This window comes from Sprattus sprattus (assembly GCF_963457725.1).
Source record: "Sprattus sprattus genome assembly, chromosome: 5".
Classification (NCBI taxonomy): Eukaryota; Metazoa; Chordata; class Actinopteri; order Clupeiformes; family Clupeidae; genus Sprattus; species Sprattus sprattus.
The window spans coordinates 33430068-33502156 of NC_137924.1; the positions used below are offsets into that span (position 1 = coordinate 33430068).

At 41.2% G+C, this 72089-nt stretch overlaps 1 protein-coding gene across 1 annotated transcript; it reads right to left on the reverse strand.

Annotated features, from left to right (window-relative positions):
• Nucleotides 1–13656: 13656 nt before the first annotated feature.
• On the reverse strand, nt 13657–14670 carry LOC308365163 (2-oxoglutarate receptor 1-like; the record flags this gene model as incomplete). Its single annotated transcript, XM_080838508.1, has 1 exon — nt 13657–14670. One exon carries the CDS (start codon nt 14668–14670, stop codon nt 13657–13659), a length of 1014 nt encoding a protein of 337 aa, XP_080694634.1.
• Nucleotides 14671–72089: the final 57419 nt, after the last annotated feature.

A 72089-nucleotide genomic window follows, 5' to 3' on the forward strand; every position in this document is an offset into this window, starting at 1 on the left:
ATAAAAGCAATAAAAGGGTAAAACATCCAAGGGGGTGAATACTTATGCAAGCCACTGTATATGTGTGTGTGTGTGTGTGTGTGTGTGTGTGTGTGTGTGTGTGTGTACTCACTTGTCAGTGGCGGTCTTAACAGTGTTGCACTGGCGTCTAAGAATCACCACTCTCCCCCACAGCGTCATCAGTCGAGTGTGTTCATGACTTACATGTCCTGTTAGGAACTACAGACACACACACACACACACACACACACACACACACACACACACACACACACACACACACACACACACACACACACACACACACACACACACACACACACACACACACACACACACAGGCTTCAAGCATAGGCTTCTGATTTGTGATTCTACACCTTATCTTCAATAAGAACTAATAAATGAGTGGATGCATCTAAAGCGCCCCTCATCTACCTCTTTCTCTCTGAGCCAGTCCGACTCCCTCTGCCCCGCCTCCTCCACTGCCCTGGACCAATCATCCGTCAGCTTACGGAGGTCCTCCCTGAGAGAGTCATTGGCTTCTGCTGATTGGCTGAGCTCGCAGCGGAGGAGGCCGTTGACCTCTACCAGTCCCACACTCCTGAGGGGGGCAAATAGAATTTGGTTACAGGGATTAAGGGGAAGGCATTATGACTGAACCCCAGATAAACCATAAAGGGACACCAAGCTTTTTTTGTTTACTATTCTTACAACATAGGTAAAGATGACAGACAGGTAAGAATGAGAAAGGCATCATAAACACTCAAGGATCTCATCATCATATAAGGCAGGGGTTTTCAGGGGCGTGGCGGTGGTTACAAACACGCACGCGCCCGAGGCACATCAGTGGGCTACAAATTACTTTCTAGTCAGAATGGTGGGCCCTGGGACGAAACCAGTTGAAAACCCCTGATATAACTCAGAGGACCATTAGGAGGTTGTGTTATACTTTGATGGCCCATTTTCTGGTGAGGCCAAAAACTGACGGGCTCTGCTGCTCACCTCTGCTGTTCCTCCTCCAGCCTGATGAGGGCACTCTCTAAGGAGTCACTGTGTTCATCACGGATTCTCTTCTGCAGAGGTAGAACACAGAATCAACATGACTTCAGCCTCAGCTGTAGATATGGGGGACGCTGTATGTCGGGGACGCTGTGTGTCGGGGACGCTGTGTGTCTGCCAATGTGTGTGTGTGTGTGTGTGTGTGTGTGTGTACAGTCGTGGCCAAAACTGTTGAGAATGACACAAATATGCATTTTCAAAAAGTTTGCTGCTTCAGTGTCTTTAGATATTTTTTGTCAGATGTTACTATGGAAGACTGAAGTATAATTACAAACATTTGGGTCCATTGGCCAGTAAACTCCCCAGACCTTAATCCCATTGAGAACTTGTGGTCAATCGGCAAGTGGACAAACTAAAAAAAACTAATTCTGCAATAATGGGCCGCCATCAGTCAGGATGTGGCCGAGAAGTTAATTGACAGCATGCCAGGGCGGATTGCAGAGGTCTTGAAAAAGAAGGGTCAACACTGCAAATATTGATTCTTTGCATAAACTGAGTGTGTGTCTGTGTCTGTGTGTGTCAGTTTGTCAGTGTGTGTGAGTGTGTGTGTTTGTGTGTGTGTGTGAGTGTGTGTGTGTGAGAGTGTTTGTTTGTGTATATCCTTCTCACCTCTCTCAGTCTCATATCCTTCCCCTCCTCCTCCACTTTCTGTTCCAAGCCTTGGCATCGGGAGCGATACTCCAGCACCTGCACACACAAACACACACACACACACACACACACACACACACACACACACACAGACACAGACACAGACACAGACACTTCATTGGGCTAAATGTCCCTTACGCTGAAAAATCAAAAATCAAACTAGAAAATGCATTTCCTGAAGGAAATACCAGTGCATGAAATGCAAAAGTTAGGAAAGGAAGAAGAAAAGAAAGAAGAAAATAAGAAAGGAAAGAAGAGTGGAAGAAGGAAAGAAGAAAGGAAAGAAGAGTGAAGAAAGGAGAGAAGAGAGGATGAAGGAAAGAAGAGTGAAAGAAGGAAAGAAGAAAAGAAAGAAGAGTGAAAGAAGGAAATAATAGTTGAAGAAGGAAAGAAGAAAGGAAAGAAGAGTGAAAGAAGGAAAGAAGAAAGGAAAGAAAAGTGAAAGAAGGAAAGAAGAGTGGAAGAAGGAAAGAAGAAAGGAAAGAAGAGTGGAAGAAGGAAAGAAGAGTGGAAGAGAAAAAGAGTGAAAATATTGAAAAAAGGAGATAAAAATGGAGTGAAGAAGAGAGATTGAGTGTGAGAGAAAGTAGACTGAGAGGGATAGAGAGAAAGATGGAGAGATGGAGAGAAAAAAAAGTAGAGAATGGAAGGTGTCTTAATGTTCCTAGTTACAGTTAAATTGAGAGGGACAGAGAAGAGGTTCCTTGGTTTGGCGCAGGTGTCAGTGAAGCACAGGTGCAAGCCAGTTTAAAGACCCTATTATGATGTCATAATGGCCCAATGTAAGTCAATGGGAAATGTATATTCGTTTTTATTTAATATCTTAAAAAGTATAAAGTTTAGAAAAGTGAAAAATACATAGCATAAGTGTCCTTTACAAGACCTACGCGACAAAGTTTGAATGAAGTTTCTACGTTAAGCGGTTTGGGCTGAATTAATCGCAGAAAAAGGTAACAAGAATAAGAAGAAGAAGAAGAAGCCTAGGAATAACAATACAGGGCATTTCATGCACTGTAAGAAGAAGAAGAAGAAGAAGAAGCCTAGGAATAACAATACAGGGCATTTCATGCACTGTAATTAACTATGGGTGTGTGTGTGAGTTGGTGTGGGTTTCTCTGGATCTGACAATAACAAGGACAGTGGTTCCACCTAACCCTGCTGCATGATTAACAGTGGTTTTACCTAACCTTGCTGTATGATTATCAGAACAGATGTTCTACCTTACCTTGCTGTATATCTAATAGGGAACAGATATACCTAACTTTGTTGTATGATTATCAGAGAACAGCAGTTGGACCTTCTCTGGAACATGGATCTGGAGTTTGTGGGGTTCTGTGAGTGTTTGGATAAGTCTGGTTCTGTGGTACCTTGTTCTGGAGTTTGTGGATGAGCAGGGCTTGTCTGGTCTCTCTCTCCTTGCCTTCTCTCAGCTTCCTCCTCCATTCCCGATGCTCAGCGTCCACATAAAGAGACGAGAGGGATGGGTCCAGAGACTGGGCCAGCTACACACACACAATCACACGTAGACACTATACAGGCTGCAATCCCTGGCACAGATTCATTGGGACCTCAAAAGACACACACACACACACACACACACACACACGTATGTACGTACGCACACGTGCACCCACACACACACATACACACACACACACACGTAGACACTATACAGGCTGCAATCCCTGGCAGAATCATTGGGACCTCAAACACACACACACACACACACACACACACACATATATGTACGTACGCACACGTGCATCCACACACACACACACACACACACACACACACACACACACACACACACACACACGTAGACACTATACAGGCTGCAATCCCTGGCAGATTCATTGGTACCTCAAACACACACACATTCCCACCAACACACACATATGCACGTGTGCCCCCCCCCCCCCCACACACACATACGTACGCACATGTGCCCCCCCCCACCCACACACACATACATACGCACATGTCCCCCCCCCCCCCACCCACACACATACCCCCTCACCCCTTCCCACCCACACACACACACACACACACACACACACGCATACAAGACAAACAGACACACAGACACACACTCACCCTCTCTGTGAGGGCCTGTGCACGCGACTCCAGCTCCAACCTATCAGCACGGCTATCTGCAAGCTCTTCCTCCAGCCGTGAAAGCTCCGATCTCAGCTCCGCCCGCTCATCCTGCCAGCCAATCAGCAGGCTCGTATCCATACTGCCTGCTTCAGAGCATCATCTGCTAGACAGGAAAGATGCCATCAGAATGCTGTGAGCTGTTTTTGTTGTATAATTGTATGGAGTATGACACTTTTCATACTTCATGTTAGGTAATATCCTCTGCTGCCTCAGTTTCATAAACAAAGGATCTGGAGCCAGTCAGTAATATTTATAAATGCAGCATGTGCTGACATTAAAAATACACGTTTTTTTGTAAGCATTCATAACCATGATGGTAAACCTTGTGCCTCAGTAGTAAAATCATCCGTTTAAATATTTATATATTTTAAATATTTATAAGTTTGGCTTTGTGACAAGTTAACAGAGATATTTTCTAAATATTCAAATAGCCATCATGTATTTCAGGCTATGTCATTTTGGATAAAAGCATCATCTGAGTGAATGAAAATGTAAAACTATCAGGAAAGAACTAATCAAGTCAGTCGTTCTGCTCTATGAAGATGAATCCTTATACTTAATGCTGTCATGTATTCTATCATCGTTCGCTGCTTATCAATGCTAGTATAACAGTGGTTGACGTTATAGCAGGAGTTAGTGCACCACATTTCATGAAAACGTAACTAGGTTAGCTGAATTCATATGATGTAAGTAAGTTATACAAATGACAATACGATGACAAGCTACACGGCTTTGGGTTTGCCATGACTCCTGCTACAGCTTACAGGAACAATTATTAGAGTTAGTTAGCCGGCTAAGAAAGCTATCTTCAGATAACAATGAAGCTATCTAACAATGACTAACTTTAATTAAATCACAGCATAAGTTGCTGCATTTGTAAGCTGACAGAAACGGACACCTGTTGCTCATCTGCCTTGTGTGGCTAGCATGGTATTGGTTTTCCTTTTAGAGAACTTGCTAACAACAGATAGCCAGACAGCTTTCTAACATTACCTCTTCAAGTATTTGGGAATTGGTACTATGCATTCCCCGAGATGATTTCAGTAGTTTAAACCCTGGCAAGAATTCCAGTAGGCCTACGTTAAGGTACTCGGTAAATGTGTAGCTAGTACAATTCGCAAAATCTGAATTCACAGTCATTCACTTACTGGATTTGAAAATGAAAACTTGACCTTTCACACCTCCCACTCGTGTTAAAGCAGAATAAAACTGTAGCGGAACTTCAGCACAGCGCCAACTAATGGCTTGGAGCCGTTTTGCATTCAGTCAGGACGGGTTCAAATCAAATGGTAGGCTCATTCTTGTGAATCCTCCCTTCATTACCTCCTTCCTTTCGTACGTCCTAGCCCTTCCCTCTAATAAAAACGTGAGGGAAACGGGTTAGGAACAAAATAGACAATATAAGCCAATATATACTAGCATGAGATATATGCCCTCAAACTTCTCAGAACTACAATGCAATGTCTTTGAACACGCACAGAGGTGTTTAAAGGAGATAGCAAGCAGAAAGTGTGCTGTGCAAGCAGCTGGGTGTAATTTACATTTGACTAGTTAACAGTGTTGGGCAAGTTACTTCAAAACTGGAATGCATTATTTATTACTTGTTACTGTCATTTTAAAGTAATTCGTTACATTACAATATTACTGTTTTTAAAATGTAAGGCATTACACTACTATTGTATTACTTGTAAGTTACTTGCACCAAAATCACTGGAAGTATGGATTTGGCAATCTTACTGTAATGAAGCTCAAGACGCTCAATTAGTGTATCACACATCCAGTGGAAGGTGATGTGGTATCTGTACTTATGGTAAACAGTAGAACATAATAGCCACAGTGATGGCTCATGGCACAATACAAAGAACAATCATCGCAAGAACAGACAAAAGGTCAAAGTCTGGCAAATTGTGATAGAAATACTGTAACTTTAGGCCTATTCATATTAACAATAATTGGACTGTATTGTAATGTCTAAAAATATGACAGGATACAAAATTAGCATTTCTATGCCTTTATTATTTCCAACTTCACAGCATTAAGCATAGTTTATGCGTCATAAAAAATTAAAAATAGTTTGCAACTGGATTAGTGTATGGGCTGTACACCTATGGTGGGGAGGCAGTAGGCCTACACATAGCACCTGGGCATCCAAGTCCTTTGTGAAGGTTTTTCGGCTTTGAAGTACATGCTGAAAATATAAGAAAATAGCCAGATTTCAAATTCAAGAGTCTAAGATATAAACACTACATATTAGCTAAGGGGCTTACAATGTACAACCCAAATGAAACCAACTATTTTTGTAAGGTATGGCTGTGCTGAACATGAAGATTGAAATATTAATGTGTGTCAAAATATATTTTTCTATGGGACAGGTAGCCCAGGCTAGTGCACCCCAATGTTCATGTTCAGTTCAGCACGCCCTTACAAAAATGCTCCACATTATATTTCAAATGTATAAAACGCATACATGTATAGGCCCTAGGCTAGATCTAAAAAATTAAATAAAAATCGATATGGGACAGAAACAGGCAGTGCATCACACATTTTCAATATAAACCTTCAAATTCAAGTTCATCTTATGGTTTATTGTATTAAACATACTTCTTGTAGACTACGTTTCATCTTAATACATTGACGTGGTTCACAATTACGTTATGTATCTGTTCTGATCTAGAACTATGTAGGTTAAACCAGATTCTAGACAGATAGAAAGATTCTATGGCTCTGGGCTAAACTAGTGTTTAATGATTTGAATGTAAAGTGCACTTTAACAGAAAGACGCTTGCTTTATCCTACATGTACACTGTTTGGTAAAAGAGCTAAGTTAGTAACGTTACCTAGTATTTATTTTCAGCTAACAAGTTAGCGGGTTATTCAGTGAAGAGGTGGGCTTTTAGGCGTATTTTTGATATGAAACAAAATCCCTGTGTTCAGTTAGATATCAAACACTTCATTCCAGGTTAAAAATGCATTGTAACGCGCGTTACTGACATTTGTACCGAGGTAAATATTACCAATTTTGTTTCTGTAATGCCTTACATTACCGCGTTACCGCAAAAAGCAATGCATTACAGTAATTCGTTACTTTTGTAACGCGTTACTCCCAACACTGCTAGTTAAGGATTACATGGCAGTATGTGGAAGTAAGGAAGTAATTCTGCCAACATATAGAGTGTTTGATTTTTGTGTTAATCCAAACAAATTAAAAATTATATTTAATCATTTCCTTTTTCAACAGTGTTGGGAGTAACGCGTTACAAAAGTAACGAATTACTGTAATGCATTGCTTTTTGCGGTAACGCGGTAATGTAAGGCATTACAGAAAAGAAATTGGTAATATTTACCTCGGTACAAATGTCAGTAACGCGCGTTACAATGCATTTTTAACCTGGAATGAAGTGTTTTATTTTCCTTCATCCAAATTCGCCAAAATCACCGCGAGATCAAAGAGGTGAAACGTCGGCGCAAAATATTTCACTTCCTTTTCCTTAAGGCTAGTCGATGCCGCTTTCAACGGTGGAATCGCCAGCTTTCCGAAAAATTGGCAGCCTGTGTGGCCATTAGCAGCAATGATGACAAGGTAAGGCTAAAACGTTCAGATATGGTATCCTTGCAGATATGATACCCACACTACCATTGCGTCAACATGTTTTTTTCTTACTGGGCTAAGGTAACTTTCCTTCTGAAGCCATGTCACAATTAAATTAAATGTGGTTTCGAGCCACAAATGCATTGGTTCTAACAGACATGAATGAAAATGTACTTTTCCATTCTCAGAATATAGCTTAAAAATGAATCACAAACGATTAAATATGTGGCCATCAACATGATCAGACAAGTTCAGAGAATTAACGTTAGCCTAATTTAGCACCAAGGTTCTCCCTCCTAGGCTAGGCTATGTGATGTTACTTCACCCGCCACTGTGGCTGTATCGTTTGACTTAAAGGCACCCAGTGCAACTTTCGAGGCTTAAAAATAAACATTCAATTTCTAGTCTTTTTTACACGCAGTAAGTTTCAATAACTCCATACCATTACATACCGACATTCAAGCAGCAAAGATGAGACGTCGTTGTGTGGTGAGAACTGATAGAAAATCGATAACAACAACAATCGCCGCCATTTTCTTTATTTTTTTTAACCTGCAATAAATAAAGCAGGCTTCCAGTCAATGGAAAAATGGCTTCTCCCCACCGGCGATTGTTGTTGTTTACGATTTTCTATCAGTTCTCACCACACAACGACTTCTCATCTTTGCTCCTTGAATGTCGATATGTAATGGTATGGCGTTAATGAAACTTACTACGTCTAAAAAAATTGTAGAAATTGAATGTTTATTTTTCATTGAATGTTTACATAAAGTTGCACTGGGTGCCTTTAAGACTCAAGCAAACAAATGTATTGACAGCCTCTAGTTCCGCTACATATCTAACTGAACACAGGGATTTTGTTTCATATCAAAAATACGCCTAAAAGCCCACCTCTTCACTGAATTAATTGGGACAGGTATCAACTAATACCAGATGTTCAAAATGCCTGGGAGTTTTTTTATTCAGAACTAATTACAGTTATAAATAAGCATGCTCCCTTTAAAACAGTCAAAGTCAAAGGAAGGCATCTGCCCTGGGTATCCTCTGACCTTATAAGTATTTTCAGACAAAGAGATAACTCTTGGGCCAAATTTCGTAAGACCAAGGATACGGTTGACTGGGAACAGTACAGACACCTGAGAAATAAAAGCAAAACTATGACTAGAAATGCTAAATCTAACTATTTCAAAGAGTCTCTTGATCATAACTTCAAAAACCCTAAGCAATTCTGGAAAACAATAAAATCTGTAACTAATGTTTCAGATAAACCTCCCCTTAATCAGATAAGGAACAACAATATCATACTAAAGGATCCATTCTTGATTGCTCAAGCATTTAATAACCATTTTTCATCTGTCTGTTCTGCTCTTAGTGATTTTGGTGCGAGTAACTTACAAGTAATACAATAGTAGTGTAATGCCTTACATTTTAAAAACAGTAATATTGTAATGTAACGAATTACTTTAAAATGACAGTAACAAGTAATAAATAATGCATTCCAGTTTTGAAGTAACTTGCCCAACACTGTTTTCCAATGGCATCACTTCTATGGAGGTGAGATTAAGAGAAAGGGACACAATGCTCTCATGTCTAGAGTAGAAGCTTCTTGTTCTAAACAGGCTCATGGGGAAACTAATAACATGCAATATGTGGTCAAATAATATTTTGCTCTAATGTGAGCACCACATGATTTTCTATAAGAAATGGATCTTTTTTTTTTGTGACTGTGAATTCAGATTTTGCGAATTGTACTAGCTACACATTTAGTGAGTACCTTAACGTAGGCCTACTGGAATTATTATTTTTTTTAACTTCTTTTTATTTCCTTTTATCAAGTACAGTCATACAATACATCACATCATTACATAAAATGAAGTGCTACGGGTACAGGTCTTAGGCTAGTGGGGTTAAGAGTCCATGGATGTCTTGGGCCTAAACCATCAGGATCCAGGCATATCAAACACAGTATGTCACACATGACATTACATAAAGAAAGTATTTTGAAAGAGAAAGGCCTGCAAAAGTCCATTGCTTTAGAGGGGGAAAAAACTAAGAAAAAAAGATATATATCCATACATGTACATATCTACTGTATATGCATACATACACATACATATCCATATGTATACTCATTAACATTGTCCACAAACACAATACATCACACATGTCATTACGTTAAGAAAGTATTCTGAAAGAAAAAGGCCTGCAAACGTCCATTGCTTAAAAGGAAAAACAAAAAGAAATATATATTCCTTTATGTCCATTGATAAAAGGGAAAAACAAAGAAAAAAGAAAACAAATATATATCTTTATAGGTATATATATATCCATATGTACACCCACATGCATAATACATACATCTATTTGTATACTTTCATCAAATCAAATGGAAGTGTATAGCAATGACAGACCAGTTGTTTATGAATGCCTCTATTTTAAGCTGTAATAGTGCAGTCAAGTGTTCCATCCTGTACATATCTTGGATTCTATCTCTCCATTGGGTTATTGTGGGGGGCTGTGGCTTCAGGCAGGAGGCTGTTATTACTTTATTTGCTATTAGAAGGAGGGCTCTCAAAAGTTTTGTTTGCTTATTTTCTTCAAGGTTATCAGGCAATATCCCTAAAATGAAGTGTGATGGTTCTAATGGTAGGTCAATAAATACACATATTTGTATTTACTTTTGTATCCTTCCAGTATTCTGATAACTTTGGACAGTCCCAAAATATATGTGTGTGGTCTCCCACCTTGCCACAACCCCTCCAACATTGTGCTGAGGTATTGCTCCATTTAGATGTTATAAGTGGGGTTCTGAAGTATCTCATTTTAATCTTCCATCAAAATTCCCTCCAGTTAGGACTACTGGTTACTCTGTCCCTGCTCACATGAGTTTTCCCATTGTTCATCAGAAATGATTGTGTTCATCTCTAGTTCCCATTTTTCTTTAACATCCAAATTATTCTCCTTAAGATCTTCCTGCAATATCCTGTATAAATGTGATATGAACCTTGCTTTCACTGTTCCTTCAATTGTCGATATGAAGTGTTCTATTTTGGATGGTGGTGAGCAGAGCTTTTCCCAATCGTGATGTGTATGTAAATAGTGTCTTAATTGCAAATATCTGTAAAAGTCTCGGGTTGATAACTCATATTTCTCTTTAAGCTGTTTAAATGACTTCAAAACACTTCCTCCGAACATCTGGTCCAGGACTACTATGCCTATCTCCCCCCCATCTTTCAAAACACCTGTCCAGTCTAACAGGAAGACATTCTGAATTGCTTGCAATTCTTATGGCTCTGGATATAGTCATGGGGAGTTTTTTTACCTCACAACTGACCATATTTTAAAAATATTTTTGACCCATATGTTGGTAATCTTATTCTTCCCACAGGCCAAATTCAGGAATGGGAATGAGTCCAGTGGTGTATCTGGGCATTCACTTTGCTCCATTCCCAACCATATGGTGTCTGCTTCTTGAGATACCCAAGCAACCATTGCTCGTAATTGGGCTGCCCAGTAATATTTTTTCAGGTCAGGCAAGTTCAGGGCTCCGTTGTCTTTTGTGCATAGTAGTCTTCTAAGTTTAAGTCTGGGAGGTTTGCTTTGCCATATACAGCCGCGGAAAAAATTAAGAGACCACTTCAAAATGATCAGTTTCTCTGGTTTTACTATTTATTGGTATGTGTTAAAGTAAAATGTACATTTTGTTTTATTCTATAACCTACTGGCAACATTCCTACCAAATTTCAAATAAAAATATTGTCATTTAGATCATTTATTTGCAGAAAAATGACAATTGGTCAAAATAGCAAAAAAGATGCAGTGTCTTCAGATCTCGAATAATGCAAAGAAAACAAGCTCATATTCATTTTTAAACTACACAATACTAATGCTTTAACTTAGGAAGAGTTCAGAAATCAATATTTGGTGGAATAACCTTGATTTAAAATCACAACTTTCATGTGTCTTGGCATGCTCTCCACCAGTCTTTCACATTGCCGTTGGGTGACTTTATGCTACTCCTGGCGCAAGAATTCAACCAGCTCGGCTTCTTTTCATGGCTTGTGACCATCCATCTTCCTCTTGATCACATTTCAGAGTTTTTTTATGGGATTCAGGTCTCGAAATTGGGCTGGCCATGACAGGGTCCTGATCTGGTGATACTCCATCCACACCTTTACTGGCCTGGCTGTGTGGCATGGAGCATTGCCCTTTTGGAAAAAACACTTCTCAGAGTTGGGGAACATTGTCAGAGCAAAAGGAAGCAAGTTTTTCTTCCGGGACAACGTTGTACTTTGCCTGGCTGAGGTTTGTAAAAGACCATAAGGATTGAACCAAAGCCGACTGGAGGGTCTCCTAGTTTGTCTTCTCTGATGGCCAGTAAAGGTGTGGATGGAGTATCACCAGATCAGGACCCTGTCATGGCCAGCCCAATTTCGAGACCTGAATCCCATAAAAAAACTCTGAAATGTGATCAAGAGGAAGATGGATGGTCACAAGCCATGAAAAGAAGCCGAGCTGCTTGAATTCTTGCACCAGGAGTAGCATAAAGTCACCCAACGGCAATGTGAAAGACTGGTGGAGAGCATGCCAAGACACATGAAAGTTGTGATTTTAAATCAAGGTTATTCCACCAAATATTGATTTCTGAACTCTTCCTAAGTTAAAGCATTAGTATTGTGTAGTTTAAAAATGAATATGAGCTTGTTTTCTTTGCATTATTCGAGATCTGAAGACACTGCATCTTTTTTGCTATTTTGACCAATTGTCATTTTTCTGCAAATAAATGATCTAAATGACAATATTTTTATTTGAAATTTGGTAGGAATGTTGCCAGTAGGTTATAGAATAAAACTAAAATGTACATTTTACTTTAACACATACCAATAAATAGTAAAACCAGAGAAACTGATAATTTTTAAGTGGTCTCTTAATTTTTTCCGCGGCTGTACATTTGGATAACCATTTGTTCAGTGTAGTAAAAGTGGTCGCAGGAACATATATAGGTAGTGATTGAAAAAGAAAGAGCAATCTTGGCAGGACGTTCATTCTGATCGTTTCTATTCTCCATATTAAAGAGAGTGGCAGGATTTCCTGGATTTCCCATCTTGTTAGGTCTGCTTTTATGTGGCCCATCAATTTTCCATAATTGACCTTCAACAGTTTTGATAAATCTTTTGTAATGATAATTCCCAGGTATCTAAATCCCTGTGACCAGTGAACTTTAAGCCTTCCTGGCCATTGTCCAATTATCATCATTGCCTCTGATTTTGATTGGTTGATCTGATAGCCAGAGAGTTCTCCATATACTTTTAAAGTGTCCATCAACGCAGGAACAGATATGACTGGATCTCTTTTGTAAGTCAGGATATCATCTGCATAGAGAGATATCTTGTGTTCTCTATGTCCCATGTCCTTTATACCGTTTCTGTCTTATAGCTGCTGCCAAGGGTTCAATATGTATAGCAAAGAGTAAGGGACTGAGGCAGTCTCACCCCCCTCTGCAGTTCGAAGAACTCAGAACAGCATCCATTAACTCTGACACGCGACTTTGGGTTTTTGTATATGACTCTGAACCAATTTATGAACTCTGGGTGAAATCCCATTGCCGATAGTGTTTTGTACAAGAAGCCCCAGTTCACTGTATCAAATGCTTTCTGTGCGTCAAAACTTATGAGCATTGATGTCTGCTTATTTTTCTTAGCACAGGTAATAACGTTTAGGGTTCTTCTTATATTATTAGCACCCTGTCTGCTGGGAATGAATCCTGTTTGATCCGGGTTAATCAGTGTGGTAATATGTTTTTGGACTCTTCTTGCTAAAATACTTGTCAATAATTTCTGGTCATTGCATATCAGGCTAATGGGTCTATATCCTTCGCAGAGTGTTGGGTCTTTTCCTTCTTTATGAATCACAGATATAATGGCCCGTGACCATGTCTCAGGGGGGCCATAGAAATGGATCATTTTAAACATTTGAATCCTTAAAATTAATTATCTTCACACCTCAGACCATGTATTTATCTTCACAACTGAAAAACTACCAAGCCCAAGCAGGATGATGTCAGATAGTTTAATATCATTTATCATTTTAATTTATCATATAAATCATTCATATGCATGTTATTGGTACTGCAGAGGATCTAAAATGACACACAAAAGCAAGCCCTAAATATGTGCAACAACCCAAAAGCAAAAGCTTCAACTTTGAAGGAGATCATTGAATGATGGGCCTCTGGGTCTGAAGATAGTAGCCTCCAACCTGTGAGAGATGTTGTGGGGAAGGCTTGTCCTCCAGTGGAAGAGGCTCCAGAAGGCCTGCTGAAACCTTTCCCCTGCCATGGTGTAGAGAGCCAGGTTGAAGAAGGTGTTGAGGCCTGCCAGAGGTCGTGAGATGGTGTAGGCTGCATGGACCCCTTCCTCCAGGGCCAGTGGGCAGGACCCCGGTGGACTCCTGGTGTAAATGCGTGCCAACCGGAGAAAGTGGTAAGGAGTGAAACAAACCACAAACACCAGGAGGATCAGCACAGTCAGACGACGGGCGTGCACCTGAGCTGGCCTGTGTGGGAGCGGCCCCTTAGACAGGGCTCTGGCCATACAAGTGGAGCTGAGACACACCACAAACAATGGAACCAGGAAGCCAAAGGCGCTGAGAATCCAGTTGTACAGCCACACCTGACAAATGTCGTTGCTGGCAAAGTCTAGGCAGACTGTCTTCGAGTCTCTTGGTTCTGTGGCGATCAGGCTGAACATGGGAACGATTCCAATGAGGCAGAGCAGCCACATGACCAGGCAGGAGACAATGCCCCAGCTCTGCGTCTTCACCTGGGCCGCACGCAGCGGATGCACCACCGCCACATAGCGGAAGGCACTGAGGCATGTGAGCAGGAGGATGCTGCCGTACAGGTTGAAATGGAAACAGAAGCGCACCAAGCGACACATGAACTCACCGAGCACCCAGTTCTCTGTGATGTAGAAATGGACCAGGAAGGGCAGGCTTAGTATGTAGAGGAGGTCAGCCATGGCCAGATTGAGCATGATGATGCAGCAGCTGGTCAGGGGACGGATTTTCACCAGGTAGATAACAATTGCAGTGATGTTGCCAATGAGCCCCACAATGAAAATGATTCCATACATTGTGGGGAGGTAGTAATGCTTAATGTTATCCACAGGATATGACGGACAGACCTGTCTGGATTCATTTATCGCCGTCATTGCTGTTGTTAAGGACGGGAAAACCAAACCTTTGGAGGGATAGATGACTTTTAAATACCTGTTACTAAAGTAGATAAGAAGGCTGTATGCTGACCCCCCTTAGAACCTTACAAATAGCACTTTTCAAATCAAATACAAAATATCAAGTAAGGAATCAAAGTACATTTACATCCACTTTTTTATTTTGCTTCACAATAATAACTTACTGTGTGGTGATGTGGATCTGTTGCTTTCGATGAGCATTCTCATGGAGCCCTCTGATTAGACATCCACTCCCATGAGAAAGAAACGATGAATGAGTCTGATGGCCAAAATAGGGGAAGGCTTTCAACAGGCTTTAATCCTAGTTCCTTGTGTAAAAACCTTGACCAATGTATTGTTTAATTAACGAAGTGTACTGTCTGACTCATAACATACCTAGAGGGTGACTGAGTCTATGTGTGCAGTTCAGTTACTCTTTAACACTATTTCCAGTCTCGGCCTTCCTGGTAAGGAGACCTTCACCACAATGCTTCGCTGTGAACGTGGGCATTTTGAGAATTTTACCAAGCCATGTTTTTTTTAGGTTTATTAGGGGCATTACTGTAAGCATCTGAATTGTGCGCACATCAAGTTTTGCAAAAAGGTGTGATAATAATGTCACAGGGACAAAAAGTGCATGGATGGAGTGTACAATCATATTAGTAAATAAAAGGGAGACAATGACATCTAGTGGACATGTTTTGACATTGCACTCACCCAACTGGATCGCACACAACCTCACATTACCATATTTAATACATTTAGATGGGCATTTACAAAGGATAACCATAAACACAGAGAATACACTCACTTGCTATATCTTCAACAATTACTTAAAATTAAATAAGACTGACATGTTAAGGCAAACTTAAGATTATCACTTCAAACAGCATTTCACTAGCCTGGATACCAGCCTGAACTCCGCCCACAAAATTTTTGTTCTGGGAGATTCAGTCTGGATTTGAGCTAGTTGGGAGAGATTTAAGTTTTCGAAAAAGTTGAGAAAGCAATCTTAACCAATCAAATTGTAAGGGCGGGCTTTATACGTTGATGGACAGATGACCAACCAACGCTTGAGTTGATTAGATAGATAGAATATACATCGAACAAAGATGGCGCCGTCTCGGGAGCTTAGTGGGACATATTTTATATGATTTAAGCTATCTACACAACTTTTTTTATGTCTACATTGACTCGGTTAGTTGTGTATGTGCAACACAAATGTTGCCGAAGATTGTAGGTCTTAACTGAAGCACGGTAGACCATTATTGATAGGTTATGCTAACGCATAGACAAAAAAAACATTGAAACAAATGGTAGCTTCTAGCCTTGAGTGCTAATTAAGTAACGTGAGCAGGCATATCTCAACAGATATTGACAGCGCATTGATTTTGAAAGAGGAACAGAGAAACGCGATCAAGGCATTTGTCGATTGAAAAGATGTTTTTGCCGTCCTTCCTACGGGATCAGGTAAAAGTTTAATCTATCAGATTGTAAAACTACGTTGCTCTGATTGGTTCTAGGTATCCAATTCAGCGAAGAGGCATTTTCTTTCCTGGTTTGTTGAAACACGCCCCATAATCACAGCCCAATGGTTCAGTATCAGACTCATATTCTGACTAGAATTATGAGTATGACATCGTCAGGCTATACCTATTGTGTATTCAGCACAGCATTGTTAAAAGGACTTTTTTGATTGAACTAAAAAGCCACTTGTTTTCCTTTTAGTTATTAGTCCACATGATCAGTGTTTAATATCATGTGTGTTTCAACATCTGCTAGGCTGCAAACTTTTCTTTATTTTGATTTTTATTGCAATAGACAACAACAATAAAAAAAAGATTCCATGAATAATAAAGTGCCATATTCATAAAGTGTCATATTCAAGTTTTTTCACTCCAGGGCAAACATGTCTAACAGAACTGAGCGTGGGCCTCTGCCCAGCAGTTGAGAAAGAATTAAGTGCTTAAACAGTAGGCAGGTTCTGAACGAAAATAATATTATTACAAAATGTAAACTTGGTCTATGACAATGACAAAACGTCTTCCTCATCGGAGTGTTCCTCTTCTAGTAGTCGTCTGTAGGAGGATGGAGGTACAGGGGCCATGGACTGAGCAGTGTATGAATGAGCAGGGCTCATGTGTTGTGGTGTGTATGTATGTGCGGGGGCCATGGGTGGTGGTGTGTATGAATGTGCGGGGGCCATGGGTGGTGGTGGTGTGTATGAATGTGCGAGGGCCATGGGTGGTGGTGGTGTGTATGAATGTGCGAGGGCCATGGGTGGTGGTGGCTGAGAGGTGATGTGTCTCACAAGGAAATCAAAGCTATGGCTTATCCTTATTTGAGCCTCTGCAATGGTGTCCAGCCTCTCTCTGTTGCTCCTTTCAGCCTGCTCAATGATGTCTACTATCTTCTTTTTCATGTCGAGGTCAGTCTGCACTGGATCTACCCTTAGTCTCTTCTGGAGCCTAACACTTCTATGGCCATCGAGCCTTGCCTTAAGAAGAGCAGAGAGCAGTCATTAGCTGATGATATCTTTGGTATTAACAGTGATGAATAATATGGCATAGTGTATGGTGCTGTTTTTAATAACACTTTGAACCTATACTCCACTCTTTTGCTATTTATTAAATTACTTCCGGACATTCTTTCTATCAACCCTGCACAAAAAGTTAAACATTCAAATGCTATTTAACTACATGTAATACAGGAGTATTTCTAGTATGTAGATAGATAGATGGATGGATGGATGGATGGATGGATGGATGGATGGATGGATATAAACTTTATTTACCCCCAGGGAGAAATTCAGTGTGTGACAAATAAACTCCTGTAATAATGTATTTTTGTATTGTCTTGTAAACATACCTGAAGTAGATCTCTCCTGGACTGAGGTCTGGGGGCTGTTTATTGACTCTACCGGCGGATCAGATGATGTAATGCTCGACTCGCTAGCACTATCCACGGTGTTGTTTACTTCAGCTGTTTCGACACCAGCCTCTATTGTGCTGGTGGCTGGCGACCCACCCCATATGTCATTCCATAAATAAAAAAAAGTGAGCTCACTCTCCCATGCCCACTCCGCCGTTGAGTATCGACAGCCTGCCTATATTTTGCCCGTACTCCTTTCAGTTTGGATCCGATCTGGGTTTTGCATATAGCCTCCTTCTCATGGGGATATGCCGTCCCTCCAGGTATAGGATACTGATGCAGAAATTTGGTCCATATATCCACATATTTTGTCTGACAGGACTCCCAGTCCACTCCCTCTTGTGCCTTTGTGGCCTTGTAGTCAACCGTTGTATGCAGCAATAGCTCAACCTCCTCGTCTGTCCAGACAAAGTTTTCTGTTCGCTTCTTTGCCATGTTTTGGTTTTCCGAATTTCGATTTCGCGCTACTAAGGAGAAAAGTAGAAGGACGTTTCAACGCATGCGCGCGCTCTTGGTGTTGTTGTACGGCAGTGCTTCATAGTACCACCTAGCCACCTGGCATGCATACTACATCAAATTTCAAAAAATTTTGCGTCCCCGTGTGCATGCAGATTTCCACCCAAAGTCGCTTGTCTAAACGCGAAATAAAAAGTGGGAACGCAACGCCACTTTTGCGGTTTGTGTTCAGATCGTTGTCGTGTAAAGCTAGCCTTACTCTTGATAGCTAAAGGAAAATTGTGTATTTATCATTCTCAGATTTCAGTTGGTCAATCTCCAAACGCAGGTTGACAAGTTGAAAGTTGGCTGTACTTGTGTTTCAGATCATCATGGAGAACCATTGGGTCTGTGGCTTCTGTAAATAGAGAATAGAAAAGAAGCACTGTCACTTGTTTTAGTCGAGCTTTTCATAATATTTTTTGATAGATGTTTTCAAACAGCATGTGCTAAACAGAATAATGTTCAATGTCATTCACAACACAGTTCTGCTGTATTGAACAATATATTAACAGCACCTGATTCATCCTAATAATGACTGCCCTACATTAGTTAAGGTATTATAGGTTCTTACCAGTGCATGGCTCAGCACCAGGCTCCATTCAGAAGTCCTCTGAGGAGGCAAGCAGAAGATTCTGATGCAACCTCATCACTAGCTCCTTTGGACCGCTATCTGGTTGTCTGTGGGTGGTTTCTTCCCTTTTTCTTTTCCTCTTCTGATACACAGAGATGAAGGCAAACAGTCAGTCCAAAATAGTTAAGGTTATCAGGTACCAAAACCAGGTCAAGTGTAAATTACATAGCATAACTAATGCAGACATTAAATATGGTCTGAAAAAATATCTAAAAACGATGTGACATTACTTGCCATACATTCTCTGCATTTTGATGCAGGCAACGTGATTCCAGTTAGCAACTAAATAAGGCTAAAGTGACAATATTTACCTCTCGTTTTGTATCGCCATTGTCTATTTCACACTGGGTTGAGAAAGAAAAGACAGAAGGTACAAACTCGGAACTATTGAAGTCCATGGGTACCTCTCCTGTCCAAAAACAGTATTCTAGTTGACTGTGTAACAGGTACATTTACCCTGAGTTTTCCAGCTTACGAGACTAGCTAGTCGTAAGGCTAACTACTAGCCAGACAACGCAACACAATTTAAGGTAAGCTATAGCTAAAACGATTAAAACTACATGATTTTGTGTTCTAGCGTTAGATAAGCGTACAACGTTACCGTTATTTTGTTGTTGTAAGCCAAACCAAGTGATGTGTCTGATTTAGTGTTGCTCTTAAGTTAACTTACCTGATATGAAGTGTTAACTGAAGAGTCTGGCATTTCAAATATGGTCTTTGTTCCAATTGGAGCTTCTGATGGCTTGTAACCAACGACGTCTGCGGTTGGTATTAAAAGAGTTGTTAGCTGCTGGTATTCTGTAAAACTTGAGGTCACTGTTTACAGAATTCCGATTCTGGCATCCCATAGCATAACTCGACATTTTTCTGGTTGTCTTTTGCCACAGTCCTGCGCAGTTGAACCTGTGTGACGTCGTTCTGACGTTGGGTGAACATTGGTCCTATGGTGACAGCCGCACATTCACCTCCCTACGTTAATTGGATAAAGTCAGAGCGAAACGCAGATCCAATTTCCCAAGAGGCTTTGCTCCGATCATTTAACATTAATTTATGAACAAAAACCATATTAAATCCCTGTCCAATTTATATTTGTGGTCATGAAAAGTTATGTAACGTCTGCATAAAAAGAAGGTATAGGCTAAACAAAAATCAGTAGGCAGGAATAATGAATGAGTTCGACAGACACCACGAGTGAAATGTATAGTGACAATAAGTGTTATAAATATTGGTTGGACTGCGGTGGTTCAAGGTGTGGAAGACCTTGGAGATTTGCTGGGCATCATAGCCATCTGCATCGATGTGATCTCAAAAGGGCTGCTCTTAAATTTCACACGAATAATGTGTTCCCTGCCCTCCTCATTATTGCTGATCGAGGTGACAGTTGCTTATATTACCTTGACAGTGGCTTATATTACATACAATTTCTTTAATACATATATATATTAGGGCCGGGACTTTAACACATTAATTAAGATTAATTAATTACACAAAAATTAACGCGTTCAAAAAATTGACGCATTTTAATCGTATCTATTTTTTCACCGCGGAACGTTTCTCACTGAGAGAGTTTCGGACGGACCGATTATACTGGTGCACCAACTAACGCGCATAAATTCGGTTTAAACAAGTTGAACTACAAACCACAGTGGCACAGTGAACATAAACAAAGAAGCTGATGAGGCCGCGTTGGTTGGCCCAGTGGATGGGACATTTTGTTACAAAAAACGAACGGATGGAGGCGTTGATAGAACATGGTTCAGTGCAAGCTATGCAACAAGGAATTTGCATATCACCGCAGCACATCGAGTATCACCTCAATGCAAAACATGTAGCAGCTAGCGTGGACGTTAAGCCTGACTCCGGGTACAACCCACACTCCACCAGAGATGTTTTCTAACAGTCATGGTTTCCAATGTTCTGAATGTACTTGAAAGTATTGTGTTTTACTTAAAAACCCAAAGTATTATAGTATACAGACGGTCTACCTATCTATAGGCTACCTGAATTTTGAAATGTACTACATTTCTAAATATGGTATTGCTACACTTAATGGCAAAAATTGCACTGGTCTGTTGGACTTGAACAAAAATAAACAATATTTTTGTTGCTTAAGCTTATGTATTCAGTCATTATTCAATGGTATACTAAAAATCCATGTGAAAAATTACTTCTCACTGTTCTCAGGTCAAATATTTATATGCGATTAATTTCGATTAATTAATTACAAAGCCTCTGATTAATTAGATTATTTTTTTTTAATCGAGTCCCGGCCATCCTTAAAATAATTTAGCAGTGATCCTTAAAGTATATTTATGTATTTATGAACTGTATTTTATTATATTTGCCTTACAATGGAAGCCAATTCCAGGTTGATGGTAAGACAATGGGCCGTTCATGAACGTCACACGAATAATTGGTTGCAAATATATGTTTGATTTCATTTCATATTCTTTTTCATTCATTTCAGCACATTCAAGATCCCTGCCCTCCTCAGTATTGCTGATTGTTGGTTGTCAAGGTGACAGTTGCTTATATTACCTTGACAGTGGCTTATATAACATACAATTTTATTTTTTTTAAATATATATATATATATATATCTCCATCCTTAAAGTAATTTAGCAGTGATCCTTAAAGTATATATATGTATTTATGAACTGTATTTTAAGGTCTTTGCTGAGGTCCGTAAGAAAACATTTTAGAAGATATTTCAGAAAGTGTTTGAGAATGAGGCCCATTTTCATTACCAAACGTTCTATGGTTTTATTACATTTACGATTTTAGTCAAAAAAAAGAAAGAAAGTTGTCCCCTCAGAGTGGTTGGAGACTAACGTCGTTCCACTAAATACATTTGTAAGAAAACCTGCTCTATAACTTACACAACATATTAATTGCATGCATGATACGAGTGTTTTTCTGTTGCTTCAGATTTAGATTTTCTCACACTCTTCATTGTCACCTGGAGTCAGATTTGTGGGCTCAAGTGTTTGTGGTGAGTATTACATGACGTTGCAATTGCCATTATTGTTGTGTGGACTGTCAACGTCAAGACCGTTGACGGAGGTTCTTTCTGTCAGAGACATTCACTTGCATGTGTTTAAAATATAAACATATCAATTGAATTAAAGAGAGAAATTCGAATACCATTGCTCCAAGACCAACCACATTTTTCTAATTCATTGTTTTTTGATGTAATTTATTTTGACAGCTCATATTCATTGTTGAACTTGAAATACTTGTATTTTTGTGGATTATCTCATTAGACATAATGCTTAATAGTGTTAATTTCTCTGTTTTGCAGTGACTGGTGCTTGAGTGTTAAAGTAAATGCTGTGAATGTGGCGTTGTAAAGCCTGTCCCTCAGTTTTACCAGGTAGGTCCAAAGTATTAAAGCATTATTGGGTAAAACATAGATATTACGGAAATAATAATCGTTTTCCATGTGCATATGAAACCTGTCCTAGCACTTTTAGAATGTGGAATGCTCTTTTAATTCATTTGAATAGATTCCATGTAATTGAAACCACTCGTCAATCAGAGAGCTGTGTATTTAGCTGCCATTTATGCCTTTGTAAGGATCTGGCATCTGAAAGCAATTACTGGGCTCACATTAATGCACACCTGAAGAAAAATGAGGTTGTACCTTGCATGTTCTTGGGTTGCAACTATCAACCGAATATCCATGGAACATTTAAATCCCACAAGAGCAGACATCATAATTTGTATTCATTAACAGATTTTAAACCAGAAATTGTGACATCTACCACAGTTGTTTCCCAGGATTCTGTGGAAAGTAGTCCAAACAATGATATAGATGAGGCATTCTCTGATGCACAATCAGATTGCAGTGGTAATGTCCAAAAGGACCTTCCAAATCGAATTGAACATACGTTTGCAGCAACTTTATTAAAGTTAGAACATTTTACTCATGTACCAAGCACAGCAATCGATGATTTTTTTTGTCAGAGCTTCACCTATTAACTAGCTCTCTCACGAGTTCGCACACTGATGGTGTTCTAGTTTTTTTTCCCAGAAGCACAGGCTCCAGGTTGACAGACCTGTCATAGAGGAAATAACCACTGCTCTAGTCTTAAGGAATCCTTTAAATAAAGCCATAGAGAAGGGTGGTCCTTTGAGTTCTGCATATCAACGTAAGCAGTATTATAAGGCAAACTTTAGAATAGTAGAACCAGTTGAATATATTTTGGATTCTAAACAGAACATTTCAGTATGTCCCCATTCTTGAATCCTTGCAAGTGCTTTTGAGTAGGAAAGATATTTTGGACAAGATACTTTCTAGTCACAAAATACAAACGGAAACAGAGACTGCAAAATAAATTCTGTACAAGTCTTTCAGGGATGGTCTGCTTTTCAAGCCAAACGTTTTTTTTTTTTTTTCAGGCGAGTTAAGGCTTTCTATTAGTTTGTATATTGACGACTTTGAGGTCTGCAACCCTCTAGGCACTAGGGTTTAATCCCGGGAATCCAACCAAAACTATTTCTCGATTCCCGGGAAAGACGACGAAATTGCAGCTGAATAATGCCATCACACAAACAATGTCAATCTAACGTCATAATACATTTGTTTCCCTAAAAGACCTAGCTTAATGACATTATCCACATAAGACGCAAAGCGTTCGTGTTTTACCAGCCTTTCAGACAGATGTTTCAAACCTTTAAATCCAGTGGTTGTCCAGACGGTTTCCCTTCCAATGAGCTGACATGTAAAGCAGTAGAACGCCTTTTTTGACGAGCCAAGTTTTCCGCTTAATATAACCACTCCCGGTGTAATGGCCTAGTTTGTCTTTTCCCTCTTGAGCAGGGGTGTCAAACTCATTTCAGTTAAGGGGCCACATACTGCCCACTTTGATCTCAAGTGGGCCGGACCAGTAAAATCATCAAAAAGCATAATAACGCATACATAATGACAATATTTCTCTATGTTTAAATCATTGGTGAAGGTTTTTGGATGATAAACCCTATTTTAAGGTCTTTCTAATACATCACAAACATAAAGACATCAGCCCACTGTTTATGGCTCTCCTCCGCATATTCCCTCGCCTTGCGACACGTTTGGCGTCTGCAGAGGAGCAAACATCGCATTTACGCTGTTTTTAAAGCCATTACTGGACCGTTTAAAAAAGTGACAAAACGTTGGTACTCATAAACTTCCATATTCTTAACAGACATTCTGATTCACAACGCTTGACATTTATTAAGAAAACAAGTGCAATTTCATATTGCAAAAGAGACTGCAATATGCAGTGGAAGGATGTATCCAAAACTAGGGCTGGGGGTAAACGATTATTTTCAAAACGATTAATCTGGCGATTATTTTATCGAATAGTCGACTAATCTAACGACTAATTGGACGATTAGTCTAACGATAATTTTTCTGTTGCTCGATTAAAACCATAATGTATCTCAAATAAATACCCCCCAAAAATCTTAATAATATACTTTAATGAGCACCGTTTTGCACAGCAAAAGTCCAACAATGCATTTCATGTTTATCTAGAGTTCACAGTAAAAATGTTTGGTACTCAAATGAGCCCTATCACATTTGGATGTGGTGCTCATTAATTTAAATGTTTTCAGTGCTTATAAAAACATTCATTCATTGATGAGCACTGCGCACCACCTTATGTGCAGCCCTGTCCTGGACATTGCTTGGCTGCATTAGTTGACATTGGCGATCTTACGTGGTAGTGAATCATGATACATACTATAAGCTGGCCAACGTTAGTCTAATGTTATGTGTTTGACTCGTAAATGACCACAGCATGAGTTAGCTCTCTGTGCCGTTTGTTGGTGCTTGGTTGGCGTGTTCTGCAGCCGTAAGTTAACGTTTACTAAACTGACACAGCTGTCTAGCCGCTGCCGCTATAGTAGCTAGCTAACGTAACTACTAGCAACCAAGCACGAACAAACTGCACGGAGAGCTAAGAAGATAGTTAGCTAGCACCACCGAAGTACGCAGAGCTCAAGCTACACAACACACTGAACAAATGTTAAATACGAGAGACAATAGGGTGCGTTTGAGAATGGAGATAGAAACGCACCCCATTGTCTCTCGTGAAGGGGACAATAAGTAACGTTGGTTACATTAATTTAACGTTTGTTCAGTGTGTTGTGTAGCTTGAGCTCTGCGCACTTCGGTGGTGCTAGCAAACTATCTTCTTAGCTCTCCGTGCAGTTTGTTCGTGCTTGGTTGCTAGTAGTTAACGTTAGCTAGCTACTAGTGTGTCAGTTTAGTTAACGTTAACTTACGGCTGTAGAACACGGCAACTAAGCATGAACAAACGGCACAGAGAGCTGAGTCATGGTGTTGGCCAGCTTATAGTATGCATCATGATTCACTACGTTAGATCGCCAATATCAACTAACACCAAGCAATTCCCTGGGTTTCTGCTCTCTCATTCCTTGCGCAATGTTTGTTTCTGTTTGGGTCAACCACGTGTATGTGGCGAAGCGTCGACGTAAAAATATGGCGTCGACGTAATTTTGAAATCGACGCGTCGACATCATCGACGCATCGCTACAGCACTATCCAAAACATTAAGATAAACAACGAAGGGGACACATCAATAATCGATGCAAAAGCATACAGGTCTCAATCAAAAATATTAGAAACCCTACGACCTCTTCATTAAATGCAACCAGCTCCCCCTTGCATACTAGTCATGTTCTTTCACCGCTGGGTAAGATCTGTATATAATATTTCAAACTAGCTAATTACCTTCAAAGACTCTTTATGTTTAGTCTTTATTCCGTCTCTGGCGAGAAAATCTTGGGAGGTATCCATCTAGCATAGCTAGCTAGGATGGTGACAATCTACATTAACATTTTGACGGTAATATTAACATTTTATTTCAACATTAACACATTTGTTGGAGAGACTAGTTATATACTAGTAGTGGTAATAATACTAATTGACATGTACCATAACTGTTCAGGGATGTTCTCTCAACTAGATAGTTAGCTAGATAGCAAAGTTCGCAAGCTAGCTGCAAGCAGCTTCATTAACTGTTAGTTATGGTTTTCAGTGTAATGTTAGTTTAACAGTGCGGCCCCCAGTGGACTGATTAGGTATTGCAGCGACTTTTTTGCAATTTATGTCTTTCTTTTCACACTAGCAAAGTCATCCGACGGGCCGAGCTGGACACCCTGGTGGGCCTGATCCGGCCCGTGGGCCGTATGTTTGACACCCCTGCTCTTGAGAAATGATTAAATCCTCCGGTCGATGTGGTCCCAAACTTGTTATCTCCAACTTTCTGCTCAAGTGGTAAAGTGCTAAATCAACTCGATTCACCATTCAATGAATGAATGAATGAATGAAACGTCAAGTAGGCCTATGTCCAAGGCAAACTTACGTTGGCCGAGCTAGCAAGATATGTGTAGAGCCAATCAGCCAATGAAAAGCGCTCTGGGACCATGACCTTCTGCCCCCGTTGCCGTAACTTGTTATTATTAAATTTTTTCTGCCATAACTTAGGCCTAAGTGTGAACTGTAGGCTACTCCGCTAATGATGTCTGGGTCTGCTAAGTTTTGTGTGGCGGCATTTTCAGAAACTAAATGACAATGAAAACGCTACGTGTATGTTGAGTACCCGACTTATCAAATGTTCCGGAGGATCTACAAGTGGTTTACGGAGACATCTAGAATCTCAGCATGAGAAATATCCGGACGAAAGGCAATCAAATGGCTCAAAACGCACAAGAACGCTATATTCCTACTTCAGCAAAGAGAGCAAGTCTCTCGGGGAAATGCTGGCGGAGATGGCAGCTTTTGATGGTTTTAGTTTTAACAGTAGCCTATGGCAAAATGCAACTACATCCGATCGGCACTGAAGAAAGATGGGCATATTCTCCCAAAGAATCCCTCTGAGATATCAAGACAGGTTAGAGGGTTTGCTAATGAACAAAAAACTAAACTGGCTGATAATATATTCAAAGACATGGTGAAGCAAGGGATGCGTTTTTCTTCGACCATCGATGAATACACTTCTTCACAAAACAAACGATTTATGAGCATAAACGTGCATGGTGCACAATCCTATTGGAATTTAGGCATCGTTAAGATTAATGGATCAATGCCATCCGAGAAAGTCAAGGTGCTGGTTGGCGACCAGCTTCAAAGATTTATACTCGACATGGACGAACACATTGTGTGATGCACTACTGATGGAGCGTCAGTGATGGTGAAATTTGGGAGACTGGTCCTTCCCGAACTACAGCTGTGCTATGCCCATGCGGTTCACCTGGCTGTCACAGATGTGCTCTACCGCCGGGAGGAAGCGAGGAAGAGGATGATACGAGTGACTTCTCTGAAGACGAGTCTGGTGAGTGTGTCGAGGATGATTATCGGTCAGTCAAGGTGAGAGAAGACATGTACAAGAGCGTGGAGCGAGTACGGAAGATTGCCAGGTATTTCCACAAGTCACCTGTCAGCAATGACAAGCTGAGAGTATGCATCAAACGAGATCATGGGAAAGAGTTGGTGCTTAGTTTGGATTGCCGTACCCGTTGGAACAGCCTGGCTGATATGCTGGATCGCTGTATAGTAGGGTGAATTCAGGTATATTGGGACATCAGGTAATTTGGGACAGCATTAGGAAAACGCATTTTCCTTCTTCCTTGAAAACGCTACGGTAAAGTTAGGGGTGCTAATACGTTGCTAAGGAAGCATATAACTAAAGTCACATGACATAACATAGGTGACATCACAAATGGGGGTGTGGTCAACATCAAAAGAGACGTTGACGCAAAAATCAAGAGGTGAGAAAAATGACATGTGCTTCAGGTGGATTTTAATATAAGGCTGTAAAATGTATACGCTCAATTTAATGTTGACACCAATGTTAGGCAAATATGTGTGATGTGATAGTGTACTAAAATACAAAATTAAAATATTGAAATTATGTTTATATTAATTAAATTTGAACATTTTCTTGGTGTCCCAAATTACCAAACATGGTCTGGTAAATTGGGACAGCATGTTTCGGGTAATTTGGGACAACATTTTAAGGTTATAAAATGAAATGTGTCAATAGTTTAGTCATAAATAACCTGATTAAAAGTGAAAAAGTCACATTTATAACAACACAAAACCTAAGTGATGTATCCTAGGCAATTTTTAGTGGAAGGAATTAGAGGCTAAGGTTGCTAACCGTCAGAGCTGTGTGTAGTGGGCCTTGCAATTTGGGTCAGATCATTTAATTGTATCAAAAATATTTATGAAACAAATTCATTTTGCAGAAAAGAATGGCACCTAGGAAAGAGACTGACAGACAGAGGCAAGGGACAGTGTACAAAGAGGGAATGGAAAAGGGCAAGTACAACTTGTGGAAGGAGAGCAGGATGAAGGGAGCTTTGAACGAGTACAGGGAGCTGGAAAGGGCAGGCAAAATTCCCAAACTGCGATATCTTGCCAGGGCCTGGAGTGTCCCGAAATCAACCCTCCAAAGACGGGTTAAAGGTGTGATTGAGGGACATATGCATGTCGCTGGAAGAAAGACAGTTCTTTCAGAGCAGGAGGAGGCTAAATTAGCCGAAATAATTGAAAACCTGGCGAGACGTGGTTTCCCCATGAGGAAGCCAGAAATTAAAAAGCTTGCTTTTCAGTTTGCACAGGCAAATAAACTCAAAGGCTTCTCTGAGGGCAAAGGTAAGGCAGGCCACTACTGGTTTACAGCCTTCATGAAGAGGCATTGCCGTCTTGGCATGAGGAAACCAGAGGCCCTCTCTGCTGCTCGTGCTGCTTGTTTTAATCCAGTGGTCGTCGGCCAATGGTTCAAGGCCTATGAGGCCATCATCACTGACCTTGGCCTTAGAGATGTTCCATCTCATCTCTGGAACTGCGATGAGACAGGGTTACAAGACCATTTCGTATCATCAAGGGTGGTGTCGCCCGTAGGCTCACCCTGCTTTGAGGTCACTGCCAGTGAGCGAGGGGAGACCACCACCCTACTGGCAAGTCTAAACGCAGCTGGGGACTACGGGCCACTTATGGTCATCTTTAAAGCTAAACGTTTGCGCTCTGAGTGGTGCTACGGGGCTCCCACCAACACCTTGATCAAAGCCACTGAGTCTGGCTGGATTAACAAGGAGGTCTTTCTGGAATTGCTTCCCTCCCAAAAGACGACCCCTGTCCACGTTCTTTTATTGGATGGGCACAGCTCTCACGTTTTTAATTTGGATTTTTTAGAGTTTATGAACCCCGCAAACAGGGAACGTCTCCAGGACGTTATCAGGACATTCGCAAGGTACCCAATCGGTCCCCGCCACAACGTTCGCTAGAGGACGTTACCAGAACGTTTTTGACGTTCGTAGCAAGTCTACCATTGATCCTTCTGTGACGTTCGCATGAGTCTTAAATCTGACTTTTAGTGAACATTATAATTTGGTCTCTCAGCACACATCCCCAGGACTTCCTTCAAAAACGTCCCCGTTACCTTTACCTCTGGTCAACTGCGGGACGTTCAAATGAGCCTTAAAACGGACTTTAGGGAACGTTCTTATTTGGTCTCTCAGCATACGTCCCCAGGACGTCCTTCCAAAACCTTACCTTTACCTCTGGTCAACTGCGGGACATTCGCATTCGGTCCTTCCAAAACGCCCCCTTGACGTCCTCTGATGGTCCTCTCTGAACCAGAGGTTCCGCAAGAGAAAAATGTTTTTCATTTGCCAGACATTGTAATGATAAGCCGGCCAAATATCTAACCTATTTCTGCTTCTAAATTAGCCTATTGAAGAAAACTGACGGCCTGCGTAGCTTAAATAATAACATAATCAGGTAGTTTAGAATGCAACATGTTTATTTTCCTAAGTTTACAATGGGAAACAAAAACATTAATGTCTGATGCGCGTCAATAAGTGGCCTTTAATCGCAACCTGCTGTGGCTTTTAAATGAGCGCCGCAACATGGTCATTGCTCTGTTCAATGAGAGCAGAGATTCTTAAATTATTCGACCCTCTTTAGAATCCTTTGCGTCGCCTTTTCGCAGTGCTAACAGAATTTAACAGAACATTTTACTGTGACTATCAATTACCTCGCACCTTAGCCAAGAGAACTTGTCACTCCATAACGACATAAACGCCCGACATTTCGGCTTTTCCTCTGGTGATGCTGTTCGAACATCTATAGCGCTTCAGGTATTCAGTGTTGGGAAAGTTCACTTTCTACATGAACTAGTTCAGTTAATTGTTCATAATTCAAAATGTTGAACTAAGTTCACAGCTCCAATTTTCAATATGCTGCGAGTGCGAGCTATAATTTTTTTCCAAATCTCTGTCTGCAAGCCTACCGCTCTCGGCTCCTGCGCGCTCACGCACGGGCAGAGACAATAGGCTATAATAAAATGAAACCCTTTCAAACGCAACACTGCAGGTATTACAGGTTCATCCTCGTCAGACGGTTTACTCTCATCAGTTGTGCTTGGCCTCTGAAAAAAAGCTTTTAAGGCTAGTCTGCTTGGCCATGTTGGATCCTTCTCACTCAGTTCGCTCCTCGTTTGAAACCGAGTTTGCCCTTTATTTAAAATGCAGCATATGCGTGTTGTTAAATAGCTTTCTAACGGCAGATTAGCCTGTTCCTTTAAAACATAATAAGGGCAGTACACGTTTGCTTTATAGGCCTAAATATTTGGATTGTTGTCAAATCCAAACTAGAATGCGTTTCGTGAACGAACTGCGAGAGTGTGCTTGCTCTGTTTTTCTCTCATGTTTGCTCGTTTATTGTGAAAGGGTCTAGTGTGTTCGTTGGCATAAAAAGTTAGTCTTCTCTTACAAGCCTAGTTAGTACATCTGATTAGAGCTAGCAACCATGAATTGCAGATTAAGGGGTCCCCTATCAGTGTTCATTTTGGCAGCTATTTTAGATTCAGTCTTAAGACAAAAATGCATATTAGTTTAGTCATATTTAGTCATAGTTATCCTTCTTAGTTTAAGTCTAGTTTTTGAAAACTGAGCACACTACAATAGCTATGCTGTGTCCAGGTATCCTCAAACGTTTTTCAGGTAACCTAATGGTTCAAGGTCTCTCATGAATCATTACTCCCAGGACACGGGTTAATGTTAACTCACGCTATCGGTCCTCTCCAACCACATTAGCAACAAAATAAACTGGTGAGCTAACAAGTTAACCATTCTTTCAGTATAAGCTACTTTTGCATATCTACAACGTATAGGTCTAGGTAGCTTACGTTTAGCCCCGTACTCAGATATTACAGCTGCTTAACACAGCTAGGATAGCTAACATTACCGTAGTAGGAATACAAGCCTTAACCCACTATATCCACACAACTAAATTCATGAATTACTTCAAAGGTTTACTTCACAACTTGAATTAAGGAAAATTATCCCCTGTTACGGCTAGCTGAAACTGCCAGTGGATACTCCCATGGATGGGAGACGTTAGCTGCTACGGCTAACTAACACTATCAGTTTCCATTAAAATTTCAGTCAGTACACTGAAAATGCTGCCATTCAACTCACCTTAACGAAGTGGAAATACGGTAGCTAGGTTAGAAACTGTAGTTAGTGTGCTTGCCCGAAGGGAAGCACACTATTGTTCTTCGTTTTTTACTATTTTTTTTATTCTAGTAGTTTTTCTTGCAGCTAACTACTCCTCGCCCGATTGAGATAGAGACGCCGTTCAAACACCAAAACGTCCGGCCCGATCCGGTGCAAGCTGCTATGACTTTTCATGGCGGTACTCCTTGCCACTCCTTTTTTATTCCTCTTTTTCCATCACCTTTTTTCTCCATAGACTTGCATGGCAGAACTTTGAGGCATTATGACATCATAATAGGCTCATTAAACTGGCTTGCACCTGTGATTCACTGACAACTCTCACTGACACCTGCGCACGGTTCCTCTTCTCTCTCTGTCCCTCTCCATTCAACTGTATAACTAGGAATATTAAGAGACACCTTCCATACCAGGGCTCTACTCACTCATGCATACTCACTCATGTTTACTCACTCGTGCATACTCACTCATGCATACTTACTCATGCATACTCACTCATGCATACTCACTCATGCGTACTCACTCATGCGTACTCACTCATGCATACTCACGCATGCATACTCACTCATGCTTACTCACTCGTGCATACTCACTCATGCATACTCACTTGTGCATACTCACTCATGTTTACTCACACATGCATACTCACTCATGCATACTCATTTGTGCATACTCATTTGTGCATGCTCATCCAGCAGGGAGAGCTGGAGAGCTGACACCTGCCCCAATTCCAAGGCACTTGTTCTCTCGGTCATGGCCGCAACAGAGCAAGCACACTCTCACAGTTCGTTCACGAAACGCATTCTAGTTAATCTTATTCTTTCTCAAAGTTGAATTGAGAGGGACAGAGAAATACGGTTCCTCTTATTCTTTTTCAAAGTTGAATTTAGAGGGACAGAGAAAATGCGGTTCCTTGGATTTGGCGGAGGTGTCAGTGAGAAGCACAGGTGCAAGCCAGTTTAATGAGCCTATTATGATGTCATAATGCACAGAGTTCTGCCATGCAAGTCTATGGAGAAAAAAGGGGATGAAAAATAGGAATAAAAAAGGAGTGGCAAGGGGTACCGCCACGAAAAGTCATAGCAACCTGCACCGGATCGGGCCAGACGTTTTGGTGTTTGAATGGCATCTCTAGCTCAATCGGGCGAGGCGTAGTTAGCTGCAAGAAAAACGGGGAGAATAAATAAATAAAGAAAACTTGACGATAACAATACTGTGCTTCCCTGCGAGACGGGATTTTTAATAAATTCCAATCAGACAATTTGACCGGTGAGTTCTACGTTCTGTTGCAGCATCTTTGAAGGCCTGTGGAAAGCTCAATGTTAAAGCTAGACACTTGATATACCTTCCTATGTATGCATTGTATTGGAATCATGCAGACATTACATTTATAGCACAGATCAGTAGAGAAGCATTCATATTTATTTTTATTTCATCGTTAAATGAACTTGAACTTGTGTGTGTGTGCGCCCTGTAAGCAAAATGACGGCTCCGCGATCTATTGTTATTTTATTTTCTACATTTAGCTCAGCAAAAACGGTCGTGCCTGCTACGTCCGTGGTGCGTCCTTGAATAACGTCCCCAGGACGTCTAAAACATAGACATATTATGTCTATGCGTCTAAAACACGTTTCCCAGAAGTCACCACAATGCCCTCATGACGTTCTTGCAACTTCCTGCAGAACGTCCCCAGGACCTATAGAAACACGTTCCCCAGACGTAACCACAATGCCCTCGGGACGTGCTTGCAACGTCCTGCATAACGTCCCCAGGACCTATAGAAAACGTTTCCCAGTTGTCACCGCAACGTCCTCGGGACGGTCTTGGAACGTTGTGCAAAACGTCCTTGAGTTGTCAAGGGAACCATACACATTTACGTTTTTAGACCGTTCAGAGAGACCATTACAGGACGTCGAGGGGACGTAATTTTGCTTACAGGGAAGTCAAATAATGTCCATGTCATTGGCTTTCCGCCACACACAACTCACATCCTACAGCCAGGGCCTTCTTCAGAAGCCTGAAGCATAACTGGAATTTGGAGGGCTGTGTCTTCACCAGGGAGAATGGTGGGCTGAAGCTGCAGAAGGCACTTTTTCTCGGCATCCTAGCGAAGGCATGGAGGAGTGCAGCAACATCTGCAAATGCCAGAGCTGGATTTAGGGGCAGTGGAATCCATCCTCTGGACCCAGCTCACATTAACCAGTGTCTGTTTGCTCCCAGCCTCACAACTGAGAGAGGAAGCTCCTGCTGATGCTCTTGCTGCTGATGCAGAGGCCGCTCCGCCAACTGAAGAGATGGCACATTCCACCGTTGGACACCCCCCTTGATGTGGACCTGGATGTGTTAGCAACAGTTGACCTGGATGATTTTTACAGCCTGGACACTGAGGTTCCTTCAACATCTGGCCTTTACTGCACAGCTGAAATAATGCCTCCAGATCCAAGCAACACAGTTGAGGTCATGACTAGTTTTGATAATCTTATGACACTGCCTTCCCGTGCACGCCCCTCCACCAGCAAGGTTAAAAGATCGAAACCTCCAAGCAGTTGCCTCACAAGTGAGGCACACTTTGACTATGTCAGAAACAGGGCTAAGGGGCCAGGGAAGGGGAAAGGGAAACAACCTAAAAAAAAAAAAAGGGGGAAGAAAACAGAGGAAACCGAGAATTTGTGCAGCATTTGTGAGGTTAAGTATGGGGACAAAGAAGATCCAAAGAGAGAAGAGGAGTGGATGGCCTGTAAATCATGCAAAAAGTGTCATCTGACTTGTGGGGAAGACAATGGTATACTTGATGATGACGAATCATACCTTTGCAAGGACTGCCTTTGAATGTGACTTTTAATGAAATTAATGAAATTGAATGAATGAATGAAATTTTAATGAATTTGAGTTTTAATGAAATTGTTGATGAAAGTTTGTGAATTCCTGTATATTGATGATTTGTGTTATGTTGTGTACTGTTGATTGTGTGTTATTGTTACAGGACTGCCTTTGAATGTGACATGACCTTTTAAGGAAATTAATGAAATTGAATGAATGGATGAAATTTTAATGAAATTGAGTTTGAATGAAATTGTCGATGACATGTTTTGTTTAAAATGTTTGAGAATTGTTTTATTGTTACATGACTTGTTGAGTTTATGAAAACATCTTTTGATTCAACACAATATATAAAAATGTTTAAAAATAAAACAAATTGTTGGATTCCTGCTGAAGGACTTATTTATCTTAGTCAACAGTCTAAATGATGCTATGATGGTCCTAAAGCGTCTCCCTGAGGGCAACAGTTCAAATAGGTGGTAACCAGGGTGTGTGGAGTCTCTGCTGTGGGCTTTTCGGAGGCAGCGTGTTTTATATACAGTGCCACTTGAAAGTATGTGAACCCCTTGGTCCCTGTACTTTGCAGCCAACGGATTTTCGTTTTGAGATGAGAAAACCAAAATCGGGAAACCAGCTGTCATCCGACTATCATTAAGACATAGGAAAACTAAAATCGGGAAATTACACATTTCCCGTTTCTTGTTTCGATAATAGCTAAACGGAAAACGAAAAAACTACCCGTTATCGATCCCAAAAAGAGTTTCGGACCTCTCTGGCAGCATCTGGGGTAAATTAATGGGTCTACAATCAGACGAAAATTGTTAGAATTATTTGGTCACAATCAAAACCATCTCGGACTCATCTGTCCAAAGAAGGGACTTCCAGAAGGCCTTTGGTTTATCCAAGTGCTCTCGGGCAAAGTTGAAACGGGCAGTTTTGTTCTTTCTTGAGAGCAGAGGCTTCCTTCTACCAACCCGATCATGAATGTCATGTCAATTCAATTTTCGTCTGATTGTAGACCCATGTACATTTACCCCAAATGCTGCCAGAGATGTCTGAAACTCTTTAGAGGTGATGTGTGGGTTGACTTTTACCTGATTTATTCTTCTTCAGGTGCTTCTTGGTGATGGTCTTGATGGGCGTCCACTTCTAGGCAGAAATGCGGTCATGTTGAATGCCCTCCATTTCTAAATTATTTGTCATGGATGGAAGGATGGATGGATGGATGGATGGAGCTGGAATATTTTAGAGATGGTCTTATAGCTTTCCCAAGACTGATGGGCTGTCAGAACCTTCTTCCTGATGTTCTCGGATATCTCGTTTCCTTTCGGCATTGTTGATCTGTGTGGGTACACCTTGGCACTACAGCAGTTTGGTTGGTTTCCTCTCTTTTTTAATTTTAAGTTGCCCAACCCTTTTCCTAAGGATGTCTCAGTTGATTGGTTTGCTTAATTGACTAATTAAGCACCCAAATATGTTTTCACCAAATCTGTTAACTGCTTAACTTTACTAATGCAGCTGGGGGTTCACTTAATTTTGAAAATACACTAATTCCATGTTTCATAAAGTTTTTTGGCTACTCAAACAATTCCCTCTAAAAAAAAGTACATGCAAATGATAAACATAAGCCTGACATTCCTTCTATGGAAAATTGGTGATGAAAAAAAAGAAAAATAATGTTAAAACAACAGAAAACTCTTAAGTGCTCAAGGGGTTCACATACTTTAAAGTGGCACTGTATGTCCTCAAGAGGTGGGAGAGTGCAGCCAATTACTTTTTGCGCTGTGTAAATTACCCTCTGGAGTACCTTTCTTTTTGCTGCCGTGCAACTGGCAAACTACAGCGAGATGCCATAGCTTAACACTGACTCCACAGATCAGTGGTGAAAGGACACTAACAGTTTCTTTTTTAATTTGTTCTTCCTGAGTAACCTCAGGAAATACAGCCTCTGGTATGCCTTTTTCAGCAGTGCAGTGGTGTTTCTTGTCCAGGAAAGTTCCTCCTCGATGTGAGTGCCCAGGAAGTCTGATACTCTCTCCCCATTGATGGCAATAGGCTGCATGTCCGATTTTTTTCCTCCTTAAGTCGACTATCAGCTCTTTTGTCTTGGATGTGTTGAGGACAAGATTTTTCAAGGTACACCATGTTGACAGCCTTTGCACCTCCTCCCTGTATGATCTCCTGGGCCCCACTACGGTTGTATCATTGGCAAACTTAATGATGGCATTGCTCGGATGGAAGGGGGTGCAGTCATGGGTATAGATGGTGTAGAGGGGACTCAACACGCAGCCCTGTGGGGAGCTGGTGCTGATGCTGATGCTGAGGAGAGATGGGATCCTACTCTTACCCTCTGCGAGCGTTCTGTCAGGACATTTCTTATTCAGTAGCAGATTTGCTGTGAGATAGGCCGTAAGGTGAACACGGTTTTCGTTTCAGCCCGTTCCACTCACTGGCATCTACACAATCTTTAGCTTATAAAAAAGAACGAGTCGTGGTTAGTTACCAAAAAAAAGTTCGTCGCTGATTTTCCAGTCGATTGTCTATATGGCTTTGTTTTATGCAGAACTAGAGACTTCAGAGCGTAATAAGATTTTTGTCGGGAGCCGTGCCACGGTTCGACACGTGATCATGCTACACCAATGAGAAGGCTGCATTTGTCAACAGAATGGAAAAATGGCGGCTCCCGTGTGGTTAGAAACATCGTTAAAGATAGAGGAAAACATCCGAACATCCTCAAAAGTGGGCTTAATTAATTCTAATTAGTGCTGTATAGATAGCCGCGTCCAAGAATAACAATGAGGCAAATATACGATAATGTTATTTTTATGTTAAGTTATTTACATCAAGTTTGACATACGTGGGAATACCCATTACTGAAGATCTTACATGGACTGTGAACACCCACCGAAGAAATCAAGGCAAAGACTGTACTTCCTACATCAGCTGAGGAAGTTCAGCACCATCAGCTGTGTGTCCTGACAGCATCACTTGGTATGGGAACTGTACAGCCTGTGACTGCAGCACCGAATCATCAGAGCATCTCTCCATATTCTGCAGGAGACCTGCAAGAGAAGACCTACCTACCAGCGCCCAAGGTATTGTAAAGGATTCCTAACATCCTGACCATGGACTTTTCAAAACACTGAGGTCAGGCAAACGTCTCTGCTGCTACAAGACCAGAACAGAGAGACTGAGGAGGAGCTTCTTTCCTCAAGCATTCCTTATCCTAAACACACACAATAGCCCCTTATACATGCGTCAATGTAAAGCGGTTACATTGCGCCTACCACGATAGAAACTCGCGAGCGTGTTACAATTGCCTCATGTATAAGGGGTCTAGATGTAAACCGTTAGTTTTTCCGCCGATCGTCTGAGCCTTTCGAGAGAGGTGGTTTACCACGTTAATTCGTCTTACAAAAGGGCGTGTCAAATCAGGCCGATGTGTCATGGGGGAGGCCGTGCGTGACTGGGGGGAGACAGTGACAGGAGGCTAGAAAGTTCACTCCATCATCTCTTTGAAATTCCTTATTCCATGAGTGGTAGGCTACAATGACTGGCTGTTTTAAAATATAACTAATAGCCTAACGAAACAAAATAACCCAGGAAGTTTCATCTTCGACGTTAAGGCTTCTTCCAATACTGACAGCTGACTCATAGCTTGCAGGTTTGCGGGAGACGCGACATTTGAGGGATGTCACTTAATTTAAACCTTTTTTGCTTCCGTTAGTGTGTGTGTGTGTGTGTGTGTGTGTGTGTGTGTGAAAGAGACAGAGAGGACTCAGTAAAACATCAGAAAACACCGTGTCTCGTAAGCCTTAAACTATCAATCACCCCCACAATGAAATATGCCATTACAGTCGCGACAAACTTCTTGGCATTGTGGTGCGCCCAAAACGCAAGCTATAAACGTAGCCATCCTAATGTAACCAAAATATACCTCTGCTGATATGCCTAACCTTCGTTCTATTTAGAATTTGTCTTAGCACTATGCAGGAATAAAATAGCATCTACAGTGTCAGGATTCAGGCGCTCTCGCCTGGCTTCTATAACGCGCCCTGCTGCACTGAAGGAGCGCTCACTCGCAGCACCTGTTGCTGGAACGCATATAATTCGTTTTGCAAGGTGCTGTAGTCGTGGGAACGACTGGCCTGGTTTCTCCCAAAAGGAAAGTAGATTTTCCTCTGCTGATCCCGCGTCTATATGGAAGTTTGTAGAGAGATTGCCGGGGAGTAAAATGCTCCCTTTCCGTTACGTCTGCTGCTGGCTAGTAATACAGACAGCCGGAAAGGTTAATAAACGGAATGAAATAGCTACACATTACACACGCTATGTTTTAATAAAAGCCACGTTACTCACATACTGGTTAACACTGTTTGTTACAGCACATAAATGTTTGTCGCTACATCCAAACTGCGTCACCGTTGTCCCTCCCTGTGCTCCAGCCGCACCATTTTGCTTGCAATGTGAATCATTTAATTGAAATATGCTTATTGGCATTTGTTGCACCTTAATCATTTTCTACAAACATGATATGCTATGTATGGTGTAGTAGACTGAGACTCTATTCACTACTGCACAAAAACTAGACACGTTTGAAAAACTAGACGTTTGCAATGAAGTAGGTTAACTTTCGCCAATATCTCCGTAAGGGAGATGGGTTATGTGCTCAAATTTCCTGGGATCAAAGAAGACGTTAGTATTCATGTGCAAACTAAAAATCACGTCTCAGGATTGCTGCGCATGCAAGTTATTTCGGGTGTCTCAACTGTAACTAATACCACTGTCATATAATTATGAGTCCAGTAAAAGACGGAGCAAACACAGTTTTCTACCGTTGTTGAAACACATCCACGCGTAGACTCGTTTTCTTTCCATCCGAGAGTGGTTATTCAAAGAAAATATTAAGAACTATATGCTGATAGAAAGAAGGGAACTTTAAGCCACTACACTGCCTGTGCCCGATGCGGATCCACGTTGATGTTGTTAGTAAACAAACCAGGTGGGAGCACATCTCCGTGGTCTTTGCGCATGCCCGAGGCAATGTAACCGCTTTACATTTTGCACATGTATACAGGTAACGACAAGAGCCGTTTCCCTTGAAAATCTTCACACCTACACGCGAATACGATACGATAAACTGATCTGATCTCAGTGGCACATGTATAAGGCCCTAATGACTGTAAAACATCAATTACACCTTTTTTCACACACTGCTCTTTAAACTCCCTCTTGCTATTTATGAAAAATATTTCTTGATCTTTCTTTCTCCACACTCGCACAGAAAAAAACAGTAGTATTTTTATGTATGTGACAAATAAACCTCCATGTATCAATAAAAGGCAGTAATTGTAAATACCAATGACCATCTGTTTGTTCATTCATTAATTCATTCATTCTTCCACAAATGAAAACAACACTAATGAACCATAAAAACACTCTTCATGAAACATGAAATATGATAAATAAAACTGTACAAAACTGAATAAGAAATAACAGATTAGGGACACTCAGTCCTCACTGTTAGTGTCAGTGTCAGGACAGTTATCTTCCAGTTCCTACAGCAACGACATAGGTCAACTACATGCAACACAATCCTGCAGAAAAACATCTGTCTGTCTCACAGGCACCTTTGCAGCCACAGTGTATCACATGCAAAACACTGTCAGGGGCTGGATTTCTAGTCATCCAGGTGACGTGAAGTTCCCATCCTCTATTTGCCAACCATATCCAGCAGGTGATGGAGCACTTATATTATGTTTGAGACAGGACCTCATTATTGCAGCCTGGTAGTTTGCCCTTTTGCAGTGCTGATGGAGGGCATCAGTGGTATGGGGAATGGATAATTCTGGCAAGGCTGATGATGTCATACAGAAAGCCTTGAACCTAGCTTTATTTACATTATCAGCAGCCGACTGATCATATAAGTGGCATACATACTGGCAAAGAAATGCAAATGTTGACTGCTCCAAGTTTAAGTTAGTACCTAAACTTTTAAAAGCCTTTAGGTACTCATCTTTCTTACATGCAACAGAAAATGTCTTTCTTTTTCCTTTGCCATAAAAGGCACTTGTGGAGTCACACCCATAGAATGTTTGAATTCCGATCAAGGCTGAACACACACTGGTTCCAAGAGCTGATGACACCTTGGTAATGTCAATGATACATGTCCTGTTGCCAGTCCCTGTGAAAACATATAAAGTGCATGGCAAATCTGTCTGCACACTTACAGCAATGACTGCCACATCTGTAGATGCCAGACAGTGTAGCGGGTTAAAACGGAAACAGGGTTCACCTTACAGCCTATATGAGGATGTGCATGTGTGTGAGTGTGAGTGTGCACACACTGGGCACCTTCACGAGGCTTCTCTCCAGTCTTCTCTTCCACACACACACACACACAAACAGAGTTGAAGACCTTGTAAATGTTTTCCCACATAGTATGTTTTTGCATATGAAAATGCCAGTGAAAATGCCTTTACATATTGTAAACATATAAAAGGTCAGGCACATTTATGTGGACCTTCCCTGCCATGTACTATCAGGTGACGTTTTAAAGACCCAGCTTGTTTAGAAGTTTTTCCACATGGCATGAGTATCAACATATGTATTTGAGAAGGGCAAACTTCACACTTCAGAATTCAAGCATTTAAGTGGCTTTTCTTCACTGTGCAACCGCTGATGGCATTTCAGACTTGATGTCCTAGTGCAGTGTTTCTCAACCACTGGGCCGTTGCACTTATCATCCTTATTACTACTGTATTTTGTTCTGTGTCTTATTGATATAATGTATTTAACCCTTATTTAATGTTAATCACAATTACAAACGAGGGTCTGACAGGGCTTACAATTAGGTGTGAGTGCTCCAGATCAATGAGGAAAAGTCAACCCCCTCGCTGGATTTCTAAAGTTGGGATGATTATTGTATTTCTGTAAGTGTGTGTGTGTGGGAGAGAGAGAATCTGGGAGTGGAGCTGTAATGTTATAGGGGAATGAGGGTTTATTGTTGTGAATGAAATCTCACCTGTGAGTGTGTGTGTGCGTGTGTAGGCTATGTGTCGATGTGGAGTGAAATGTGTGTGTAGCCTACTGTATGTGGGGTGTGTGTGTTTGTATGTGGAGTGTGTGTGTGGTTGTTGCCACCTTAAGTTTTTGCCCATTTTCTTAAATCCATAGTGTCAAAGTTAGTTAAACTCGCAGGCAAACAGTTTTTGCAGGGGCAGTGAACCAGCTCAAGGATCACCTTTGGAGCTGGTGGAAGTGACATCCAGAGTCATAATTCTTGTCTTTGTTCATCTGTCAGACGATGTCATCATTTCTTTGTGATTTCTAAGAAATGCTCATGAGTTCTTACAATGTTGCATGGAATTGCTTGTGTATCATCTAAGCCTATGATTTCTCATAGTTAAGATCACCTCAGCTGACGTAGGAAGTACAGTCTTTGCCTTGATTTCTTCGGTGGGTATTCCCATGTATGTCAAACTTGATGTAAATGACTTAACATAAAAATAACATCATCGTATATTTGCCTCATTGTTATTCTTGGACGCGGCTATCTATACAGCACTAATTAGAATTAATTTAGCCCACTTTTGAGGATGTTCGGATGTTTTCCTCTATCTTTAACGATGTTTCTAACCGCACGGGAGCCGCCATTTTTCCATTCTGTTGACAAATGCAGCCTTCTCATTGGTGTAGCATGATCACGTGTCGAACCGTGGCACGGCTCCCGACAAAAATCTTATTACGCTCTGAAGTCTCTAGTTCTGCAAAAAACAAAGCCATATAGACAATCGACTGGAAAATCAGCGACGAACTTTTTTTTGGTAACTAACCACGACTCGTTCTTTTTTATAAGCTAAAGATTGTGTAGATGCCAGTGAGTGGAACGGGATTCGTTTTCTAAAGGACTTTTCGTGCTTCACCTTGCGGCCTAAGAGCCCTAAGTCCTCAGTTTGGTGACCAGTCTGCTTGGTATGATCGTGTTAAAAGCATAGAGGAAGTCTATGAAGAGCAGCCTGGCGTAATTCCCTCTCTGTTCCACGTGTGGTGTGGAGAGCTGTGGCAATGGCATCTTCTGTAGCCCTGTTTGCAAACTGGTCGGGGTCAAAAGTGGGTGGCAGGCTTGTTGTGATATGACTCCAGACCCGTTTGGACTGAAGACATTCAGGTCAATTTGAATAGTCAAGTCAAGTCTTTTTATTGTCAGATGAACAGAACAACAGAGTCGGTCTGGGCACTGAAATTCTTAGGACAGGATACCGTACCACACTACCATAACAAGATAAGTATAAGTACTCCACATGATATAACATAACTTAACAATAAGTACTAAACATAAGATATACTGTACCTATGAAAGACAAATAATAGTAGACCTACTATATAAACAATAAATATGCAATATAGATACTAAACATAAATACACATACTAAACAGATACACATACCTACATGTCTTAGACCACATTTACACATAGCCGGGTATTTACAGAAACGAATATTTCTGCCCCTCCGTTTTCAAAAATAACGTCGTACACAAGGTCGTTTTTTAAAAAAGTTTCTGTTTACATGAACCTGCATATATGCCCCCAAGCGCCATCATAACCATGCCAAACCTGTAGGTTTGCATAGGCTTATCCATTAAATTGGCTATGAGTCCCAGATATTTAAGTGTATTTAATCTGGGCTACTACAACAGGTAGACAAGATGGAATGGACAGGGTGTCCGCGGGGTCTTAAAAGTCTAAAATTACACATTTTCCATTTTAGGCCTAAAAAAGTCTAAAATATAGCGATTTTTTTGCACTGTATGTCTAAAATTGAGTTTGAGTAATTTAAGACCTACGTTTCAATGCAAAAATATATTTTTTTACGTCCTTTTCCACGCCGTTCTGTTTTTTCTTTTCCTGTAATGGGCACAGTTATGGTCCGTGTAGTTCTACATGACATGTTGCTGTTAGTGGAACGTAATAAGAAAACTACGGATGTGAAACGGAAATGTACTCTCGTCACTTGCAGTAGCAAGTATTTTGATTCCCTGTGTGCGAGCAAGGCGGGAAGTTATGAAGTAGAAGACGACTAAATGGCAGAAGAAGATGGGGAAATGCAAACTCAATGATAACTCTCGCGACCGGAATTTTCGGACTGGTTGAAACGCGTTCCCAACGACAGTGAGGCTTACTGCATTCTCTGCAAAAGAACTCTAAAACTCGGGACCCTGGGCATTAAGGCACTGGAATCGCACACAAAGTCAAGTAAGCACCAGGACTCGGGAAATGCGCCGCGAAATTCGCATGGTATAGCCCAGTTTTGTTCTGCAGCTAGCAGAAATAATACCTCTACCGGTAGTACTAGTTCTAGTGCTGCGTCCAGCATTTGCGATCAATTGGGCTCAGTTGGCAGAGCAAGCAGAGGGCAAGGCTGGCAGCAAAATGGCAGAGCTCCTCTCAAAATCTGAGGAGGGCTGCTAAAGACAAACTCTAACAGCTTAAGGTTCTGGAGGATGAAATTGCCACCAAAAGTGCACAGCTTAGAAGCATGTAAAATAATGGATGTATATATGTTTGTTTCATTGACAATAAATGTCAATTGACCGCAGTCTGGCTTTGTTATTTCTTTTTTTGATACTCCGTGAAGGTCTTAAATTGAACCCATGATGGTCTAAAATTGCACTTGTTAAAACCTGCAGACACCCTGAATGGAAAACTCGTTGTCCACTGGTGGAAGTGAGGGGATACCATTGTTAAAGCCAATAGTCACACACTTGGGAAACGGTTGAGACTCCGTTAAGCTATAGGGTTGAAAGAATGCAATCCTGCGTTTGCCTTAACGTATAAATGAGCACTACCTAAACAGCATCCATGATCAGTAAGCAAACTAACTGTAAACATAGGAGGCTCACATGACGTGATGCATTTTAAGTCGCATACTGTGACGTTTGAGAAACTAAAACTCCTTTAAATCTCCACTTTGGCCGGAGTTTTTTTCAATGATCGTTTTCCGTGATAAAACCTCCGTTTTTGTGTAAATGAAAGGCCAAACCGCATGAAAATATCTGCGTTTTCCCACCGTGTAAACGGGGTCTTATACTAACAGCTAGAGCTATACCGAACATATAATACACATAAAAGCATGAACTAACCTAGGACCTATACTAACCATGAAACACAGAGACATAGACATTTCATGTATGTGGGTAGTGCAATATTGCAAGTGTAGTGCAAACAGCAGTGAAAGTGAGCCTGTGTATAGTGAAGTGGCGAGAGTGCATTATTGTACATCTAGAAGTCTGTTGGCCTTAGGATAGAAACTGTTCTCCAGTCTGCGGGAGAGGACCGGATTCTACGGTACCGCCTACCAAAAGGCAGCAGGGTGAACAGTCCAAAGGATGGGTGATGACAGTCTTTAACAGGGTAGAAAAGTTTGAAACAGCCCCAAGTCTTTCAAGATAGTTAAACATACATATATATTTTTTAAGGCAAGAATTGATTACTTCCCCTAATTCATAATTAAAATAAAATGAACTCCAGACTGAAGTTGCACCAAGACATTCAGGTCAATTTGAATAACAGGGTAGAAAAGTTTGAAACAGCACCAAGTCTGGCAAGAATTGATCACTTCCCCTCCTTCATAATTAAAATAATATGAACTCCAACAGAGCCCACGTGAGCTGCTGGTTATTCAGGGTCTTGGCCCTGTTGAGGTAACGTGATTAAATCATCTCATAAACACACAGCTCGATATGTAGCCCTCATCATTAAATCATTATCACACACTACAACACATTTTATTCAGCAAACCACTTTTCCCCCCAAAAAAGAAACATGCACTACGCCACTGCTTACTTCTTTTTGACATTTTGGCTTATTTTAATTGACACCTATCAACACTTCATGATGATAGGTGTCAGTGCCACTGGTCGAAAGTCGTTAGGGGTGCTGGTAGGGATGCATACCTAAACCCACGTTCAGGTTCAGGTCCGGATTCAAATACAGGGGTTTAGGTTCAGGTCCGGACCTAATAAGTCCGGACCTGAACCCATGGCATAACACGAGCAACTTGGCTTAATTCTCAAGGACTACTATCAAAGACAAGGCTTAACTGCAGATTGAAATAAACTCAACTTGTCTGGTTTATTCACTGAGTTACAACTTGTTAAACAGAGGTTACAACTTACAGATCACTAGCTACTAGCTAGCTGCTAAACTAAAGCTTAACAGTTAACATACATTAATGTGTTTTTGTTGAGGGACAAAAGCAGAGTCCAAACTTGCGAGACTTTGGGAATTCAGTAATTGACAGCAATTTCCACGATCTATGGAAGGTTTAAGATGGTCTAGAAAGAAAAGGATATAGTATGTGAGTGCTAGATTTTTTTACAAGTCCAGTACCGAATCACTGGGCTGACCTGAACCAAAACCTGAAGTCCAGAACCGGTCGGGCGTACCTGTACGCATCCCTATCCAAACAGCATGAACAGTACGAAAGCTACTGTCCACCCAGCGTACATCCAAGACTCTGCCAATCACTGTTCATTTTGACAGCAAAATTTGATTTGAGCCACTCTTCTGTAAAGCCAATATTCGTTAAACAGGTGAGTAAAGCCTGCTCTATGCCATCTGCTCTCTGATTTCCTAGTTCAACAAGTTCAAGGAATATGAACTCACAGATTTCTTCTTGAATTGACACTATTGCAGACACAGTCATGACAGATTTGTGACTTTGCCTCGTCAATTAGGACAGCTAACTTAGTCGATGATGCTATTATGCTACTGACAATTTTGCGCTGCATCTCACTGGCAACATGTTGTATTATTTGTAGGGCTGTCAACGTCAACGCGTTAATCTATGCGATTATTTTGGCCGTGATTAGCGCCCTCAAATATTTTAATGCAGTTAAGACAACTATTTTGACAGAGCTCCGGACTTGGGAAGCGAACCGGAGTCACTGGATCAGTAACACAGCGATTTAAACAGTGGACTATTGAAGACCTAGATGCCGTCTTTAAGAAGAATCCATGGACTTACGGTGCGAATCCATGACAGCGACGCAACGCGCTTCCATCGCTTTGAGTGGGCATGTACTGTCTCCGAACTGTCTCTGACGTGTGCTAAACATGGCGGGTGACGATTCCAAATATGGTGTGTGTGAACGTCCGCATGAAAAGTACTTCCTGTTACAGTGAGTTAAGAAAAGTTGAAGGAATGGAATTCTCATCTGTTTTTATTGACCAATGTAATTATCTCCCGCTTGATTATCGTTCGATTTATGAATCCTATTATCTCCCGCTCGAAGTTCTCTTTCAGGTCCATGAAAAAAGTATAAATATGGAAGTTTTAATCGTTGTTGTGTATTCACCATGGATGGATTTTTGTAACTCGCCACTTGGGCTTTATTTATTCGGAGGAGGAGAAAACAGCAGACACCGATTTTGGGTGCACCCCATACACCAGGCCCGCAAGAACTACGGGGAGTATCACCGTTTGGTGATGGAGCTGCGCCTGGATGCTGCTCTATTTCAGCAGTATTTTAGGCTGAATATAGAGCAATTTGACACACTGCTCACTAGAGTGGGTCCATTGATTTTTAAAATGACAACGTCTCGTGAACCAATTGGGCCACCCGAACGACTCGCCATCTGCCTCTGGTAAGCATTTTTACTATACCTCTTTTCTAAAAAATTGTTTTTTCATGTAAATGTTTCTTTAAAATATTATTCGTTTTTCAAGTTTTTAATTTCATGTTTAATGTTTAAACCTAATTGTCAGCTCTAAATGAGCACCGTGGGAAGGATTGTAGAGGAGGTGTGCCGTGCGATTTGGGACAGCCTGGTGGGAGACTACATGCCATTGCCAACCAAGCAGGACTGGAGGGACATCGCTAAGGGGTTCTCACAGCGGTGGAACTTCCTGAACTGCTTGGGCTCCATCGATGGCAAGCATGTAGTCATCCAGGCCCCCTCCAACAGCGGATCCCTCTTCCACAATTACAAGGGCACATACCAGTGTTCACGTTAGCCGGCTATGGCCGGACATTGGCCGATTGAACGCATGAATGGCCGGTATAATAAGATGTAAACGGCCCAAATGTCCGATAGAAAATATGTATGTAGGCTGTATATGATTAATCAGTAACATATGAAAACAACAAAACAACTGTAACATAAACCTGAATATAATCAGCCTGCTATGTCATTAAAAAAAAGTTCTAAAGCAGATTTGGATTGCATTCGGAACATGCGCTGGTCGAGGTTCCGCAACACACTCAGGCTGGTTTCCCCGCTAAAAACTGTTCACTAAAATAAACAATTACAAAATATCAAAAAGGCTAAGCAGACGTCTCTCGGTCAGTTCTTCAAAAAGACAACTGATAGCCTTGATAGGCCTAATGATTCGTCAAGAAATTATTCGACTCCAAGTACATCATCCGAGGCCCCGACGGATTTAGGAAATGCGCCTGCCAAAAAACTTAAAAGGAGTTTTAAAGCTGAATGGCTCGAGCAATTCCGTTGGCTAAGGTCGGAAAAGGTGGATGGTCGAGACACAATGTTCTGTAGCATTTGTGAGAGAGCAGGCAAGTTAAATGGCTTTACGAAAGGCTCCATGAATTAAAAAAGATCAGCCTTAGTTGACCATAGCGAGTCGTCAGACCACAGAGCCGCTATGTCCCTAACACCGCAGCAAAGTGCAATGAGAGTGCACTGCGATAACGCCACTAAATCTAAAAGAGACGCACTCGTGGCACAAATGAAAGTGGTGTATCACATGGCTAAACGTGACATCCCAAGTAATCAGTTTTGCGGATTGACAGAACTACTTGAGTTTTTGGAAGCTCCTGATTTTTTTTTAAATTTGTGTCGTTTCTCATTTGGAGTTTTGGTGGTTATTTAATTAGGCTATTAGTGAATAACGTCCGGTAGACATTCCAAATGGCCGATATTCTGGAATAGCGTCGGACATTTGTCCGGCCAAGAAAAAGTCTAGCGTGAACCCTGGCACATACTCCATCGTTCTCCTTGCAGTGGTCGATGCCCAGTATAGGTTTAGGATCATCGATGTTGGCAACTGACCGTGGCCAGGGCTCTGTTCCGTTTTCCATACCCTCCGTACCTACCATCCTTAGTTTGAGTATGTAGGGTGTTCCGATTTTGATCGCGGCGAAAAGAAGTATACCCAAAGGACCCATATGTGTACTCATAACGGACAAAAAGCTGAGTGTGGAACCAGGGTACACTTTCCATTCTCAACGGCCGCCATCTTGTCTACGTAGCGGAAGAGACGGAGCCAGGCAGAGCTTTGCGTTTTATTTCGAAATCAATGGCGGACATAATGGCTACGGTGGCTACGATAGCAGAGTCAGAAGACCACAAGGCTACAGACCGTAAATGTCAATATCAGCAGTAATTAAACAACTGTACTGATATTAAATGTACTACTAACATGTCATTCTCAAATTAAAGCCAGTGACATGAGTATTTTGGTGGTTTTTAACAATGTATACGGACAGTTAGCATACCTAGCTTGGTAGCATTACCTTTGGTTCTGAATGGCAGTTATGCTAAGCAGCTGGCTATCCCCCCACCCGGGACTGTAGTTAATTTCCGGTAAATGCACCACGGAGTATTAGATTTGGAACAACACTCACCTGCTGAGAATATGCGTACCTAGTAAGTGTGTACTGTGTACTGCGTATAAGTATACTTATGGAGGTATGGAAACGGAATATAGCACAACTCTCCTCTTGGTCATGCTCTAAAGAACGGCACACTGGACGTCCCAGAGGACTGCCCCATCCCTGCAGCTGAGGGCCTTGGACCAATGGCGCATGTCTTTGTAGGAGATGAGGCGTTTCCTTTGCAAAAGCACCTGATGCGTCCTTTTCCAGGGAGGGGCATGATGAAGGAGAGGAGGATGTTCAACTATCGCCTCGGCCGTGCCAGGTTGATGGTGGAGTGCGCATTCGGCATTCTCTCCAGCCGATGGAGGATGCACAGGCGTGTGATTGGTGTTGGCCCTAAAAAAGCTGACATGTGTGAAGACCACCTGTGTCCTTCACAATTTCTTAAAGATGTCGACCACCACCAACCAAGCACCCCCAAGTCCTACCAAAGAGGGGGAATCCACCACTGCACTGCTGGATGCTCCCATGACCAGCGGCAACAATGCTAGCCGAAAAGCCATCCGCACCAGGGAGAGTTTTTGCGCGTACTTCAATTCAGAGGGTGAAGTGTCCTGGCAGCGCAATGTGGTGTAGGCAGTGGCAGCTATTCAAAACAACGGCTCTTTTAAGAGCCACCCATGTTGATCATTTTAGAAGCAAATATGTACAAGTTACATGTACAGTTAAGTTATGTGTTGTCAGTGGCTTATTAAACCAACCGCTCTTTTAAGAGCCACCCATTGTTAAAAGCAAACATGTAGAAGTTATGTGTTGTCAGTGGCTTATTAAACCAACTGCTCTTTTAAGAGCCACCCATTTGTTTAAAGCAAAATATGAACAAGTAATGTGTTTATTATTTTTAGTAAGCTAAAGAGGTACTGCTTTAGGAAACCAAGGGGGAGACATTGTATTTTAAAACACTATGTGGGATGCTGGGATGAGGCTTTTGAAATACAGCAAATCCTCATCAGCAGCAGGTGGTGGGGGGTGGAACCTCTCCATTGCTGTGAGAATCCGCTCCTCGAAAGGATCCACCCTCGCCCTCTTTCTCCCGGGTCTGCCCTGCGGTGTTGATGTGGGTGGGATGGTGTGGATGTGGGTGGTGGTCTCATATGGCTGGCTGGCTGGCTCACTCTGCTCACGGCTGGCAGCAGTGGGGTCAGGCTGGCAGAACTGCCACCTGTGACCCATCATGACTGGAGAGGGTCATGATACCATCTACCTGAACTCCAGAAATGGGGCCAGGAAACCCATAATTGCAATACATTTCCCAGGGTTTCGCTGCGGTAAACCCTGCACCGCTCCTGCTGCGGTCCTTCTCTCTGTTCTTTTCGCGCTTGTAAACATCGCAGAGGTTCTTCCATATCTTTTTACAGAGATCCTCTGCGTTAATTAAACATTGGAAATGCATACTTATTCATATGACATGTATAGATGAATGTGAATATTGGAAATATTATCGATATCTAGATTTTATAAACAATTGTGTAACATGATGCAATATGCGTTCAATACGATGCCCTGCACCAAGGGTCTCCAATGTATGAAGGAGAGGGTCTATGGACAGATTGAACAGCAAAGGAGAGAGTGGAGTAAGATTTTTCACCCTCGTGACCCTGTCCTGATATAAACCGTATAAAATGCCGTTGCAACATCTACTATCACAATTGCTAGGGGTTTTTGTTTCGACCAGCACTCGTCCAACAAACTCTGCAGTATGTGATGGTTTTCGGAACAACCAGGAGATTTCCGAAAGCCCCCCTGCCGCTCGTGAGTCCGACAGGCTAAGAATAGCCTACTGTGTTGCCAACTTTTCTGTGAGGAAAGTAGCCGTAAGCTCTCTGAAAAGTCGCCAGAAGTCGCTAGATGACGTAATCAACTAATTTGCATAATATGTAAATAAGCTGCGGATGCGCACAATATGCAATTCTGACGGGGTAACACTAATATTTTTCCCGCGAATACAAAGTTCTAATATGTTGCTGTTATTTCGTCAGACTGCGCTATGTGAGTGGAGAGGAGACCATGACAGCCCTCGCTGTTCTCAGCTCTCGTGAGATCAGTTGTAACATGAACTGCAGAACAGGATATGTGAGATGCTTTTTCAGTGCTTTGTCAACACAAAAATCCACCAAATGACCCAAAAAAAAGTCGCTAGATTTGTCGCTAGTCACTTTTTGCTAAAAAAGTCGCCAAGGGGGTCTGAAAAGTCGCCAGATATAGAGACAAAGTCGCTAAGTTGGCAACACTGGCAACAGTTTGGAAAACATAAGCATCATAAGCATCAACCCACTCGTAATTGGCCGCCAGTTGTTTGGGTCCAAGAGCCCAAGTTTATCATTGCTCTTGGAAAGCAATACTGTCCGGGTTGCTTTTACTGCATCAGGGATAAACCCACCAGCCATTAAATAAGTAGGCTAATTTGTGGCCGGCGGAGTCCGATTTAAGGAGATCATTTCTACTGATCCCATCCACCCCTTTCGCGGATTTGCTGTCTATATCTTTTTTAACCTTTCAGAACGTAGGTTATTAGTTTAACCAGCCTACCGCAGTGGGTGAGTTTTGTTTTCTGGCTGCTTCACGAATGTTCTATGGGAACATTCTACAGTTATTGTTAAGGCTGCAAGGTAATTATTATGCTGAGTTTGCCTGATCTGATATCTTGGCATTTTTATCAGTAGTATATTCATTAAAAATATTGTACAAAATCCCATACTAATCAAGAAGTGGTACTCTCTCAACCGTGTGACGTCATCGTAACAACGTAGGCCGACTGGTGCGTGCACGTTGTGGCAGTTTGTTACTAGTCAGTCACACATCGCTGCCTCGCCCAAAACAGTCAATGATTTCTTCACTTGGATTGAGCAAAGGGTAAGTGACCTAATCATTTATTTCTTTATGATATCCAGAAAACATCAGAGGTGTAAATTAGGCTATAACAATCGATGTCAAACCGTTTGTAGGTCAATAGAGCTAGCTAGCTGAATATGACATGTGTGAATGCAATGCAATTGCGTGAATACTAGCTAGCTGAATATGACACGTGTAAATGCAATGCAGTTGCGTGAATGCTAGCTAGCTGAATATGACATGTGTGAATGCAATGCAATCGCCTGAATGCTAGTTAGCAGAATATGACACGTGTGAATGCAATGCAATCGTGTGGATGCAAAACAATACAAATGTAATTACATAATCGATGTCAAACAGATTGTAGGCATATAGAGCTAGCTAGATGTGAAATAAATGTGAAAAAATCTCATTCCGTCTATTCAACAAACAAGCTCATCCCATTTAGCGCAAATCCACAGCTAATCAGATGAGGCGATCGCGAAGAAAGGTTATTTATTTTTAAGTGCACAGATATCACATATCAGTGTATTACTTTGTGAAGCTAATGTAATCAATCTCAAGTACAGGTAAAGTTTAGTTAAGAATTTGAGGACATGATTAATGGCGAACAGTAATTGTGGTGATGTACATTTGTAAATACTGAATTTTGAGGAACGGTTAGGCTAAATTACATGAAGTGTGAACCACTGTGTAAAGTCAGTAATTATTTTCCAGATCAAACTTTTAGATGTTTTGTATTGTTTTTTCCAGACACAGGGATGCAAACACATGTATGGTCAAAAAAGAGAGGTAATTGAAGTTGCCCTGCGGAAAATATCCATATAATTACATTGCCACCGACCCCCCACATCCACGGCCCACCCCTATAGGCACATAATAAATAGTCAAATTAAATTCTGAAATATCAACATACACCAACATTCATTTGGAATATTCAATTTAATTTTTTATTCCGAAACATAAACTCTTATTGAAATATCTGGCACTTCTTCTTGCTTTACTCCTTCTTCCTCTTCTTCCTGGCCATCTCCTGCAACATATCCAGGGCCTTCCATCTGGCTGCATTTATTTTCTTAACATGTTTGAGACGTGTCTGCCTCTCTTTGGCCAGTAGTCTAGGCCTTCTAGACACTTTCACATGTAGCACAGCTGCCATACTCCGCCTGCCTCTTCTGCTTTGCCTCTGTCCTCTTCTTTCTGTCACCGTCCCTTCTGTTCTGGCAGAAAGTTTTGTCAACTGGCCCCATGTTGATGTCATCTCTTTTTAACATGCCAATGCCAGTCTTGCCCCTAGACCTCAGCACATATTTCACAGTCTGCACTGCATCGAAGGTGGAGATCTTCATGTTAGATCTTTTAGTGTCAATCACATCTCCCATGAGACTAAAGGAGGACTCTACCAGTGGCCCATGAAAGATGGAGAGCTGGATATTTCCCCCAACTCATGACATGGGCCCACCACTTCACAACGCAGTCCCCCAGGGGCGAATCTAGGTTCCCACTTTTGGGGGGGCTAAGCCCCTAGATAAAACCTATTCTTTTTCCTATGCCCTAGCAAAACTAGGGGGGTCTGGGGGCATGCTCCCCCATGAGAAATTTTTTGAAAATATCCTTTTGAAATAGTGTAGATAAATTAACAAATTTAGATTTAAAATATGGCACAACAATAAACATTAGGTCACTTCGTATAACGTGCCCGGTGACGTAATGCTAGCATTGGTATAGCAACTGTCACTCAAGTAGTGATGGGAAGTTCGGATCATTTTACCGACTCGAATCTTTCAATGTCGTTCAGTAAAGTTTCAAAAAGTTAAAATAACTAAACCTGTAATTATTTCTTGTGAACGAATATCATTCACGTCTTACTAAACATTGACACTCGAAAGTGAACGAGGTTAATAAGTCCTTTCTGTTTCCTCTTCTGAGCATATGCAGGTTACGTGAAAAAATATCCGAAGACCCAGTCAAAATGAACGAAACATTTAGGTTTTCTCTAGCTTCCCATGCTGAGCCTATGCAGATCACGTGAAAAATGATCCAAATACTTGCATCCGACAGATGACCTAATCGTTCACCTCCCGACTCTGTGTCTTTGGATCAACGTTTCGTTCATCTGCCGGATATGGGTCTTTCGTTCAATGATTCGTTCTTTTGGCGGATATGGGTCTTTCGTTCAATGTTTCGTTCTTTTGCAAACCATGTCTTTGGGTCAATGATTCGTTCTTTCGCCAACCGTGTCTTTGGATCTATGATTCGTTCATCTGCCGGATATGGGTCTTTCGTTCAATGATTCGTTCTTTTGCAAACCGTGTCTTTGGATCTATGATTCGTTCATCTGCCGGATATGGGTATTTGGATCCTTTTCCACGTGACCTGCATAGGCTCAGTACAGTCAGCTAGACTCTAGAGGAAACAGAAATGATTTGTTCTTTTTCTGACTGCATCTTCGGATACGGGTCTTTGGATCATTTTTCACGTGACCTGCATTCAACGAATAATTTCTGTTTCCTTGGCTTAGCCAATGCAACAGTCCCGATGCGCGGTCATGAACGAGAAAAAGAACAAATCTTTTTTTGAGAGGACTCGTTACTCTCGAGTCGTTGTAAAGATTCGTTCAAAATGAACGAATCGTTCACGAACGACACATCACTACACTGAAGAGTCGTTCAAAAGCCAATATTACATCACCCGGACCCTTTTTGCCATGACAGCAGCGACCCGCCCAGCGAAAGTGCATTAGGGGAATCTGTGACAAATGAAAGCCAGATGGCTGGAGAAAAGGAAGGAAACGAATGTTCCTTTGAAAGGCAAGAAGAGAAAAGGATGGAGTTCAAGCAAAGGTTCAAGTAAGTTATAACCACGTAATTTCTTTTTTTCTGGCAAGATCAAGGTCAACCAAAAACTTTTTTCATTGTATTGTCGTTTTCTCATAGGAGCTACACCAAATTATAATACAAAGTGAAATTTTCTTTTCAATGTCAGTGAGTGTAGCAGTTAATATAATTGCACAAGATACCTGTATTTCAGTTTCTTTATTATTACTTTTATTTTGATATCACGTGTACATGAAAGCAGGTTTTACTTCACTTAAAATTGTATCTTCTGTAGACATGCACCCTCTCGAACTGTCTAAATGTTGTCATTTGTGCTATTTGTATTAAAAGTGTAGGCCAATATTTTTCTATATTCTCTTATTTTGGATTCAGGTCCATTGTAGTCAAACTATACCTGGTCATTGTCACAACTCTGCACATGTGTCAACCTTGATAATGAATGTGAGATGAAGTCTCTGTTGCAATTGAAGAGGAAAGTATGGATTTCAGTTTCAATACCTACCACCACTTCCCCCCTCTTGGGAGGTCAGCTTTATTTTTTCACAAATACAAAAACACCGAACATGGATATGAATTGTACATGGCTTTATTTATTTTTTTGTCTTCTGGTCGAGGCCTGGTTTTGCGGTCCAGATCTGCAATCCACTTCTGCCATTTGCCTCAGGTGTACAGAGGTATCTGATCAAAACAGAAGGAAAAAAAAAATAAATACACTTTTGTTAGGGAAATGAAAGGTACTTTAAAATAGATTTCATCTTGCATTAAGTTATGCCTATATAAAGTTAAAACGAAGTTTTCTGAAAAGACCTTTCAATTATTTATGTATTTGTTTTAGTTTTTTTGGCCTGCCTCCACCCCCCTTTTCCGGGACGACCTCGTTTTTAATTAGTGGGATAAAGCTAAAAAGTATGGACAGTTTGGAGGGGACTTTTACGCCTAGGTATAAGAAAGACCTTTTAAAAAATTATTTTGGAAAGAGCTTTATATTTATTTATTTGTTTGTTTGTTAGTTCTTTGGGCCCGCCTCCACCCCTCCTCTTCAGGGGACGACCTTGTTTTTAATTAGTGGGATAAATCTAAAAAAATAAAATAAAAATGTTAGACATGTGACAATGTTAAGACACATGAACTTGCGGAGTACCGTAGTATACCTAAGTATTTGCCTTGGAGCAGTAGTAGGAGCTCTTGGTTCTTTAACAGTTTGAGGAATTTTGCTTTCCTCCAGCAGATTGTAGGACGCAATCCACAAGAGGTCAACCATTCTCAACATCCCATGGTTGTCACTGAGGTGAACCTTAGGAGGAAGCAATTAATGGAGCCTAAGAAACATGGTAATCACACACCATACCTTTTAGGCAAGGTAAATAACTTGTTCACACACTTACAGAAGTATTCAGGTAGATACATTTTTTTTTTTATTGAAAAAAGGCATGTTTGCTCACCCCATCTTTGCTTATGGGACCCTGTGGGAAATTGTCTTGAAATGGACAGATACCTAACCCCAGGGGCCGCACTAATGCGGTTGTACTCCTGTCGAAGCAGCTCTTGGATTTCAGCGTCATAATTGAGTCTTGGTGGGAAATCCAAAACAAACACCTGTACAGATGTTTCCGTACAAAATAATAAGTAAGTATGTGTAATATCACATTTGACTCTTACTGTAATGATAATGTGTAATGTATAATAAGGAAATGTAAAATACATGGGTTGATTCTGCAGTTATTATGTTTGCAAATGCATTATGTGGTAGAATGTATGTCAAGACTTGACCCAGCGTGAGCTTGTGATTAGATGTTATTAAATATTTATCTCCCTCTGGAACGAAATACTGTTTTCTGATTGGCTAATGGGGTGTACATTAAGTTCGTATAACCGGACACCTTGGACGTAGTCCCAGTAGAAACGTTAAATCGCCGTTCCATATCAATGCTCATGAATGGTTACCATTGACAACCAACGTAACGTTTTTTTTTTCTTCAAAAAACGCACTACTTTCTCTAACGGGAGCACTAGGCTTCAAATCAAGAATTCATCAGGTTATTATGCATATTAAATTTCCTAAAGATAAAGGAAATTCTAAATAATAATAATAATAAAAACATTTTTGGATGTTGTAAACGGGAGATAAGCGGGATAACGGCCTCCGAGCTGTCCAGTTCTACGAAGTTAATGGACTTCTGCGGACCGCGTCGTGGTGTTCTTTGCCCCGCAGCGTCCATTAACTTCGTAGAACTGGACAGCTCGTCGGCCGTTATCCCTTACATTTTCTGTACTTATAGTGATAAAAAACAATTGATAACCATACTTACATTGGGCCACCGGTACAGAGCAGTCTTAACTAATTTTTTGAACTCTAGCCCTGCCTCTGTAACAGTGCGGCTAGAATTTAAATTGTTCCCTGGTGCCATTATGCACACCATGCTTGGCTCCCAGGATGGACAGCATGCTTGCAACTCCTCCCTTAGCACAGCAGCAGGTGCACCAGGGGTGCTATCAAATCCAAAGTCTATGTAGCCTTTGGGCATATGGACATAACCATCTACTATGCTCCTTAGATGGCTGTCTCCGAAGACAAGAACAAACTAAATTTAATGTAAAAATAAAAAAAGGAATAATATGTGATAAGCTTAAATATCCCATGCTACTGTACTATCGACCTCATGTTTAATGACAGGTTAAACATCATCCATAGACTAAATAACTAATAGCTTAGCAAACTAAGGATAGACAGTAATATTGAAAAGCATAAAAGCTTACCTTTTTGTCTGATCTTTCCAGTGGAAACACGCTTTTGTGGGACCAACCTGTCACTTCTGACAGTGGCCAGGGGTTAACTCTATGCCGGTCTCCAAACTGCATTTTGTCTTCGCAAAGGGAAGTTGTATATTCTCAGCACAGCAGTGTGTGAAATGACAGTTATTGAAACTGGACAGACCAACACACCCACCCAAAAAATTCAAATCATAACTAATAATTTAAAGGTACAGTAACTATTATATCTTGTTTCCATTAAAATGCTATAAATGGTGATGACATTGTGTGTAGGCTGATTGTGTGTTGTCATTCTGATTTTCTCAATATACTGTATGTCATTAAACTTTGAACATTTAAAACATGACTTCATCAAAATATTGTTATTTGTCAATATTTCTTCCCATTGAACATAAGGCAGTTGAAAATGATGCATTTTCGCCTGTCTGATCGCCTATGTTTAAAGCATGGTGTAGCGTTCAGGGACGTAATTCACATCTACTTCACACATTTTATTCAATGCTCGGAGTGTCCTGAACATATTCCACCCCACTTTCATTGAGACACAATCTTTAGTTTCATCAGCATAGTGTGATATGTGTCAGATGGTCCTGCAATTGAAAATAATGCATTTTCGCCTGTCTGATCGCCTATGTTGAAAGCATTGTGTAGCATTCAGGGACGTAATTTACATCTACTTCACACATTTTATTTTATTTATTGTCTGATCACCTATGTTTAAAGCCCCAATAAGCAACAATTATACTTCAGGATTAGGGTTAGGATAAGCAGTTTAACCTTAAAATAACAGCTTAAAAAAAATTGGGGCGCTACAATGACTTTTAATATGGAGAATTGCGTCCGTGCCAATGGCATAGCAGGGTCCATAGGCATATAACTGCGTTCTGTAGTTTTGCCTGCCGCAGCCCACCGACCTGTCTTGATGACCTTCTGCCGATCTAGTAAGTAGCTTATTTGCCATCTTGCTTAGTCTTGTGTTGCACTTGATTGATGTTTGACTGTGTAAGGACAGTCGTTGAGTAACTAGTTTGTCATAATGTCAAAGTCAGCACATTTCAAGAGATTTCGTTAGTTTTAGCTGTTAGCATACCTTTAGCGAATAGCTATTAATCCTTAATGCACCTTTAAGGGTCTGCAAGGACATCCTGTTTCTAAGTTTGTTTTTGACCACACTCATCTGACTGAAAACCCTCTCAATTTCAGCATTTGAGTGTGGCAAGGACAAAACCGACACAGCAACCTGGGCACGCTCCTGAAACGGGTTGAGGCCAGCCGCATCCCTAAACTGCCAAACTTCATTCCAAAAGCCCACTGTGTTATTTATTTCATTCCACTTGGACAGATGGATGACACGCCATTGCTGAATAACTTTGTCAATGTCCAGAGGAGAGTACCCAAGAAGCTTGGTGATTTTTTCAATCTCTCCAAAGCTCTTAGCATGCGCAAGAGTTCCCCCAACATTGAACACATAAATGCCCTGCAGCGTTTCGATGTTGTCTGGCAGTCTCTCCCGAAGCTCATTGGTCAGGAAGATGGTGAGGGCTACGCATCTCTTTCTGACATTAGACTCCTCCTCAGGTAAGAGGTGGAGCTCAGCTGCCTTCGCCTCAAAAAGGTACCTGAGATACGGTTTGGGACTGAGGTACCCATGTATTGGCTCCCTCAGAACATCAACCCTTGCCAATAGATTAATCACTCTGCTGCTGACAGACTTCACCAAGCCAACCAAACCATCAAGAAGCTTGAGTGGGTCTGCTTGTTCTCCCTCAAAAGCCTTCATGACTAGCTGTACCTCACCCAGCACTGATTTCAGAAAGGTCAAGTGAAGCACATTCTGAGGGTCATTGTACATGGAGTACAACATCTCAGCCATGTAGCAGTGCTCGCTAGATTAAGGCCCAATCTCAATACTTCCCCTTACCCCTTATCTTCCCCCTTACCCTTGAAATTGCGCGTTCATGTGAGAGCTAGTGATGTCTCAATACCCAATTTGATCAAGATTAAGGGATAAGATGGAGTGCTATGTACCCCTTATTTTTAAGATGATTTGAGAGCTCACTTGCTCCTCCAAGGGCTATCCCAGGGCACATAGCGAAACCAGTTCGGGAATTTTCAAAAAAAAAACATGGCTGCTTGAAGCGAGGAATATTTTACATGAATAAAGCTATCTACACAACTTTTATATGTTTATAATGACCTGAAATGTGCTACACAACGATGCATAGTATTGTAGGTCTTAACTGAAGCTTTTAAACGGTACTTTTAGGATACAATTAGCGCGTATACCACCACTCCATTGGCTTATATGGTAGCTTGCCAGCTAGATGCTACATACACTACATGTAAGTATTTTTGGCTTATAATTCATTTAAAAATGACGACAGTCTTGTTTCGTGCTCTACACAGTTGTATACATAATGGTCTAGAGCGCTTCAGTTAAGACCTACAATCCTCGGCAACATTCGTGTTGCACATACACGGCTCATTTCAGAATTGGGGATACATTTCGTGTCTCCCAGATACACCCTTTGTTATTCCTCCCCAGACAAGTCTTTATTGAATCAGTTTTGAATAATACTAATAACTGAATTAAACTTTAACAAATAATAATGCTTGATGTGTATTTTTGACAAAATGTATACAGAAAATATTAGCCTGATAAGTCCAACCCCATTAAATATTGACTGTCTTCGGCTCAGGGTTCATAGATTGAACTTGAATTAAAATTAGATAATTGAATCTAATTTTCATTTTTTTTGTACTCACTCTATTAACATCAATAATATCAAAAGCACAGCATATCTATTTTCTGTATTATATGAAATTTCAGTATATAAAAAATATGTTTTTTGTCTGTCCATACGTTCTGGTCAACTCTGTTATCTCTGTTATAAAACTCCATAATAATGTCCAATGCATTCATATAAGTACATGAGACCTGCTTCCTGTGATGTCACTTCCTCTGGCAGAAAGCATGTGGAAGGCAGTAAGGTATGTCATTCTTCTCCTCCCATTATTTTATAAAAATGTTTATAATACACCAATAGTAGATTAATTACTTGTCAAATCTGTTATTGTCAAATCATAGTGAATCAATCAATCAACTTTAAAAAAACAAATGACATGATCAAATCCATAGAATTATCTTTTTAGACATGCCATGTGGTATCTCATTGGTAGCTAGCACATGTAGTTAAGGCAGAAAATGGCTGAAAATATCAACTCTTATGTCAACTCTGTTACCATTACACCAGTAACAGAGTTGACAATGCATAACAGAGTTGACAATGACTAACAGAGTCAAATGTTTCCAATCTTATTTGAGTATGTTGAGGAATAAACTTATTTATTTATGTATTTTGTAAAGGGCACATCAGTGCTATACCTTTCCAGTTTAAGGAAATTGAATAATTTATGTTGTAGGTAGTTGAAGATGAAGCTTTCAGCAGCAGAAAGGCAACGGCAATACAGGGCAAGGCGAAATGCCGACCCTGGACGGAGAGCAGAAAATAAGCAAAAAGACAGAAATAGATGGAACAAAAGGAGCAATGCAGGGCAGACAAGCAGAGCGGCTGATCTGAGTCAAAGGGAGCATAGACAGAAACGCAGGTATTGGAGAGAGGCTCAGCAGAGGTGCAGAGCAAGAAGGCAGAGCATTTCAGAGACGACACCACCGCCAAGTCCTGAACCAGGCCCTGAACCACAGCCATCCAGGTTAGATTAGATGACTGCATAGGTCCATGAGTTTATGATTATATTCTATAGAGTAACTGTACAGTAAGTCACTGATAGATTGAGATGTTTAGTTCTTTATTAGGGCTGTCAGCATGGTCGTATGTTACTGAACTGTCCAATGTGTTGTGTCTTGAAGGCACATTCTGTATTCATACTTTAACTTTAATTAGAATGTCATTTGTTTTTATTGTTTCAGTCAGGACGAAGAAAACTAAAACGGGAGAACTCCAAATTATATAGAGAGATTAAAAAATTAAAGATTTTGCTGGCAAAGAAAACAACCGCTGTCAGAAAATACCAAAAACGCCTCCAGCGACGGACACGGGTGTCTGATTCCCCTCGTTCAAAAACACAGAAACAGATAGGAAGACATAAACTTCCTGCTGAAGTTCAAAGAACACTCCTTTTTCATAATGTGTTGATAGAGAATATCAGACAAAAATACCAGGACGCTAAAGAAGAGCGAGTACGTCAGATGATTTCACGAATTGTGTCAGGAAAGATACTTAAACATTACAAACAACAGAAAACAGCACAGACCTCACTTGGTTTTTCAAGAAACCGGTTCGCCAAAATTAACCAAATTGAATCAGGCTTTCAAAGAAGAAAATATCAATCAACACAAAGCAAGCTCCAAAAGAAGGTCAGAGAATTGAAAAATATGAAAAATCTGCATCGCAAATTCCATCTTGAGTATCCTTCAAGTCAGCTGTCTTACACGCTTTTCTGCTCCATGCGTCCTTTCTGGGTTGTCCACCCAGCCATATCTGACAGAGAAACCTGTCTCTGTAAAGCTCATGAAAACCTATCCTTCCTTGTAAAGAAGCTTCATACCCTCCAACTACTTAATACAACTGACTTGGAAATCATCGCAAACTTGATATCCTGTGACCCTGAAAGCAAAGAATGCATGTACGGAGAATGTACTAAATGCAGAGGCAATGTTTACCAGCTCGGTGACTATGACACTGATGCTCCAGTGAAATTTGTCCAGTGGAGAACTGAATTGGGAGAAAGGAGAAAGAAAAACAACAAAGAAAGTAAAAAAGAAATACCACCAGTCCGAATGACTGTAAAAAAAGGAAATGGAGAGTTCTCTTGGAGATATGATAAGCATGTTCCAGGATCAGCTGAGAATTTTCACGAGGCATCAGTTTAACATAAAGGCTCAATTTAACCACTACCGTGAGCTAAAGAAAAGCATGAGATCTCATGAGTGTTTGATTCACATCGATTTTTCTGAGAATTATGCTTGTAAACTATCTGCAGAAATTCAGGCAGTTCACTTTGCATCCTCACAGCAGCAAGCAACCCTGCATACGGGAATCCTCCATGTGGGTGGAGTGGACAAACATTTGTGTTTCACAACAATCTCACCATCAAAAGACAAAAGTCCCCCTGCCATATGGACACACTTGTCCCCTGTGCTGGATCACGTGAAAACTCACCATCCATCCGTGACGTTGGTTCATTTTTTTAGTGATGGACCATGCACCCAATACCGCCAGAAAGGCAACTTTTACAAGTTTAGCACCGAGCTATTCAACAAGGGCTTCCAGAAAGGCACGTGGAGCTTCTTCGAAGCATCCCATGGAAAAGGTGCTCCAGATGGGGTGGGTGGGGCTTTAAAAAGAACTGCAGATAGGTTGGTCAGTGAAGGGAAAGACATTCCAAATGCCAAAGGTTTGTTTGAAAGTCTTCTGAATGCCAAGACCTCTATTAAGCTGTTCTACATTGATGAGGACACTGTGGACAACGCTGTTCAGCGGATGCCAAAACAGCTACCGGTGGTTCCCTCAACAATGCGCCTCCATCAAATTGTAACTCTTGCACCAGGAAGGGTCATATACAGAGACGTCAGCTGCCTATGCTCAACAAAGCAAATTCTGGAATGCTCTTGTCACTGCACAAAAAGGTTTGAATTTGACCTTGATGTTCCGCCCATATTTTCTGACATCACTGAACAGCAACAAGTACAGACAACAGATGCAATCAATTGGGAAAGCAACGATGTCATTGGACAGTGGTGCGTCATCAAATATGATGCTGGTATTTATCCTGGGACCATTGTCGAGGTCAATGAGACACATGCAAAAGTCACATGCATGCACAGAGTGGGAAGCAATCGGTTCTTCTGGCCTGGCCGTGAGGATACTTTGTGGTATCCTTTTGATGATGTCCTCAGAATCATTCCACAACCAACCCCAGTGACAGGCCGTCATGTTGAAATAGACAAAGAAATTTGGGCTGAAATCACCAGCGACTAAACAGATTGTGAAGCTCACAAGGCCATCTCTAGATTCTGATTAAGAAGTGGGACCCTTTTAGTCTGGGAAGTCCCGCCCCACTTCTTCCGGCCAAATTGATTTTGCCTCAGAACTGGGTCTGGCCAAGTTTGCATACCCGTTCATTTCAAGATTTCCAGAATCCTTGGAGCCAATCACAAACTGGCTTTTGGCTACCTGGCGCGCCATTGGCGGATTTAAACTTACCACGGCTACGTTACAAAATCTACTGCACGGAGAGTTTTTAAACATTGGACATGGTGGCCGCCGAAGCACCGCAAAACTTCGATAAGGCAAGTTTTCTTTGAAAACAGAACAGAAACTTGCCCTGGAACAATTCATACAGAAAAAAATATGTGTTTGCTTTATTACCGATCGTTGTATCGTTGTATAGTATCGTTGGTCTGATTGGTTAAAGGACTGTCCAATCAGGTGGCTGAAGTGGAGCGCCGTTGAGAGTTGGCCAGACCAACTGAACAAATGGAATGCAGTGAAGGGGCAGGGAATTCCCAGACAAGGACCCTTTAGCTGTTTGTTTGCCTATTTTCTGGGTCAATTCCTGGCTGCCACTGACTTTGCCAGAACACGTTCAGTAAAAAAAAAAATTACTTTCCAGATTAGTAATGGGGAGACATATTGCAGTTAAATAATTGTATCTACATTTTTAAATGTTTCAGAGTCAGGCAGAAATGAATTTGGTTTTAAATACGGTTGGTCAACTCTGTTATTCATATCAACTCTGTTAACATCACTTTCAACTCTGTTTGTTTTAAGGTTTTGCTTAAAAAATAATCATCAAATATGTTTTATTGTTAACAAATTTACTATAAGCTGTGTTCTAAATAATATTCTTACTCAATGAAATTTCAAAGTATTTCATTCATTTTTACAGGTATGTTTACAGAAATTGCACAACGCTGTGGCAACATTTCAATTAAATGTGGTGATATTTTTACTCCAAAACAAAAAGTATTTATCTTATCGCACCAAAGATTTCCTTAATGGATTTAGAGACACAATTTCCTTGAGGGAAAACAGGCTTTTAAATTGTTTGACGTTTGTTGACTTTATGTATTTTACCCAATTTGTCTGCAACAGAGTTGACAGATTTTCTGCAACTACATTGTTTTTCAGATAAAATGTTTTTAAATGTTACAGGTTTAAGCTCAGCAAATACTAGAAATGTTAAATTTAAAGTGTGTTCTATGAAATAAAAAAGTTTGATGAAAAAAAAACAATCCCAATTTTAGTTTTCTTCCTCCATGTGAAATGTACCCGCAATTCTGAAATGAGCCACACAACTAACTGAGTCAATGTAGACATAAAAAAGTCGTGTAGATAGCTTAAATCATATAAAATATGTCCCACTAAGCTCCCGAGACGGCGCCATCTTTGTTCGATGTATAATCTATCTATCTAATCAACTCAAGTGTTGGTTGGTCATCTGTCCATCAACGTATAAAGCCCGCCCTTACAATTTGATTGGTCCGATCACTTTTCCGAGAACTTGAATCTCTCCCAACTAGCTCAAGTCCAGACTGAATCTCCCAGACCAAAAATGTTGTGGGCGGAGTTCAGGCTGGTATCCAGGCTACTGCTCACCCACATCCGCCACTTATTTATTTAAAAAATAAGGTGCCAGAACGCTATGGATCATCTCTGTGCACTTATGAAATGAGTGGCAGCTGTCGAATCTGCAAAAGCAGTTTTGCATGCTTCACCAATGTGGTCACATGCTAGCATAGAACAGTGTTCAGCCATAGCTAAAGCAATGGTTCCCTCAGCCCTTTTGGCAGAAGAAATGCTCTGACTTATAACTGGAATCTTGGTTTGTGTGGCACCATAGGGTTTTGCCTTTGGGGAATGTTTCTTAGTTGCCATGTGCTTTCTCACGTCACTTATTTTTGCATAAAAATCTGAATTGCAATACAGGCACTATGCCCGTGTATCGTCACCAACATGTGTCTTCAGCCAGCCCTTGAATTCAGGGAATGATTCCCACTCCCTCCTATACTTCTGGCTGTAAGCTTTAGACTGAGCCATACTGTACAAAACAAACTGAAACTGTACCAAAAAAATCTGTAAATACTGCAAATTAACCTTCAATGAACTGCAAATGTTGTGTCAGCTTGTGTGTGACTGGTACTGACTGTCTGAGACAGAGAATGAAGGATTTTATTTTTGAGTTTGAGACGAAAATACGTGAATATTTAACCCCTTAACGCCTGAATTTATATAGATGCATATAAAAAAATATTTTATTTGTGTTTTTACCTTAAAGTAGATGGTAAATAATGCTGAGAATATTAGTTTTTCTTTTGCACAAAAAATAGATAGAAATTTTGGTACGTTGCAAATTTGCGACAACAGGCATAATGGTCAATAATAACAATAACACAGTGATATTGTCACGGAACGCAAACACAACAACTGCGGGTTTTCGTGAATGACTGTTTATTTTGCAAATGGATAGCCAGCACAAACAAACAGGGATACTGAACGGCAGTACAGGGCGCGTTCGCTCCTCAGGGATAGTCCAGCCCAGGAGGGGCGCAGGCTCGTAGCACTGCTGACAACAAAGTACGGGTTCACAGGAACACGGAAAACCAAAACCAAGAGCCAAGCTCTGAAGGAGAAGGCGAAACTTACAAACTCCAGGAGGGTAAACAAAAACACGAGTCTCACTCGAAATGGCGCTAAACTAAACTTACAACAAACAAACAAAGACAGAGGGTAACGCACAACGGGATACGGGGCGAGGGTTCAGGTTGCTATTGTGCAGGGAGAGCTCTAACGCGTGGTCCACGTGAACGTACAACACCAAACAATAACCGACACCGAGTGTACTGTGAGTTGGGTATAAGAGGGGAGTGTGACAGGTGATGACAATCAAGGCAGTGCATACAATGAGACACAGGAGGACTAAACGAGGGGAACTAACAGGACACAGGAGAAACCAATAAGACAAACAAACCCAGTGATGATTGGGAACAGGTGAGGGGTGGAGAGACAGACAACAACACGAGGGCACATGGCAAACACAAACAAACACCGGAAAGCACATGGTGACAAGCAGGAAGTATAATGACTAGACAAGGGAACAGAGATCACATGACACACAAGGGAGACGAACTAATCAACGGAACAAGCAGAATGACAAGGGGAGGGCATGAGGAGACAGACACAAATGAAGAAACACGTAACACGAGGGATACATACAAGGAAACAAGACAGTGACCGAACGTGACAAAGTGCAGAGTGGGTGAACTGAAAAGGGGGCGTGGTCGGAGCAAGGCTCCGCGGGGACCTGACAGATATAACAGTAAAAAAAAACAATAGTTTATTTAATCCTTTTCAATTTTTCAATGTTTGATTTCATTCTATCATCCTTTATTTACTTTATTTATATAAACCTGCAACGGCAGGTACAGCATTTCATTCATTTGAAGCAATTATTTTCTATTCCACTGCATGCGCACACACACACATAAACAATGTAACAAGGTTTAAAAAACAGTGTTTTTCTGTTTCTATGTAGCCCCCAGGGTTAACCTCACCCACACACACATACACGTGGTTCGGGCACAGGTTTCCCCCCCCCCTTTTTAACACTCATGGAATGCACAGAAGCAGTTTTTGTTCTTGTTGAGGCACAGGTGAACGTCACATTTTGAAGCTCGTGTGGACAGTGCACTTTGGGAACTTGCAGCATTGCCGCACACTGTCGATTTGAGGCCAGTGACCCACAGCATCAGCACGGACATCTTTTGTGGGAATAGCCTTGGTTGGTCCCCTGCGCTGCTTCTTCTGGAACTCTCGCTCCACGTCAGACGAAGGTCGCCCTCTCTTTTTGGCCGACAGATCTTTGCCTTGCATGCAGAGGGACTGTGCAATGGAAGCCTTGAAAGCCAGCAAGTCCTTCTGCTTCTTCCGTAGAACATTCAAGTTGTCACAATCACGCCGATAGAGCAACCAGCCATTCACAACCACCTTGTCCACAAAGTGAAAGAAGAATCGGTGGTAGAACTTCTTAGACCTGATGTGGATGCGGTAGTAGGCGATTAGGGCATCAAGTGCATCAACACCACCGCCTTTGAATGGCACCATTTGTTCGTCGATTGACAGCATCTGATCTTGAGGGAGAGCTTGGAATTTGGGGAGCAGTGAATCAATTAGTGGCCTAATTTTGAACAGCCCGTCACTGTTGTTGGTTGCTGTGTTGTCACTGAAATGAATGTAATGTTTGATTTCTTCCCACCTGTCACGGGGCATCACATCAGCGACCTGGTCTACTCGACATGCCAGTACATCCTAGAGCGTGGTAAGCGGATCACACTCATATACGAAACGGTTCCAATGAACTGTTCCAGTTCCTTCACATCTAATTTTAGGGCGGGGTTGGGGTTTTCTTGGGTGCTGTACAGATTGCTCTGATTGACAATAAGCGCTAAAAGGTCAAGGTCAAAAAAGTCACTTTTTCTTTGTTTCGTCTATTTTGTTTCCTTCTTGCAGCTTGGCCACTGGTGGTAGCAACCACCTCCTCGTCACTGCTCTCTTCATTCCCCGGAACACCTTCACTGCCATTGCCCACACTGCCTGCGTCTCCTTCAGCCTCCTCCTCCTCACTGTTGCTCCTCTCACCCTCATCTGCAGGGATCAGAATAAGCCATTAGAAAATCTACCAGCCAACACCAAAATTAAGAGTTTGGTTCCAAAAAGCTATATATCCATCTTTGAAAATATTCAAAAGACATTGGAATGTATTATTTTAGAAATGTTTGACCAGATTTTAATTATGTTGATTTTATTATGTATAAATAAATCAAGTACAACTGTAGGCCTAATGCATATCCACTGATATATCTAAAACACAAAATGTAAATATATAGATGTATATGTAAATATATAGACTAAGTATTTCTGAAAATGGCTTTTATAGTGTTCTGGAAACAACCTCTTCTAATTTACCAGCATTTGGCTGGTGCTAATTTTGAATCCTGTTTCACCTGGCTTGGCAACATCCTCATCACTGCTGCTCCTGTCCCTTTCACTGCTGCCCTCAACACCTAGCCTTGGCACATATTCTTCATCGCTGACTGCACTGTCACTCTGACAACTATCCTCACTGTCTTGTGGGAGTGCCCTTACGTGCAGTCGCGCGCTTGCCGTAAAACACTGAGGGTTTCATTCAGGTCTACATAAAAATAAATGGCAGTTGTATTCACATCCCAGCGCAGTGTCAGTATAATGATTATCTGAAATAACTTAGCAAAATACAGTGGATTCCCTAGATAAGCCAATAATGACTGGATGCAGACATCCATATCCATGTGCTACGTTCCATGTGTTCTGCGCATGTGCTGAACTTCTCGCAGTTCTGCGCATGTGCCGGACTCCTCGCAGCACTTTTGACTCAAAAAGTTTTGAGTGTATTTCAGTCAGAGAGCAGCGGTTCCCATGCTAGATCGGTTACGGCAAGCTTGTTTCTGGGAAATATGTGTATGTGAATAAAGGTTATCCATACGACTTTTTATATATCCAATCCACTTGGTTTGTTGTTTATTGTTCAGGTCAACCAGAATATTGTAGGCCTTATTTGAAGCTCTCGACCGATTAGCTTACATAAAATCCAGTGGAGGACGTAGATAGTAGCTAGCATAGCTATCAACGTTTAATAATTGATTATTGTTAACTTTGCACATGAGCAATTCTAGCGATCTCAGTCAATACGCAGAGTTTGAGTATTCAACGATGACTTTCTTGATGACTGTATTGGCAGCACATCTGGGCGATTATAACACTGGCAGAACAGCGAGCGCAAAGCTGGACTTGGTAGTCTCTGATATGTGGTGTCCTGATGTAACTGGCCGATCGATATATATGAAATAACTAAAATAAACGATTCAGAGCATTGTTGAGTGAATGTCTTTCCTGTTATGTAAAGCACATTGAGTTGCACAATTGCCTTGCCTTACTTTGCAAACTGCACATATTGTATCTTATTATATACTGTATTCATTCACTCATTCTTTATACAACTACCATTCAGAACTACATTTCAATAAGACAATCATTGACAGCCAACAAAATAAGTCTTACTCTTAGGGTGTGTAAATCACAACAGGGAGGATTTTATGAAAAGTTAAATATTTGACACCACAATCAGATCTTTGCCTCAGTGCTTACCGTCTTTTCTGTGATTTTCTCCAGATTGTGGATTAACCTATTGTTACTGGATTGTGTGTGTGTATAAAAGTGTCAAATCAATAAGACTGTGCTCTACATTAACAAAACCACAAGAACATTTCATAATTAGCCTAAGGGGATAAACAAATTAAGATACATTAAAACCAAACAAAAGAAACAGCTGGTGGAAACAGAACACACAAAAACATACAATAAACAACAACACAACTAACTATAAAACATTGCGTTGCTACTGAGATGCCGCTGATCAACGCACGTTTGGAGGAATACCTCCATGTCCTCCTTTTTACTAAACACGAACAGAAAGGGGTCTTTATCCTCTGGGTCATCGCTGTCCTTTACATGATGCAGTGCTTTCCTCTTGTCCTCCTCTGTCATGACCCTGAATTTCGGCAGATTTATAGTCCCCTAGAAAAGTGACAGGTTGCCCTCCAGCCACTGCACAGCAGCTTCCATGTGTGCAACGATCTTTGGGGTCTGGGTTAGGACGGGAAATGTATTTAAAAAAAGGATTTAGTAGATTTTACATTATCCCAGGGAACTCCCATATCCCACCATACCCTGACAGGTTACCTTACCTGCACACATGGTCGTTTGCAAGGAGGGGGGGACTCCTCCATCAGGGCCTCCACCTCCACCGCTGCATCAAAGCAAAAATGAGTTCCATTGAACATTGTCATCCACATATGTCAAGTATGTTGTAGAACAGATCACAGTCTCTATAAAGTCATGAATTGTCCAGAGCAACATGTCCAAAAAACATAAGAAAGAAAATATTACCACACTGTCCCATATGTGGCTCCCTCTGTCTTTTCCGAGACAGCCTTCTGCAAAGGTTTGCAAAAGTTTGACATAAGTACATCTTATGGATGGCAATAGAAGGGTTGAAATATCCAAATGTTTACCCTATGTTGGGGTTAGATAAATACATCAAAGGTTTAACAACAGGTAAGCTGTGAATTGTTACAATTCCACTCAGACACTCACATACCTCAAGGTTGTCAAATGAAAATTCTGTCCAGGGACCCTGGCAGATTTCCTGAGAAAGTTCTCTGAAAAAAAATGGAGAATGTAGAAAAACTGAGTATTATAATCACAGATGTGCACTGTACTGCAATGCAGGTCCTTCAGATTGTATAATAGCTGGGAAATGTAACTTGGGGTTTTGAACAGGAACTACCCCATAGCAAAAAGAAAAAATCATTAAAAAGAGGTAATTTAGAGTAATGTCTTCTATCGTTTTTCCGCTGCGCGTCAGGGTCCTGTTCGGCCCGTCGGGATTTATTTTTCGATAGTGACCGCCGGCCAATACATTATCCCTTACATATTAACTACCATATGCCATGAGCACTTGCTTGGGTGTTTCCATTTCAGCAGGTAGAAAATTATAATTTGCTGCAGAATTCCTGTCACTAGTCATGACAAACACTGGGTGGGGAGCATTTTTGGATGAAGACAGCATGGCATATGGTCTATAGAGCCAAATGAACTGGCTAGCAAAAGTGAACCTTGAACTTTTCACACAAGAACATTCCCGACAAGTAACCTGTATTTCGCAGTATAAGTGGCATCACCAATGCCAGGGCCTCCAAGTGAGTTCAGGAAATACATATTTTTTTCTTTGGGCTTCAAAATCTGAAAAGGTCACCCTCGAATTATACAACATGAAGAAATATGACATGTACAAAACATAACTGATATCCATCTCATAAATGGGAAACAGTTTTTGATGTTTTATGATGACTCAACAGTATGAAACAATAAACGCTTGCGTAACACAAACTCACACATATCATCCAATGACCTGGCTTCCATGATGGAAGGAGGGCCTGATGGTGGGCCTGTGGGGCTTGCTGGTGGGCCTGATGGTGGGCCAGTGGGGCTTGCTGGTGGGACTGTGGGGCTTGCTGGTGGGCCTGATGGTGGGCCTGTGGGGCTTGCTGGTGGGCCTGATGGTGGGGCTTGCTGGTGGGCCTGTGGGGCTTGCTGGTGGGCCTGATGGTGGGCCTGATGGTGGGCCTGTGGAGCTTGCTGGTGGGCCTGATGGTGGGCCTGTGGGGCTTGCTGGGGGGCCAGTAGGGCTTGCTGGGGGCACTGTAAAACATGCTGCTTGCACTGGTCTTTGCGTAAGACCGTTTGTGTGCAATATATGCAATGAAAGTGTGCAACAGGTCTGCACTCTCTGTTGCATTTGCATATGTAGTAACTAGGGTTGAACGATTGCATTTGCGGTTTAATCGCGATATTATGAGACGCAATTTTCAAACCGTAACCGCGATTTGTTTTTTTTTTTAAGATGGAAAATTTTGCACGTGATTAAAGCAGCATAACGGAACACTTGCTAATTGCTAACGAGATGCTAGTGGCTCAAACTAGCGAAATCTCTTGAAATGTGCTTACTTTGACACTATGTATACAACTGTCCTAACACAGTCAAACATCAAGCAAGTGCAACACAAGACAGCAAATAAACTACTTACTAGTTCGGCAGACAGTAAAAACCAGGCGGCTTCAGGCACACCTACATAACGCAGTCATTTGCCTACAGACCCTTGTATGGCAATGGCACAGAGGCGATTCTCCATATTGAAAGTCATTGTAGCGCCCCAATTTTCAAAGCTGTTATTTTAAGGTAAAACTGCT